The sequence below is a fragment of the Vipera berus genome (genome assembly GCF_964194415.1).
Source record: "Vipera berus genome assembly, chromosome: Z".
NCBI classification, from domain to species: Eukaryota; Metazoa; Chordata; class Lepidosauria; order Squamata; family Viperidae; genus Vipera; species Vipera berus.
The window spans coordinates 102,577,643-102,649,731 of NC_138205.1; the positions used below are offsets into that span (position 1 = coordinate 102,577,643).

Consider the following 72,089-nt stretch of genomic DNA (forward strand, 5'->3'; position numbering starts at 1 on the left):
CTTTAGTTAAACATAATAATGAAATAATTCATTTTGAGAATAAACTCACTCTTATTTTGGAACAATTCTGTTTGAGACCAACTGAGCATATATTCCAAAAAAATGAGATAGAATAAATGTTTTAGACTATGTCACTTCAGTGTTATGGGTGCTTTTAGCAGTTCCTTTTACCTAGTAAGTTAACATATTAAGAATATAATATTACAAGTGTATGTTAGCTTTCAATGGGCAGGAATCTTTTAATGCAAAAACTTTATGATTTTTATGCTGGATTTTAATATGGTAAGCCACCCAGAGTATCCTAAGTGTTAGATGGATAGCTATATAAATTAGTTTAATAAATCAATCAATCAGTTTTATAGCATGTGTGTTCTAAAATGCATTCCAATGTCATGTATCTTTGATAAAAATGATCAAATCCTTTGTTAAAGTAAAAAAATAATTTGTTTCATTCATCAATGTTTGGAGAGATTAAAACAGGAAAGATTTATTTTCCTGTAGTTTCTGCTTATAAGAAAACCCAAAATATAATGGGAAATACAGTCATATGCACTAGGAGCAAAGGCAAATCTTACTACCTTTTAAAGTTTTAATAGGCAACAAGAAGAGTTAGAAAGTAAATATTAAGTGCAAAATATCAATAGATATATTAAAGTAAGGAACTTTACTCATCATTGATTTCTTTTGGAACACTGGACATGCTTTATTTCAATTTTTTCACAATTTATTTAAACATCTCACATATACAAAATAGGTACAATTTTTGTTGTTGAGAAATGATGATTCGTTTTTGGCCCATTGCAGAGGAAGAAAATGAGATTTAAAAGCATGGACACCTGATGTTGAAGAAAAAGATGAAGATGGGGTATGGGAAGAAATGATCCACATGCTTAATCTGGTGGTAAGATCGGGCGTTCTTAATTTATTCTCAGACAGATTGCAAATAAACAATACAACTTAATACAGAAAGGCAGGGATTGGTTGTTTTGTTTTGTTTTTCCCAAATGACTCTAGCACCATTAAACTTCAAGTATTGTAATATACTCTGTAATATTGAATAAGCACCTTTCTACTATGAATGGGTCCAAAAGCACCTCAGAACATATGTATAAGGATGTGGATCACACTTGGCTTAAAAATGTATGAGGTAGTTCAAACCTTCGGAAGTTGTGGTTTTAAACTTCCTCTGTGGAAGATATTCAAAGGCCACAAATGGTGCAAACTTTCAGGAATTTTTTTATTTGGTTTTTTTAATATTTTTGGGTTTTTTTTACACAAAGGCTGACATTTTCCACAACAAGGTGACAAAATCTTGAAAAACTTCTGATTCCTTTTGGGGCTGTATTAAATTGCATTGCACAATGTTCCCAAAAAAATCCTTTTCCTTCTTTTTCGCCAAAAGTTTAAGCAAGTAGATGAACAGAAGAATGGAAGGAGTCAGCTTTCAGTATAAAAAAAGAAATGGCAAAGAGAGAAAAATTTTTGTTTTGTTTTTAAGTTAGTTTTAGTTCATTCATTTGAAACAGGCTGGGCCAACGTCCAAACGGAATTCTTGGTCAGCGCCACCAATGTCCAAAGGTGCAATGTCAAGGAAGGGCAAACGGGAAGGCTTGTTTGTTCTGTATTCAATCACTGTTTTGCCCCATTCATTGGTCTTTCTCTGCAAGATAATGATAGTGAATCATTAAAAACATTATTAAGGCATCCACTGATCTGTTGTTATCAGAAATCGTTAAAGTCTTCTAAGATATAATCCCTGGCACTGAATTGTGGCTCCATACACCCACTCTTCTAGAGATCTCAACCTCTAGCCCAATCATGTCCCTTCTCAGTGTTCCCCTCATAGTCCCATTTCTGGGCTTTTGTCATTCCTCTCATGACCTTTCCATTGCCAGTGGTTTGAGGACCACACCAGCCATTCTTGAATGTCCTGGAGCTTGTGTTCTCAAAGGCAGGGGCAGAGCCAAAGTGGTCTTCAGTAATTAAAAACTGAATTTAAGGCCTACTTTTCTACCAAGCCCCTTCAAAAAATTAAAGATATTTACAAGCAGGAAGTAATGTAGAACTTACAGAGCAGCCATCTTCAATAACAGTGAAAGTAAAACGGCTGTTGCCTTCAGCTCGGAATTCAACATCGTTGGATCCCTGCAGCACCACAGCCTTTTTAAGGTTGCCTGTTTCCTCATCCATGTAAGCAATGCTGTTCTTGCAGTGGTAAGTAATGTTCTGGGAAGCATGGTTAGCCAGCAGCCTCAGGAAAGCAAGTTGGGTAGCCATGTCCTTGGTAGACACACCTTCCTCATTATATTCAAACTGAAAAAATGAAATGAGGGAAATAAACTATCACATACTCTGTCCTTAAATGGCAGGCATGATCATGTGAAAGTAAAAATAATCGAGAGAAGGGTGGAAGAAATAATTTTCATTATAGAACCAAAAATAATCACAACTGATGGATAGTCTAGGAAGTACTGAACTGAATTCCAATTAACCCAACTTTTATCCTATCCAGAAATAGGTTATTTGTTATAACCTGACTAATCATTCCAAAGAGATACATTTATGAATAATATGAATGGCACATGAAGAGAAACTATCTCCTTCCAGAACTTAGTGATCTTTCCTGCAGCTATTTTTTATTGATGTAAAAGCAATATACCTCATCAAAAAACATGTAACTGAGTTTAACGGATCTAATCAGGACATACAGTTGTGGTAACTAACTTGTTTAGACAGTTTTAAACAAGATTTGAGGCACAGATGAGTTTTCCCTAATCTGGAGCTTTGCACCTGTAGATTATGACTCAAAATTCCCCAACAACACGTTTGCACAGGGAAGGCATGAGTCTGCTTAAGGTAATCATAATAATTTCTTTTATTGATTTATTTTGTGTGTTGTATGTATGTGTGTGTTTGTGTGTTTGGTTATGAAAGTTTTGTTGCTCAGTATGGCAGCAACCTTCACAAGAAAGCAATATCTACAGAAACATGCTATTTGTAAACTGAAGGTTTTTTAAGGAGAAAAAATGGAGCTGCAGGGACAGCAAGCAACAGTAGATGAGTTACATAAATGTATTATATGTAGCATAACCTAATATAAAGAATATATAGGTTAAAATAATATTTCCTCCCATATATGTATATATATGTTTCCATGTATATCAAAAGATATACAGAATGAACTTACCTGGGTACCACCATTAATGGTTTCTCCAAACCAAACAAGTTTCTTCTCATCAGGTTTCTTGCCACTGTACCAGTTCTTGGCTGGGAAGTTTCCAGGATTAGCAAGGATACAACTCTCACCAGTGGAGAAATCGCAATATGCACGAATAGCATCCATTGTGCAGCCTTGATTAGGATCAATCCAGTAGAAACCTGTTATAAAAAAAGAAAAAGATTTAGGTACGTATCAGAGATCCATATACATTTCAACTGTTGGAATAGCATGGATACAGATAAAGTATGTTGATCTTTTTTTCAGATATAATAATCCAAAAGGTTTATAGGGTGCCACCTGATACTATGGAGATCCAGGCTAACTATGTAATCTAGACTACGGAGAAAGAACTGCTTTATAAATTTTAGTAAAAAAATCATTACTTTAAAAATAGCAAATATGAAAACAATGCATTTAAAAACACCCTTATTGTGAGTGAACTAAATAAATGTGATTACCAATAAAATCCCTGGAAGCCAAACACAAGTTGATATTAGAAAGCACCACTTTCAGGAGAGACATTTGAATATTTTTATTTATTTTATTTTAATTCCATTTATATCCCGCCCTTCTCCGAAGACTCAGGGCGGCTTACAAGCTTAGCAGTAGCCTTCATTCTATGTATATGCCTGCTTATTAGGGCTTTCACACACACCACAGCGGCATTATTACAAAGTCAGCTTAATTGCCCCCAACAATCTGGGTCCTCATTTTACCTACCTCGGAAGGATGGAAGGCTGAGTCAACCTTGAGCCTGGTGGGACTCGAACCTGCACTAATTGCAGGCAGCTGGTGTTACTTAAGGAGGCATTAGCCCACTGCTCCACCAATCAATATACAGATGGAAAAACTCAGTTGTTCAAATGTCTGCTTTTTATGCACATTTAAGTGAAAGAGTTTATGGTTGCTTCCTTCTTTTATGAAATGGAAAATTGTCATGCATATGTGTTATTCATATCAGGGATGAGCTACACTATGTTAAATGGTACAAACAGATTTCCACTGAAAATATTGTACATAAAAGTTTATTGCTCTGAATCAATGTCCAGTTGCATTATTGATTCCATACTATGCTAAGCTATGATAATGTCTGAATAACATATGTGTCATTACATCATGATTTAAATGGTTTGATAACTAAGACTATCAAGATGTCTTTTGTGAGTATGCAAGTTATACTATTTGTGTGATGACTGTAAAAATTAAGAATGCAACCAGTTACTTTTGTGTTGAGTATTTGGTGCTAACATACCATTGTTCCATTCAGGGTGGCTGAGTTTTAAGTCACGGCAAGTACGAGCTGGATTCTTCTTGGAGCCTTCTGGGGTCAGGAGAGTCTCAATCTGGTTGTTCAGGGTTTTCAGAGTGGCATCAACTTCATAATCCTTGGGTCTAAGAGATGGCTGATCTGCACGATAGTATTCCATATCGTAGCCTACTTCATAGCCACCACCATTGGGACCAGGTGGGCCAGGAAGACCAGGTGATCCAGGTGGACCCTAAAATATACATTTGGAAGAAATAAAATAAGCTTGTTTAAACTCAGTTGACCATGGTCATGCAGAAGGTCCTATCCCAAGATTATCTGAATGGCTTAACTATTACTAGGGCTATAAGCTTTGGATAGAAAGCTATATAAATTGAATAAGTTATAATTATAACAATACATCTGTTCATGCCTGTGTTCATATATGTTCATGTTAACTAAACTGGAGAACAGCACTCTGAATGCATAACAAACATATATATTCTTAATGAAATGTTTATTAATCAGAGAGCAAATTCTTTATTTGGCAACTTGTAGAAACAGGAAGAATGTCTTCAGTGAATGCTGCATTATGTGACTTCATTTAAAATGCTGATTTAAATACCTGGAATGGCAGCTATTTAATAGTGATATTAACATTTGTTCACATATTTCAATATTAAGCATATTTAGAAATCAAACTTTATGCCTATGGCATAAAGCAATCTTCCCCTTCTTGGTATCTTCCAGATACAATGAGGCCACAGTTCTTAAAATTCTCTCTTAAACTTCTGGGAGCTGAAGTATACTAAGAACCTAGTCACCTATATATTAAAGAATCCAGCACAGCCAAAGGAACCTAGTCACAGTGACAGGAGATTGTAAATTTATATACGTTTATCTGAGAGTCAGGTTTATTGAGTGAAGTGGGGTTTTCTTTTGAATAACCATGCAGGGTGTTTTGCTGTTCATTTTTTTTTAAAAAAAATAGTTTTTGTGACCCTAACAATCCTTCAGAGTTAAACTTACAGAGGGTCCTTGGCTACCATGAGATCCTCGCACACCAGCAGGACCAACAGGTCCAGGAAGACCGTTGCGACCATCTTTTCCAGCCGGGCCAGAAGGACCGGAAGGACCCTAAAACAGGATCAAAGAATAAACACAGCACTCAGTATGCTTCTGATGCAATTAAATAATAAAAATACGGAATAATATACCCGGTGATCTAATGAGACATTTCAATATCCCGCACAAAGAACTTTCATATGAACTTACCCTTGGTCCGGCGGGCCCAGTAACACCAGGAGAACCTTGTTCTCCATGATGACCCTGTTAATATGAGACAAGAAGCTAAATTATTGAAATTATAATTTCCCGCTATCTTCTTGCAGAATTTTATTTCTTGCATAACTGATGGGTTCCAAAATTGGGGGGGAAATTGCAATGGAGGAATCATTTTGACCAAGAACTGTTTTGATTGGGAGAATTTGGCACTCAGCTATGAAAACCACTGAACATAAACAGCTTCTCCCTTCCTTATCATGAAATGATGGCAGAAGCAGGATTTCTAATAGGGCTGTTTACTTCTCAGTGGGCTTGATTGAATTGATTGCACTTATGACTCTATGCATCACTAAAATCCTAGGCAATCAAAGAATCTTGGATGAACTTGTTGGTCTATATGGATCAAATAATCTGGAGCTCAAGAGCATAACTTTCAGTCACTATACCGAGTCATGAGTCACCTTGACATTCCTGTATATCCTGATATGCAATATTCTTGTATGTTATTATAAATATGTGAACACAAACCAGTGTTTCAGAACCATACTGAAATACAAGCTTGAATAGGAAAGTTTGTATTGGCTTAGGAAGTGAACTCAAGCGCTCAAACAAAGCAGAAAAAGAAGAAATAACAAAACCACTAAGCATTTCAGTAGACATTAAAATGGTGACCATTTGCCTGAAGGATCCAGGATGGGAAAATGAGAATGAGAATGCCTGCTTTTTCCATCAGCAGAGCACCTACATCTGTTCTAAAGAGTGGATTTGTTTCTGTTTAGACCATAGTTCAGATAACTGTACTTACAGCAATACCAGGCAGTCCCTGAAGTCCATTATGTCCTTTGAAACCTGGTAAACCTCTGGGACCCTTGTCACCAGCAACACCTTTCTCACCACGTATACCTTGTGAGCCCTAATAAATCAAGTGATAAATAGAGAAAAATTACAAATGGACATTTTCTACTCCAGAAAGCTTGGAAGAAGTTTCAGAGACATCACCTTTATCCAAGAATAATCCCATTAACCAAAAACTAAAATGCAGGTAGATTCTTTCAATTTGCAAATTTCCACAGACATCAGTTTGCACTAGTTTTTATTTCCCTCTTTTCTTATTTGATTTATAACTTGTTCCAAACTGCTATTAATAATTCCATTACTCTTCCTCAATTTGCCATGATCTGCATGTACCGGACTACATTTCCCATTATCAAATGAAGGATGGAAATTGGGACCAAATCTACTCTGAAGACAGGAGCTTGGGAAAAGCCAATCTACACTAACAGAAAGAAATCAAATTCTTGGCTCAGGAATTATGTTCCCATACCTTTATTTTTCATAGGTCCTGTACTAGTCTTGAGTTGCAGCCCTGGTTATCTGTATTTGAACTTGCATTAAAAAAAATTAAACTTGATCTTTGCTTCTCTATTTATCTTAGCATCTTCCAAAGTTTCATGAGGCCAGTATGATAAAGGAATATTATGTTAAGTCTCCAAGGACATTCTTATGCCTTTATAATCCTAACTCTTTTACCTATAGGGAGTGACCACTATCCTTCCCTCTCCTGGATTTTCTCTACACCTTAATCCAGCTGAGGCAACCACATCTCTTTTTTTGGAGAAGACATGATGCATAATCTCTAAGCTACCTGAGGACACTATCATATTGCAAAAATACCTATATAATACCAGCCCATATGACTTCTTGTATAGAAATGAGATCCTCATGTTGTCTTTCGACCTGGACAGTGAAATGCCTTGGATTATCCTTGCCTGAATATCCTCATTTCCTATTCACTCAGTCATTTCTTGATGAGTTAGGCATCCCTCTAAATTATTTCGAAAACCTATGCCTACATTCCTAGTGCAAAAAAGAGTGTCTTCTTAAAAACACTTGACATACATTCAGGTTTTATTTAAAGCCAGCAACTATCCAATAATTAAAGCTATACTCACAGGAGGACCTCTTGAACCAGCAGGACCGCTCGGGCCAGTAACTCCAGCAGGACCCTGAAATGATAACACAGTGGAGATGTTACTTATTGGCCTTAGCAAATAATATATAATTATCTTAAAAGTGAATATAATGATTTTGTATATTTCAGTTAAGTAAGAGAACAGATGATATAGATATCTTTCACTGGATGTATGAGAAAATATGACTATAGGTTCAAAGCTGGATGAAATCAAAGTGCTGTCATCACATCTTTAGCAATTTATTTCTTTCCCTATAAATTGGTGGAACTATAAATTGATTTCCCTATGAATTGATGGGGCTTCAAGATTCAAAAAAGTATTACTCCTAGTAACAAATTCATCTGGAGAAAGTTCTGTCAGGGTTTGTAGCTAAGCAAGCAAAAGGGACCACTATGTTCAGGGGAACTATAATCTAAAGTGCAAATAAACTTTAGGGTAAAGGTCTTCAACCTTGGCAGCTTTAAGACTTTGGACTTCAACTCCCAGAATTCCTCAGCCAGTCCAGCTGGCTGGGGAATTTTGGAGTTGAAGTCCACAATTCCTAAAATTGCCAGACTGGAGACCCCTGCTTTAGAACTATTCCTTATTTACTCTAGGTATAAGCTGAGCAGGGGAATTGCTTCAACAGGTGTTTGAGATTTTGTTACATTATCTTACTACTAATGAAATATCTTTTGGAGAATCCAATTGGTTCTTGTTCCTTGAGTTTGCTAGACCTTCTGGCTTGACAAAATTTTAAAAGGTGTGCCAGCTTCTTTAAGAGTTTAGCACAGCCTTGATAGGCTATATCTGACACAATCAGGGCTTTTTTTCCTCATAGAACACTCAGAACGGAGTTCCAGCACCTTTTTTGGATGGAACCTTGTAGGGTAGGCAAGGCGGGTTGTATGACATGTGTGAGTTCCGGCACCTTTTTCTTTTACAAAAAAAGCACTGGACACAATTATAAGCATTTTAATGTTTTCACAGTGGTTTAAGTTACATACACGTTCACCACGATTTCCGGATTTGCCAACGGGGCCAACAGGGCCATGAGGACCAGGAGCACCAAGAGCACCAGCAGGACCAGTGTTGCCAGGAGCACCACGTTCACCCTAACATGCACAAACAAAAAAGTGGTTTGATTTAGATGTACAAGCTAAAGTTGGCTTGCAAGAAGCACATTTTGCTTACAGAAGACAGCCACAATTACCTTGTAACCAGGAGCACCATCACGGCCAGGAAGACCATCGTTACCTGGATTTCCCTAGGAAGAAAAATGTTTTCTTAGTGACAGATAGTATTTTAAAAATTATGTTACCAACTATAGTCCTTACTATGTTTGATCTATAGCATAAACTGAAATCTTAAATGGACTGATATTTTCTACTTCCAGTAAAACAGTTTTCCCTTTTTGTTCCAAATTCCTCACTTGAATGTTGGCCATATTGAAATAGTACAAGAATCTTCTGAATCCTGTAACTTGTTTTTTAGTATCTATGTTTGAGCAGTATGGTATTTTAGAAAAAGAAATCTAAAGCAAACAAAGGATCTATACTTAACAGCACTTAACCTAATGGTAATTTTGTGTGGGTAGCTACATATTAGTCAACCAACCAGATGTCCTCTACACTTATTTTGGTCTATCCTGGAAGTTGCATAATCCTCAGCCATTATACTAAGGGATTATGGAATTGGTTCCAACCAGTATGGAGGGTAGCAGTTTAGAAAAACTTTATATAAAGAAGGTATGTGCTGTAATCCTTCACGTGTCTTCTTAATAGTCATTTCTTTTAAGGATTGCAGAAGTTTTAAGAAAGATCATAGTTAAGCTAGTTATAACTTTAAAATCTTAATGAGTTGAAAAATATGCATTTAGCTTTTTTTTGCTGCAATGATTTAAAATACATTGTTTTGTTAAAGCAATCCTATGTCTGTTAGTATTTTTTAAAAACACAATCTAAAATGCTTTAGAACTTCAACCTCATTTGTTTATCCCAATTTATATAACTGAACTGAAAATAAATCTTTTAAAAACTGTGGGAGAAAGAGCTGTATCATATAGTAACTGGCTGCTACATCAAATACTGCTCCATATTTATATATTTTGCTTTAATATTTTTCCTGACAGTTTGTTTGTTTGTTTGTTTATTTATTTATTTATTTATTTATTTATTTATTTATTTATTTATTTATTTATTTATTTATTTATTTATTTATTTATAATGAGACTTATATGCCGCCCTATTTCCCAAAGGACTCAGGGCGGCTAACAACAATAAAATACATATGAATACAAATATTAAAAAAGAATTAAATTATGTCAAAGTCCCACTTATTGACCAAAACAAATTTCTTACATCACGTCCAGCTTCACCAGGAGCACCATTTATACCAGGAGAACCGATGGGACCAGATGGGCCACGGGCACCTGAGGGACCAGAATTGCCAACAGGTCCATGTTCACCCTAAGAAAACAGCAATAATGGGAATATATTTTATTTTTTTAGTTATTATACATGAACTTTCAAAATGTTGTGAACATTTTATATTTGTTAGTTATTGAATTGATTGGTATTAAACATTTAGTTAATCCTTGTGAGATATTTCACTGTATTCAATATATTACAATAGTACAAAAGTAACACAAAGTACAAAAACTACAAGTGCTGTTCTTTATTGATCCTCACTAGAGTAGCACAACCAACAACTTGCATCATCATCAAAGCATAAGGGCCTTCAGGCAAAACAGAACTTTTTAATTTCCTGAGCATTTCCCAAACCGTTTTCCCCCTTCAAAATCAACAAGAAGCTACTCCTAGAATCTTATCCTTGCACTGAAATCTAATATCACAAGACATGTGCCCATAATACATATCAGTCCTCCCAGTAGACAGGAAACATAACAAGGTGAACTAATTCTACTTGGGGAGCAGATACCAGAAGGCAAATATAGACTCTGGGAACCAGGGACAATTTGAAATCCTCCAAAATGGTAACTGTTGAGAAAAAAGCTATATTTATGAAGCAATATTTGTTCTTTCAACCTCACCACTGTCTTTATAATTCTGCTCCATTACCTCACAGTTATAGCCCTCATCCAATCAACTATTTAACTGCTTCATTTATATCATTAAATTAATGATATGCTGTATCCATTCAAATACATTGCTTTTATTTACACCCAAATACCTTGCTGCTTTTCCCAATCACTTGTATATGCTAATTTGCACAAATCTATAACAACTCCTTCTCTTGCCTAGGTCCGTCTTTGCCACTAGTGAGGCCTATAAACCAATCTATGCTTCAGTACGATGGCTAGGGTTAAACATCAGCTGTCAATAGGACAAGCAGTTAATTTTTTGCAATTGCTATTTAATCCAATCAAATACGTCTTCTATTGGCAAATTTGGGAAAGGTGGTACTCACAAGTGCTCCAGACAAGCCTGGAAGACCACGTTCTCCTCTAGAGCCAGGAAGACCAAGGATACCAGGTGCTCCAAGGAGACCTTGAGGACCTGAGGAGCCAGGAGCACCCTGAAGAAAAAGGGGAACATAACATTTTTTTAGAACGTATAACAGATTAGCACATTAGTCCATTTTAGCATCCAGCCATCTTCAAACAAGGAAACATTCTGTATTGCCTTAAAAACCATTTTCTATGTGAAGTTATGAAAGTATGTTCATGAAGAAATAGGAAGGATTAATTTATTAATACAGACATTCAAAATAGTTCTTTTACAAGTCAATACTGTGACTAGTTTTATGAAAAATAAAACAATTTGGCTGACTGACCACCTTCAGCAGGATAAATTATGATCACCTGCCCTTATTTTGTATTATGGATAGTGGGTCAAGCTAGGTCATGACTATCTTATATTAGAAGGAAAATTATGCATTGAGACAGAATTTCCTTAAAAATCCTTTTTTCCTTTTAAATGTATCTTGCAAGCTCCTTGGCTATGCACCCTCACTGGGAGAAATATTATGAAACAATATGGTCTGCATTCTCTGAATCATTTCCCCCCCCCCTGTAATTCCAGTGAAAGACTGTGGCATTGCAAGAAGCACTGCTTGCTGGGGACTGCAGCCCATCTGTGCCTGATGCAGTTGGCTACCATTATGAACTAAGGAAAAATTCTTATGGCATGCTTATATTCTCACTCTTGAGATTATTGGCCTTATTTACAGTGTGTAGAAAAGGAATTGCTACCATTATTAAAATGAAGGTTGTAATTTTGAACTCTGGAAACAGGTTGTCTGCAGAAACATGGAAAACTCTAGCAGCACTCCTAATGATAATGGTCAGCTAGCTTTCTAATCCATGCTCCATTGTAAGAACATATTCAAATAAATGATGGTATTACAAAATATCATGGCTTACTGGCTCCCTCCTTTGAGGGAGATGGTGGTCTAGAAACATGAAACAAACAAATGAAAAACATTACATACAAAGTGAAATATTTTTGCAGGTAAAACAGCAGAAATTGGAGCCACAGAACCCTTTGCATTATTTTTCTAATAACATAACATCTACTTTCTTGGTTCTGAGAGCTTAACATAAAAGCTAGATTGTATGTCTGAAAGCTTTTACACAGACCTTCTTGCAGCAACTGAGTGATAATCTGAATAGTTCCTAAGGCTAATGTTCTGGCTAGTAAAGCCAGCTGAATGACTTTGGGCCAATCACTCTCTCTCAGTCTAGGCCAGGGATAGGCAACCTTGGCTCTTTTATGACTCGTGGACTTCAACTCTCAGAATTCCTGAGCCAGCTGGCTCAGGAATTCTGGGAGTTGAAGTCCACGAGTCATAAAAGAGCCAAGGTTGCCTATCCCTGGTCTAGGCCACCTCATAGGATTGTTGTTGTGGGGAAAAAATAGGAGGAGGAAGTGTATTGGGTAAGTTTGCTGCCTTGAGTTATTTGTAAAAATAATAAAGGTGGCTTACAAATAAATAGATATCGCTGTACTGTATAAGAAAGAGATGGGGGTGGGGGAGTCCTGTCTTAGGCATGAAAACTGACTGGGTAACTTTGAGTAGTCACTCAATCCAAGCCCAACTAACCTCACATGGTTGTTGTGGTGGAGAAAATAGAAGGAGAAAGGAGAATTTGGTATGCTTGCTTCTTTAAGTTATTTTTTAAAATAATAAAAGCAGGATTTCAAAAAATATAAAAATAAAATAGATAAAAAATAGATATAGCCATCTAAACTAGGACAGTCTGTGAATACAATTCCCAGTACAGTGTCTGAATCCTACAGAATAACTTCTAGTTCCCCACATCTGATAAATCCCAATAGGATGAAATTGGTCAGAATGGCGCCTCTTAGTGGTCAAATTGATTACATGGGATACCAAGTCAGAAGACTCTGAAGTGTTTATATTTGCTCATAGAGGAAAAAAGTTCCATTATCCAAACGTGTCTATTTGTTTAGAATGACCAGTTGTATGTTCTCATGAAACACAAGAAGATCAGTGAAGAACGAATTATCAGGAAAGAGGAAAAAAGCTTAAAGGAGAATGATATAAATCTAACAAGTATTGAAAAGTGTTATGGACAACTTACAGCAGCACCAGCTTCTCCTGTTGGGCCTTTCTCTCCAGTGAAACCAGGGGGTCCAGTAATGCCAGTTTCACCAGTACGACCCATTGGGCCAGTATCACCACGTGGGCCTCTAATTCCCTCTTTGCCGGCAGGACCAGGGGGGCCAGGTGGACCAGTGATACCCTAGGAATAAAATAATAATGTAATTGCATAGCTACATCAGTCAGAAGATAGTAAATTATTAATCCAAATAAAGAGTAAACAGAGACACTAATGGAATTTCATCAAGCATGTAGTACTACTTTAAGAAACTACACAGAATCAAATAAGTATGTAAAGAAAACTTGGCATCACTGTAAAATAGCATTTGCTCTCCTTCAGGGGTAGAATTTTAGTCATCTAGATTGATTGTTATGTGGCTTGTTATATATTATAGATATATCCTATCCATGTGTCTGTCTAAACTGCAATTTCAACCGTTCCTCATTATGAGCCACTCCAGCTGGAATTAATGGAAAATGTGAAATAAGACAAAGTATTATATGTAGGATTGTCAAGTCTCAAGCAAATCTACATAAATGCCAGGTGTTCATGATTACTTAATGGAAACTCCCTTGTGTTACAACACTACGTCACAGCTATGTTTCACAGGGCTTAGTATTTGATCCTGGACAATACTACATGCAGGCTATATGAACACTTTGCTCATTATGGTTGTTAGACTGCAATGAATAGGGCTGTGATTTGAGATATTTCTGATTTTGAAAAAATAGGGCAAAATATATTTTACATCAGGCATAGACAACCTACATTCCTAGGGTTATAAGCAATTCACATCCTCCTTTTTTTTTACCCTTAATAGTTCTACCAATCATGATGGGTGAAAATTGATAGCAGGTTTCCTGTCATTTTAAGACTGAAACTACAGACAGTAAAACAGCAAAGAAGTCCTCATTGTCTTCCAGATTTAGATCTTTTTTGCATTCTGCTTTTGTGGTTTTTTCACAAACAATACTGGTTCTTTAATTTCAATATAATTCTGGCTCTGCCTGTTGAGATATGAAAGAGCCCCAACAATTTTAGGTACAATAACTGGTAAGTAATGGATTGAAGACAATGGATAATCTTCTCATATTATAATGGCTTGATAAAAATTCTAAGGAACGTCAGTTAAATAAAGTAACCAACTGGATAGTGTTGGCTGTGGAATTCTGGAAGTTTAAGTTCATACAATTTAAGGTTTTTAAGGCTGAGAAACACTGATCTGGGCAGGGCAAGCAGAAGTTTAGGTAAAGGTTCCCCCGCACATGCATGCTAGTTGTTTCCGACTCTAGGGGCCGATGCTCATCTCCGTTTCAAAGCCGAAGAGCCAGCGCTTGTCTGAGGACGTCTCCGTGGTCATGTGGCTGGCATGACTAGACGCCAAAGGCGCACAGGACGCTGTTACCTTCCCACCGTAGCGGTCCCTATTTTTCTACTTGCATTTTTTTTATGTGCTTTCGAACTGCTAGGTTGGCAGAAGCTGGGACGAGTAACAGGTGCTCACTCTGTTACGCGGCATTCAGGATTTGACCCGCCAAACTGCCGACCTTCTGATCGACAAGCTCAGCGTCCTAACCCACTGAGCCACCGCGTCAGTTTACTTTGCATGAATTACAAAGGGATTTCTTCAGGAATTACTTACAGCAGGGCCAGGAGGTCCGGATCTGCCAGCGTTACCAGGAAAACCGTTGGGACCCTATTTTTTTTTTAAAAAACAAGAGAAAAATTAGGATTCAGAGTCATCAATAGCTATATTTCTTATGGGTGAAATGGATAAAATAAGAAACATTTCCAGACTTACAGGTGGACCACTATCACCCCGGGCTCCAGAAGGACCTGCTTGACCAACAGGACCCTGTATGTAGGAAGAAAGCACATCTAATATAAGACTCATGAGGTACTCCAGATGACCCTGTTTTCCTTTAGAATCAATTGTAGCTATGTGACTGACTTATTTGCTCCTATTTCACAATGGTCTTCAGACTTAAGAAAATAGAAAATTTTTGTTGAGCAGGACAATAGAACAATGACTTTTCTTAGGGCTATTACAGGTAGGAAACAAAATGTTTCCGATTCTTTTGCTGCCATCTAGGAGTTATAGGCTGTCTACCTAGCTGTCTTATAACAATGTCACAGTAACAGATAGTTTGTGGAGGTGGTTTCTTTCCCCAAAACAGATGCTGTGTGTTAAAGGTCTCACGTGCTCCACCCCTTTTAGGATATAACATGACAGGACAGTTCACAAAATTTATAACTTTGGAATAGTGTTTACATGACCAGTTAGCAAAATTCATTAGTATGTAAGATAATTTGTAATTATTTATGAGTAATTACAGCTTATAGTATGAATCATCATAACTTCTTGAACTTGAACCACTACATCACACCTGATTTAAAAAACTTATTTATTCCAGCAGTGAAAAATGTTGTTAACTGCTGTGAGTCATTATATTCTATGAGACAGACAGAGAGAGAGACAGACAGACAGACAGAGACTTAGAAAATGTGCTATGGCATCTTAGCAGTGGGTTTAAGAATATGAATATGAAATATCAAGGTTACATCATATAGTCAAAAAGTAAAGAATTTAATGTAATATTTTGTTTACTTACAGCAGGACCAGCATTACCGACGGCACCAATGGCGCCCTGAGGGCCTACGTCACCTTTTGGACCTCTCGTTCCTCTTTCTCCTTTAGCACCTGCCTGACCAGCTGCACCCTGATAAAAAATAAAATAAAATTCAAAGTTAAGACATTTAATTAAACAATTGTAGTATCTAACTGCTCTAAAACTGGAGAAAGCAAACTGTATTTCTTTATACTTACAGCAGGACCAGCAAATCCAGGAGGACCAGCAGGCCCGGCTTCACCACGTTCACCCTAGAATAAGAGGGGAAAAAATGAAGTAAGGACATCTTTAGCTGCTCTTCTACTTCAAAGATTCCCCCAAAAATGTTAATGTCATTTTTAAAAAATATAATTATTTTACTACTTACAGGGGATCCACGAGGTCCAGTAGGGCCAGCAGGGCCAGCAGAACCACCTTCGCCCTAATAGAAACAAAAAATCAGGGTAATGAAAGATCGGCAAGAAAACAACCAAGCTCAGAGAGCATCAAGGATCCCTCACTTCAACCCTGAGCTACAAATATTCTCCTTCATTGAGATCAGCTGTTGCTAGGCTGTAGAACAATGTTTGTCAACCTTGACCAATTTAAGACAGGTGGGCTTCAACTCTCAGAATCCCGGGAGAATGCTGAAAGAGTGCTGCCTGGGGCACTGTTGGAGTTGATGCCCATAGACCTTTAAACTTGTTAGGTTGGGCAGTATTGCTTTAAAGAAAGGATTGTTTCAGTATGCTGGTGCTGCAAACTTAGAAATATATGAGGGGTCCCTTGTGCTAGCACTGATAACGTTACTAGTTTGGTAAAGAAATGTCTGCAAGAAAACAGCCAAGCTCAAAGAGCACCAAGGACCCCTCACTTCAATCCTGAGCTACATATATTCTCCTTTATTAGTTAGAAATACAACTTCCAAGACATCAGGTTAAATGTTCTTTCACCTATGCAATTTCTATTTATCTTTTCTTTTTATTTGGATATGTAACTTTTTTGTAAACCAACCTGAAATAAATATTAAAATCTATTAAACAAAATTAATTAAAACTCCAGAAAATTTCAATGGAGCTTAGTCATGATTAATTTTTTTCCCTTATTTTATCATGGCGTGAACGTACAACCACTTTATTTTTGTTCCAGCTTTTAATATGTTAAGCAGTGAACAGAAACCTACCATTTCTGAACAATAACTAAGGATGACTTCTTTAGCTATATAAATGTCAATGTTCCAGATCTATATTCTGCCTATTTTCTAGGAATATGCCTAGGAAATATCCAAAAATATCTAGACTAGATAGGTGGCACATAAATTTAATAATAAATAAAATAAATAAAAAATGACTTACTCTTTCACCAGAAGCACCAGCAGGTCCTGGGGCACCAACAGCACCAGGAGCTCCCTGAGAATAAAATAGAATAATTTATCTTGATGAGTTTAGTGTACAAGTAGTCCTTGAATTAACTCAGACCAGGTTTACAAGCAAGATGGTTGTTAAATGAGTGATGCCCAATTTTATGATCCTTTTTGCCACAATTGTTAAGTGAATTGCTGCAGTTGCTAAGTGAATCACACAGTTGTTAAATGAATCTGTCATCCCCCCACTGATTTTGCTTGTCAGCTGGGAAGGTCACAAATGTGATCCCAGGACACTGCTACAATTGTATATACATGCTGGTTGTCAAGCACCTGAATTCTGATCAAGTGACTGTAGAGACGCTGCAAAGGTCATAAGTGTGAGGACTGATCATAAGTCATTTTTTAGTGTTGTTTTAACTTTGAAGGGTCACAAACTGATAGTATTAAGCCCTCAATAACATAGGGTAGTTTAATATAAAATACTACACAGTTTTTTTAAAAAATATTTTAATTTTTTCATTTCTCCTACACCCTCCCCCCCAAATGTTCCTAACTTCCCAGGCAATTTCAAATAAGTTTAATTTCACAGTTTCCATAAATAAATACAGTCATTCTGTATTAAAGTGTAATTTGATCTAAATTCTAAACAATTTTTATGTATTTTGCTGCTGATTTTGAGCTAAGATCACTTAAGGTAAGGCCAATTTCACGAGTCTACATTTTTCTTTAAGTGCTAGCTTTCATGTTGTAGTTGCTAAAAGAATTGCACAGTTCCTTGGAAATAAATTAAAGACACATGCTTACCCGTCCACCATCTCTTCCTGTTGCTCCAGCATCTCCTCTGAAGCCAGATGGACCCTGAAATAAAGCACAAATTGTGATTATGCCTAGGTAGGTGTGGGATGCTTTATATGATAATGATTTCCAAAGAAATCGTACATAATCACAATGATGAATGTAGATAGTGATTGAAATATTTATTGCTTATTTTGTCTTCCAAGTGTGATGATTTCTACTTTAAAATTTTGTTTTGGTTAGCCATTTTAGCCAATTCATTGATTTACTGATGAAACAATCTCTCTGATTTGGGGTGAAAGAAATGTAATTTCAAAATAACTGTGAACCTTCTAAAGACATTTCAGTATTTAAATTTTCTAAAAGAAATGGCTAGTTTTTCTTTTTTTAAAAAGTTCGTTTTAAATTCCTCAATTATTAAGAAGTTAAGGATTTCAACCTATCCAATGCTGCATTCTCTGACAAGCATATAGAAACAAAGAGTTGGAAACACTAGTTTAAATCAATATTTCTCAAACTCATCAACTTTAATAGGTTTGGATTTCAGTTTCCAAAATGATCCAGCCAAGTTGCTGGGACTTTAAGTTCACACACATCTTAAAAGTTGCTAAAGTTTAGAAACATTGTTTTAAGCCATATGGTCTATCCCATTTAATATAAAATTTAAATTAAAACATTTCTGATAAATGGTTATCCAGCCTTAATTTGAATACATGAACGAAAGGATGGGCTTAGTTGTTGAACTGTTATTATTGTTAGGTATTGTTTTCAAGAGGTCATTAGGAACTTGCCTTCCCTTAACTTCAATCCATTATTTTGCATCTTGACTGACTTTCTTCTGTGTGACATCCTTCCAAATATTTGAGGATTGGTACAATATTTCCTCTACCTTATTTGCCTTCTCTTAATTCTAACTATGCTCAAACCCTCTACCTAGGTCTTAGAAAGTATTCTTCTGTTTTTCCTCTGTCTTTTCTCAGCATTTGAAACCTTTCTTAATTTAATTAATCAATTAACCTTTCTTAATATAACATATTGACTGTATGGTTTCACACATGTACCAGAACTATAAAAAACAAATCAGGTAAATTCTAAGCACATTGCTCACACTGGTAGAGCATTGTAGAAGTTGAAGACTACTTCAGAAATTGAGCAAAAATGTCTTTGATCACAGATCCCATATTCTGGATACATCCCCAATTCAGCTTCCCCCACACCTTCCCATTCTCCTGGCATCACAAAGTACTCCACACCAAGATTATTAGTGCATCTTGATCAAGTCCCCCCCACACACACACACTTAGCACACTAGACCAGGGGTCTTCAAACTTGGCCCTTTTATGACTTGTGGACTTCAACTCCCAGAATTCCTCAGCCAGGCACGCTGGCTGAGGAATTCTGGGAGTTGAAGTCCACAAGTCATAAAAGGGCCAAGTTTGAAGACCCCTGCACTAGACTTTGAGAAAGGATTCATTTCTGGCAAAGTGATTCGAATGCAGTATTGCAGGCTAATTCCGCTAACTGCTAACTGCCAGCAGTTTGGCAGTTCGATTCTCATTGGCTCAAGGTTGACTCAGCCTTCCATCCTTCCAAGGTTGGTAAAACGAGGACTCAGATAGTTGGGAGCAATTTATTGACTCTGTAAACTGCTTAGAGAGCTGTAAAACATTGTGAAGCTGTATATAAGTCTATTTCTGCTATTTCTGCTAAGTGCTATTTCTGGTCATGCTGGGGCTGTTCTGATGGCAAGCTGTGTGCACTACTGTTGAGCTGTAGCCCTTTCTCTGAGAAAAAACTGATGGTAAATTATGCATTATTCTTAATTGTGGGATAGCTTTCTTTTACCTTTTCACCTTTGCCACCTGGGCTACCAGCAGCACCTCTCTCACCATGGACTCCACTAGGACCAGATGGGCCTGCAGAACCAAGTGCACCAACGGCTCCAGGTTCACCCTAGTGAAACAAGAAAGGAAAAGATTTAAGGTCTCAAAAGAAAACCAGGCAAGGTTTCTCCTGCTACTTTAATTTGTTACTTTTACAAGAAAATCAATATTAAGACATTTAAGGCATTTAAAGAGAGAGCCAGTGTGATATAGCAGTTAAGATGCTAGATTAGGAGCCAGAAGCCAGCTGAAGACTCTAGTCCAGTCAACGTCTCACCCTAGACTGGAAAAAAATTTTTTAAAAAATCATCTGTTTTACAAACTTGCACTGGACCAGCATTGTAGATTATTGTCCCTAACCTGTAATGGGTTTATTGGGTATCATCATCATCATCATCATCATCATCATCATCATCATCAATAGGTTAGAGGGCATTTTTATCTTGCATTCTTCAAGCGATTAGAATTTGATAAATATATGTTAACTATGTATTTATGCTAAACATATATCACTGGAGGTCTGATAGACAATTTGGAATCATTTCATAGTTTTACATTTGAGAGGGGTTTAATATAGAACAGATGAGAAAAATAGACTACAGAAATTTGTGATATTATTTCTTTTTACAGTAGGGGCAGGCTGGCTCTTGCTTTCCCTGCCTAAATTCAGTAAAACAGAAATGTTTAGAGCAAAATGTAGTAGACTATTACTGAAAATGTCCTCTTCCTGTAAAGCTAGTGATAGCTTTACTCTTCTCCTAAGTACCCCTAGAGGAGGTTGACATTCAAAGAAGACCCTTTTTTGTATAGATCAGCTGATGCAGAAGATTTCCGAGTCCCTCTTATCAAAGAACAGTTCATCACTGTTACATAACAAGATATTATTTAAGCAAAAATTAAATGTGAACTTTTGAAAGCATGTTCCCAAAGTTTTTAACATAGAAGGAACTCTTGATGTTACACATGTAATATTTTAAAGTTGTGTTTTTAATTGAAAGTACTAAAGCCCACACTAAAAAGACCTGAGCCATATGGTTTCATCGTCTTAATAATTGTTTGATGTCTCCCAGTTGTATATTCTTCACATTGCAAAATTTTACAGAAAGCATGCTAAAATATGTTTTTTTCTCAATGAAGATTTGGTGCTTTAGAAATAATGCAGATGTTGCTGCTTTCTGCATCCCACTGGATTCTCCCCACAAAACCTTCACACTGCCCTCTCCTGGATTTAAGAAAAACAGCAACCCTTCCTTCTCCCTTACCTTATTACCATCAGTACCTGCTGGACCTGATGGGCCACGGCTTCCCAGAGGGCCTGCAGGACCAACAGCACCGCTTTCACCTGGTGCACCACGTTCGCCCTGAAGGAAGCAGATTAGTATAAGTAAATGGCAATATGATAGCCTCAATCTCATTAATACAGAAACTGGAAATGTGTGGAAAGCTGTATATGTTATATATTTTTGTTCATACAGATGTCACAGCTACTTAAGTAGGTTGAGATTTAATTGTGTCCACCTCTGGTCTATGGAGCTTAATTTAGAGATGGCAGAGGGCACTTTGATAAGCCTTGAATATTTATTCCGATTAGATATATAACAATTTCCAGAAATTCTTCCAATTACTTTTTCAAAATCCCAGGTAGACTTTGATCCAGAAATAAAGTTCAGTTAGACCAATGGGATTCACTACTAGTTTTGCTCATAGATCAAAAAGTACCTAGATCTATGTCCTGGTCAGTTCACACCTTAATTTCTCCAATGTGACCTATCATTATACAGACTTTAATATCTTAATATCTATACAGGCTACCACTGGATGTATACATATATTATTAGTGGGGTCTGAGTTGGTCATAAAAAGTATTTAATGAAAGTACAACCAAATCTGGGAAATGCTGGGGCCTATTTATTTAGAGTGTTAATTTGTTCTGGGTCCTACTAAACGTACATTACACACTAAACTTATAAATCACATTAAATAATACAACAGTAGAAATATTATCTCAATATTTATATTTCTATGTAAGAATCTTTAGAAAATGATTACTTTTCTATATAAGAACTCATCTTAAAATATTGATTTCTACAACATAAGAAAATTATATATTCATACTTTCAAATTATAGTACAATACTACCTAATGGTATATTCTACTATATTTCAAATACAACATGGAAAAAAATACTAAAATACAAAAAAGTATATACTTACTCTTGCGCCAGCAGGACCAGGGAGACCAAAGTCACCATGAGCACCCTGGGCACAAAAGAAAGATTTATTATGGCATTCTTTAAAAGGATTTTCTTATCACTGCCTCAGAATTCATTTGAAAATAAAGATATTTTCATCCAGGAAGATAAAAGGCAATAGATAGAGATAGACCAGGTCACTAAAAGGAGTAAAACTAGATTATGCCTTTCTGCCAGAGTATTTGTTGTAATTCAATACAATTCAGAATAACTTGTGAATAGTGGGTGGGGGAGAGATACTTGTTATCCATATGGCATAGAAAACCCTTGAATTTCCTTTATTGTAATTCTTGAATTTATCCTTGCCTATGATTGCTGAAATCTGACAGCACAGCCTGTTTGCCATGTTATTTGGGAATTCTGGGAATTTTAATTCTCCTAGAGCTGGAAGCTAGGGAAGATGTGATAGGTTGAGGGATATCAAGTGAACTGGTACGCAAGATTCAAAATTGCTTTAAAGTTTTGAATGATGTAGGTCAGACTGACTTTCCAGGGTTGCTGTGAGATTCACTCAAGAATACTGCAGGGCCTAAGCCCATCTTGGCTTATCTCAAAAAGTTAAATAGCGCTGGTTATGATTATTACTTGGATTTTCTGGCAGGAAATCCCCACATTAGGAAATGGGTTTGCAATGACAAACCATTGTATTGTTGCATGAAAATTACATGGACAAATCAGCGAAGTCACCAGGTTCAAGCTGGTTTCCAGGAATACAAGAAACCAGGAGACTTCAGTCTTAATTGTGAGATTAAAAGGAAGGGAAAATCTGGAGATAAGGGAAGACTTGTGTCCAATGCATATGACACTTGTTGAAGGCTGTCTAAAATAACAAAATAAACTTAGCCAGTGGAATTGTTTTAACAGACCCGATTTTAAAATCACAGTATTTTGTTTTCTGTTTCACAGGACAAAAAGAAGCAGTTACTTTGCTTCTCCAATTTGCCAGAAGATGGGTAGGCAAGTATATGAAATCCTCTTCATATGAGAAAGGGGAATTTCAAATAAAGCTGAGGAAATATTTACCTGATAGGCTATTTTCACTAATTTTAGTGTTTTTTTATTATAGTAGGGAAACGGAAGACTCACGACTAGGTCTTAGACACTTTATGAAGTATGTCTTTCCAAGGGACTTAATCACTCCCTCAATCTCAATTTCTTTGTATAATTTCCTAATGGCTCCAGGATCTGAGGATGATGGAAGATCCTTGGAAGGATCCAGATTTGGAAAGACCAAATTACTGAACACAATCTGCAGTTTATCCAATGCATGTTAAAAAAATTGTGTTAAATCACAGTAGAATTTTCTTGATTAAACCATGAGGGATAATCTGAATTACTTTACTACTTACTCTTTCACCTGGTTTGCCAGCTTCACCAACTGGACCAGAGGGACCAGGAAGGCCCTACAGAAAAATAAACAGATGAATTAAAAACAATCCCCTGTAATTTGTTTATGTGCTGTAGATAAGGGAAACCACAGGTCATCTATAAAAAATATCTTCATCTGTCCCTGTCCTCTATTCAATCTTATTCATTCTTGAGTTTTGAATAGGAAACCAAAAGTTCCCTTGTAAAACCAGCCTTCTACATGAAAGTAATCACTCTATATGATATCTCTGTTTCTCTGCAACTGATTCCCTCCACCCCTGCCAAGTCCTTCTATGACTTGGCCCCATCCACTAAGGCTGGATATGGTGAACACAGCAATATAATACTTCAGATCTGACTTGAAAGAGATGCTTCAAAATGCCTAGTGATGTGACAACAGCACCTGTCTGTGACTCTCCAAGCATATTTAATTTCTTTAATGAGCTGCCAAACTGGGTTGAGTTCACATTCCTGTATATTGCAAAACACCTCTTCTGAAATGAATTGGAGACACTGCAGAATCCTACACAGCAAACGTATGTGTATCTATTGTCAATCAAGAACAGTATCTTCAATTCTTATAACCTGATTATCTTTGAGCCACTGAAGCATAATGATTTGAACTCTATGCATGCCTATTTTTAGTAAATGCACTTTGCAAGGTATGATCTAACTAGCAATGTAGGTTCAGCAAAGCATTTGAATGTACTTGGCAGGATAAAATGCTTGTCTATGTTTCACTCATCAAGATTTATTGAGATATTTAATATCATTTAAACAGCCTTTATTCCATTCTAGCATTACAGATTAAGAAAATGCAATATTGATAAAAGCTAACTTTACTTACTTGGAAGCCAGGAGCACCAGCTGGACCAGTTTCACCTTTTGGACCTGCACTGCCCTAAAATAAATAATTAAATTGAAATGATGAGTAATAAGTCATTAGCAAAGAAGCATCAAGGGTTAACTAGGATTAATCTTGAACTTACGGTGAGACCAGGTGGACCCTGAGCTCCATTGTTTCCATCAGAACCAGGAGGACCCTAGAACCACAAAACTTCAGTTGTTTATAGTGTAGAAAATCATATTCTAAAATATACATTGTGTTCGTTTGCTTTATTTAATTATTTCCATGATTTTCGGTGAAATTACCAAGAGCTGATTTCATCATAAAGGAAACTTTACTTTTAATGAATATGGAACTCTCACTAGTAGATCTGATACAGAAACCTTCAGTATTGTATTACAACAGGTTAGTCTCTTATATGTTGGTTTAAAATACAATCTGTTAGTGTAGATTGCTCCCCTAAAGATGTTATCTTGAAGGCAGAACATAACATAAGGCAGGGTAAATTTTTAACTTCATACAAAACCTAAAACTGATCATTTAGATGCCAGAATGATGTCTTAGAGCAGGGGTCTTCAAACTTGGCCCTTTTATGACTTGTGGACCTCAATTCCCAGAATTCCTCAGCCAGGCCCTGCTGGCTGAGGAATTCTGGGAGTTGAAGTCCACAAATCATAAAAGGGCCAAGTTTGAAGACCCCTGTCTTAGAGAGTACAATATTTGTTTTCATTTTATGTAACAATCATTCAAAATGTTAACTTCTGACTATTGCCAGAGAACTTATAAATACAGCTGTCTTTTTCTGTTTTATAAATTATTCAGTTATTGCAGATTCTTAAACCTATGTAAATCACATTTTCTTTACTAAAGATATAAAGTAGGGTATAAATTAGTCTCACTTACCTGTGAACCAGCCAGACCCACACTGCCCCTGTCACCAGGTTTGCCAGGTTCACCCTGTTAAAATGAAACACATTTAAATAAGTTACTGCATTAAAACTAATAACAGCTATCCACCACAACACTTTCAGTGGCTCCAGTTTCCTACATTTTTGTACAGTGTCTATAGTTGGCACAGTTGGGCATTTCTTGAGATGTCTGCTCTAGCAGAAGATGTAGCATGATGAATATCTTGAATCTGCTGCTTCTCTTGCTTAAGGCTGCTATCTATTGACTCATCCATTCTCAGACTAAGAACGAATGAGTAAATTAGGAGTTCTGATAAAAGACCAAGCAGCAACACAGGCTGAAGCTTGCATAGACCTTCAGTGGCAAGTAAATAATTGTCAAAGCGATAAGCTCCCCACACCTGCTTGAATAAAACATCCTAAGCTACACTTACAGGCATATTGACTGAGGAACTTCCTCCCAGTTAAAAAATACATAAAATGAAAATGTATATGTACAAAATCACGTAAATGCAGAATTGAAAGAGAAATGACAAATTATCACTCCTCTAACCAGCTATTATATTTATCAAAGGCAGAAGTTGCCTCAAGTAATCCGAAGGTAACAGTTCCATAGCTCTCCTAAGCAATTTATTCCACTATAGTTTTAACATATTTGCCATTTACTTCCAGTTCAATGGCATTGAGTATGTTTATTCACACCCAAGCAAGATTTAGGTAACATGTTTGCTATAACCATGAAAAAAATGAATACAAATAAATGTTATATCTACACAATTCCTTATCCAAGCACTGGGGGGGAAAAATAAAGCATCCCACACACATAAACCCCGAAATGAAAATAAAGAGAAAGAAAATATAATTGAAACCCACCAGAAGTTAAAACAATAGGTGGTTTACAATTAAAACAAGCATTAAGCTGAAAATACATTCCTCATAGTGAGGCTCAGCCCTTTCCTTGGTAAAGAATTAAAATGACAAAGGAAAATAGAGGATTTCATAAATGGGACTACCAACTAAATCCAGAGCACTCTTGATCAGCAAAGTGGTGTCAAGTAAGACAAATATTTTAACACTAGAGTAGTATACTTCTGGTATGTACAGGCTGAGGTGTAATTCAGTGGGGTGCCATAAAATTGAGGCTATGAACATGTCTCATTTGTCAATTTCATAATATTCTATTGTATAGTACTTACATTTGGACCTTTTGGTCCTGGGAATCCGATATTTCCAGGTTCACCTCGTGGACCAGCTGGGCCAGTTGGGCCAGGGCGACCATCAGGTCCAGAAGAACCCTGCAGGAAAAAAAGTTCATATCTTGCATTGTAGTATATAGTATCACTGCTTGAATATTGTGTGTCCATTGAGAGCAAGACACTTGAAATTGGCCATGAAGACATTTCAGAGTTTATTATCTTTCTACATGGTTGTCTCTATAGCACTGTTCAATAGTTCAGTACCAAAAGAAAAATATCCAAATCACCCCTTCTTCATAATTTTATGGAAATGGTTCTACATAACTAAAAAAAATTAATAAACATTAAATGAGTAGCTTTGGCTACACAGCTATTGCTAAGGTTCAATATACATAAAAATGCAATTCTAGTTCATGGCTTAATTATTAATTCCTGAACATTCCACATTTTTTAAAAAAATATCTCAGAAAAATAGGATTCAAATATTAAAGCTTACTATGAAAACATCAATATTAAATATAAATGCTACCCCCAGAAAATGCATTTAAAATATCTATGTATCTACTGTTCAATCTTTGCAGAACAAAGGGAAGGAAGATACTTACAGAAGGACCTTCTTTTCCAGCCGGACCTGGGCTTCCAGACTGTCCTGGGAGACCCTAAATAAGCAGAGATACAGTATTTAGCTGTAATGTGTCTTTTGAGTTACTTAAAACTGGTATGGGAAACTTAATTTCACTCTACGTGCATATTTAAATATGGGTATAAATGTAATATAATGCAGTGTTCTATTTATCAAAAAAAAAATGTTATCTAGAGATGCCCTGCTTCAGTTAGATTTATTTGCCCAAATTGCAGAAATATATTTAAAAGTAACACCGCCCCCCATTATTCAGTTCAGTATGACTTTCTGCTGGGGAAGAGAGCATAGGAGTACAACATAATGTATATGAGCTTGAAACTTCAGCTTCATATGTCTAAAACAAGAAGAGGAATAACCTGCCTTAGGGTGTAAGTATGGGAGGCAGATAAGGTCATGAATGTACAAAATATTTATTATTATAATTTATATTATTATAATTTATATTATTATAAATGATTATTATATCTGATAAACATTTTCTTAAAAATATGGTTTTTAAAACTGGCCATTGGGAAAACAAAGAAGTTCAGAATGCAGTTGCTATCTGAAACTACTCATTGATTTCATAACATCATCCTCTTTACTTACTCTTGCACCCATCAGACCAGGCTCACCAGGACGACCTGCGTCACCGCTGGGACCTTTAGCACCAGCAGGACCAGTAGCACCACGACTGCCAACCTGGCCCTAGGAAGGAAGAAGCTTGCATTAGCGGGACAATGCCAGAAACCCACTGGCTGGCTTTATGGGATAGGATAGAGGGGGTGTTATTTGATTAAAATATAAAACTGATTGTAAAAAATTTGAAAACTTACTAAACCACCAGGTCTGCCATCAGATCCTGGGAGACCACGAGATCCAGGTACACCCTATGAAAGAAACCACAACTTTTGATCAGAACTTGAAAAGGACTTCAGTAAACAACACATAAGGCATTAGCATTTACATTGGAACATATAAAGGAGGTCTCTTTGTTCAGTGGAAAGGGAGACATTATGAAAGATCCAAAATGTTGGTTTTCCTGCATTTTATCATTGAACTTGAATTCGGCAAATGGGACTGAAGCTGAAAAGTGAGTCCATCTAAGATTCAGCTTTCAGTATCTTTATGGATTATAGCATAGTAAAATTTAAAGAATCATGATATGACTTCAGCATGAGCATACGTAGGTTGTACTAGGCATGCACGTATATCTCTTACTTATTTTCATTCATTATTTGTGTATGTGCATTGCTTCTTTTCTCAGAATTAGTTCAGGAGACTAACAATTGTACGTTGCAAGAGAAGCAGATCATATAACAATTCATTACTAAAGTTGTGAAGGTTTGGAGATTGTGCATAATAAATACAGAATAAACGTACTACGGCATTCATAAGAATTTAACATACAGCACATTATCCCCATTTCTCTTATTTTATTGTGTCTTTTCCCCCTTGATATCTGGGACCTTTCAATCAGAAACCTGGTCCTAAACCTATCAAACTCTGCAATTACCATGAGCTTGCAACACATTTTACAAATAAAGGAAGAAACCCTCTTTGGTCTGTTGGGTACCTTGAGGTCAGAACCAGCAGTGCAAAGTGAAGGTTTTTCCTCATTGCATTGTTACAATCATAATAAGATGTTAGAGAGGTCACACACTGATCTCCATTATCAGATGGGGAACTGAAATCAGATCTTTTTCTAGGAATGTCTTACACCTTAACCACTATATAATTCTGGTAGGTTTTTCCGATCACCTGTCTGGTTTTCTAACTTCCAGGAGACTGAATATGCTTTTCAGGAAGGACTTGCACTATTGAATTCTTCCTACTGATTTTCCAAATATTTTCAAATCATTATTTTTACAGCATGCAAGAGACTTACTCTTAAACCTGCAGATCCTGGTAGACCAGAGGAGCCAGCTTCACCATTGGGACCTTTTTTGCCTTCTTCACCAGATGGACCAGCAGGACCAGCTGGGCCAGCAACACCCTGTGGGTGGTAAAGAGAGCAGAAAAGCCATTAGCTTCTTAACCCAGATCACTTGGATGAAAAGACATTTTGAAAATTAAAGATCTTTCATATTGTTATAATACTCACAGGCTCACCCTTGCTACCAGTCTCTCCCTTGGATCCAGGTGGACCTGGTTCACCCTAGAACCAAACGGAACAAAATATCAGAGAAGTGTACTTTGGTTTCTCTCTAGGTACATATTTTTTTCAAGAACCATAATGGAAAAAGCTATGTTTAAAAATCATGCACTCACCCATACCAATCAAGTTGATTCTAGTTTGGATTACTGTTTGAATTTTAAGGGAGTGGGCCAAAACAGGCATTTTAAACAAAATATTCTCTGCTTTTACCTATTTTAGCAAAATTATATTTCATTATACTTTATGGTAATTTCAGTCCTGGCTTAGAAAATGTACCCGTTCAGATATGAGAAGAAAGAAATGAGTTGGGGGAAAAATAAGAAATATTGTTTATGTAGCATGTATGTATGAAGTGATGAATTTAAAATATGACTTCTGCCAGGAGTGAACAACATGATTTTGGGATTCCTTTAAATTCTCAGAATTTAATGATAATTATATCAGCTTACAGTACGGACTCAAAACGTTAAACTGTGTAGAAATCTTGGTGGAAAATAGGATCCTTATACATTATACATTTAAGACAGGACTAACTAGATTTTTGTATCTAGTTTTTATGTATTGCCCTGTTCACCGCCCTGAGTCCCTAGGGAGAAGGGCGGTATACAAAATAAATAAATAAATAAATAAATAAATAAATAAATAAATAAATAAATAAATAAGCCATGATAACTTAATAGAGGAGACTGTTTTCACTATATACCACAATTGTGCATAATCAAGTGGTCAGCTGTGAACTTGATTATATTAGCTAATTGAACATGGAGAAACAACCACAAAGCCTTCTTCATAAAATAGTTGGGAAGAATAGTGCTGGACTTCATGAATTCTAGATTTAATAAATTATATATTTTAAAACTTTTTAAAGAGATGCAGCCATATTAAATCTAGATGCAGAATGTTAATAATATTAAAAATCTGTCAAGTGTGTATCATTTAAATAGCTTTTATCCGGAAGATGAGTGTAGGTTTAGAGAACAGATGCAAGTCTAATAGTCAGTTAAAATATTCACTACTAAAACTGGGCACTTCAGGCTTTGAAAAAGTAGCAGATAGAAAATGATTTAAGTGCATTTAAGGCAACTTACAGCAAGTCCTCTGGCACCAGCTGCACCAGCAGCACCAGTTGGACCAGGTATACCACGAGGACCAGGCAGACCAGGAGCACCAGCCACACCAGGAAGACCCTGTCCAAGGAAGGAAGAAAAAAAAAAGAAACATTACAATGCTAGGATCATCTCTGCAACCCCAAGAGTGATCTTCTCCATATGAACACAGAAATATTTGTTTCAACACAAGCATACGTACAGCAGAACCTTTAGCACCAGAAAGGCCATTGGCACCAGGGTTACCCTAAAAAAAAAGCAAAGCATATGAAATTAATTGTTTTTACAAAAGTATATGATGGTAGGTTCGTGTTTGTGGGATGCAATTTATTGAAACTAAAGCTACTCCCAGAATTCATATTGGCTAGGAATTCTGCAGTAATATTCTTGAAGTTTCAAGTTGGAAATAGGGCTTTTTTTCTCATAGAGCGCTCAGAACGGAGTTCTGGCACCTTTTTTGGATGGAACCTTGTAGGGTAGGCAAGGCAGGTTGTATGACATGTGTGAGTTCCGGCACCTTTTTCTTTTACAAAAAAAGCACTGGAAATAGTTGATCTAAAATAGTGTTTCTCAACCTCAGCAACTTTAAGATGCGTGGACATCCCAGAATATCCCCAGCCAGATTTATAATATCAATGGCAGAGTCACTTACAGCAGGGCCAACAGGTCCAGCAGCGCCAGGGAGTCCGATATCACCACGAGGACCAGCAGGTCCACTTGGGCCAACATTTCCAGGAGAACCGATTTCACCCTGTCAGAAAGAGATCAGACACTGATACGGTTTTGGCAGTGTTAGATGGATGTAGCTTGCTTTAGTGCAAATTAGTGATAACTTAGTGTAAATTATCTGGACTGCTCTACTCGCGACCTTATAGTCCAATTCAAGATACTCAATTTAATGCAAAAGCCTAATGGTGCTTAAATCCAGACCATCTACTCCTTTACAGTCTGTTCCATGCTCAGTGTTCTCAATGGGGCACTTTTTGCACTGTTTTATATCATGATTTGTCCAACATCAGCAACACTTATTTTTCCCTGATGGGGAAAATACAAAACATTTGCTAGAATTGAGACATTCTTGCTATAGTTTAGAAGATAGCTTACAAGGTATTTATTTCCCAGATATTTTAATGTGACGATGTACACATTTTCTTTTCTTTTATGCATTTTTTCTTTTTACAAAATTCTTGAAATTTAGTAAAATTGTTAAAGGGGTAGGTAAATTTTAGTGCTTTAAATCTATTAATGAGTAGAGTGTATCAATGGCAATATCACATACCTATCAATGAAATGAAAAAATATTACTATAGCCATTTTACTATTTAGTTTAGTAAAAATGACATGCATATGAAATCCCTGTCTCAAGTGTGGTATTTGAGAAATTAAAAACTAATAAATATTTAAAACATATCTATATCCTTATATTTATATTTGCATCATAGGATCTATTGCATTTCAAAATACTTATTGTATTTAAAATACACAGGTAAATAATTATATAACAACAATGTAATGATGACTGGCAGAAAAACAAACAGAATTTTATGCAGCTCTTATTTTATGAAATAGGGAGAAAAGATGGAACTATGAAAAAAATTACCTCATTATATATAACCCTTTCCTGCAATTTTAATTTTAAAGGATACATTACTAGAGTAATGGTGGGTGGCTCTATAACAAAGCAGTTACCAGATTTGGAGAGTTGATTAACCTTTAGATGTTTGAAATGGATACCATGTGGTTATGATGACTGACAAGGTTGCTTTATATACAGAAGCAACCAAGTAGTCTATCACATAATCTCCAAAGAAACCTTTTACTTTAAAGACTCTTTCAAGATGGAGATACATTCATCAAAACTCTTTTTTTCAAAAATGTGAGACTAACAGTGGAGAATTGTTAGTAGCTGGAAATTCTCTCCTTCTAAACTATATAACTTTAGATGTCTTTGTTTGAAAGTAGTTTGTTCTTGATGTGCCAACTTTGTATCAGAGGATGTAGTTATGAAGGACTTTCTAGGTATTTTCTCATTCTGATGCATGTTCCTACCTTGGCTCCAGGAGCACCGGGGAATCCAGAAGGACCAGCAGCACCAATAGGGCCCTGCAAGATAAACGACAAAGCAAAGGATTAGTCATCTACAGTTAGAAGAACTTATCTAAAGTAGATAAAACGGAAATTAAGCCTGGTACATTTAATGGAGTGACAAAGATATACTTTATGCCACTCCACCAAATGGAGTGGCACAAATATTTTTACTGAAATAATAATTCACTAGCATGAACATAGGAAGGAAAAATGTGAGTGTGAAAAATTGTAAGAGAAGAAGTGTGTTCTGAAATCATTTCAAAATCTTTTTGAAGCAGGTACGGCAATGATGTGGTGGCACTGCCAGTCAGGAAAAGCTGAGATTGTCAGCTCCTTGAAGGTTTTGGAAGCGTTTGTGGCTTAAAAACTAGTGCTTTATTCCTACTGAAATATCATGGATTGCGATATCATGGAATACCAGGAAACCACATTCTGCCTCAAGATTCACTTCAATATATTGTGAACTTCCAACAGAACCTGGTTTTAGCTAAGGTTTGTCTCTAGGGTCTGTATAGCAACTTAGATGGGTTTGGTTACAAATGAAAGAGTAAATATAAGCTAAAATCAATGTTGAGAAAGTCATGCAAAGCTAGTAATACGTAAGGAGTTTGCTTAAAAATGTAATGTGTGTTTAAAATTTAAGATATTCTTTGTAAACATAAAAGTATGATTGGAATCCAATTATTTCTCAACTTATCCAGGAAGAAAATATGCAATTTTAACTGAACAGTCTATAGAATTTCCCTAAGAATGAGACTTGATAATATTTCATTTCCAAAATGCCAAGAAGTAACACCTGTCTTAAACTATGTTAGCATTAATTCAAAATACAAAATGTCACTTTACTTTCATTGTTTAATGCTACAATAAATATTATAGAAATGAAAATACTTGATACACATTTGGAAATAACTGAAAATTGCTTTGAAAACTCCCTGCTATGCACTAATTAAAGGGGGGAAAAGAGGTGAAACAGATTACAGAGGTAGACCCAGTGAAGTTCATTCAAAGTAAGAACATGTTGGATAGAAGATAGCTGGACTTACGGCAGAACCAACAGGGCCAATGCTTCCATCACTGCCACGAGCACCCTAAAGAAAATAAATGTCAATTTTAAATTCCTGGTATAAAATAAAATAATCACACACGAACAAATTTAAGACCTTGTTGCACAGGAAGAAAAAAAAACTTACAACTGAGCCAGGAGCACCAACTCTTCCTCTTTCACCAGGAAGACCACGAGCACCCTGAAAGCAAATTACATGCAAATTATTTAATAAGACATAGTATATGCATAAGAATAGTATCATTAATTTTCTTGGGTACCATTACTGGGGGCAATAAAATTGAGATTAATAAATGTTGCTTTAAAATATGTTATAACCTGTATACTGCACAAGCAAGAAAGAGAGTTGTGAAAATATCTACAGACCCCTCACATCCTGGGCATAAACTGCTTAAACTTCTTCCCTCTTAATGATGCTCTAGGGCAGGGATAGGCAACCTTGGCTCTTTTATGACTCGTGGAGTCCACGAGTCATAAAAGAGCCAAGGTTGCCTACCCCTGCTCTAGGGCATTGCATGCCAAAACAACAGAAGGACGGTTTTTTCCCCTCATGCCATCACTCAGCTAAACAGCTAATTCCTACAACCTATCAAACTGCCTAGTAACTCTGTATTACTATTATTCCTCCCATCTTTCCTATTACTATGTCCTTATCTTCTTACGACTACAACCTTTTTGCTTGTATCTTATGATTTATATTTATATGAATAACTGATTTATTTAGTATCCTAGTATGATTTATGTCGTTTGCTAATTTAGTGCACTATGACGGTCATTAAGGGTTGTATCTTATGAGGATGAATGAATTTTTATGTTGATTATGATCATAATTTATCACCTGTTGCTTGTATGTACAATAAGAGCTTATGCACCAAAGACAAATTTATTGTGTGTCCAACCACACTTGGCCAATAAAGAATTCTATTCATAAATTTAATCCTATGTAAGTTATATAAGAGAAAATACTCACAGCTTGTCCTGGGGTACCATTTTCACCAGGGGCACCAGGTTCACCCTGTAAAGAGCAAATACATCTTGTGAACATTTGTATTAGATTACTATGGATATATTTGAAAAAGTGCTAGAAAATTTAGGCTGATGCTTCTAAAATCTAAATGCAAAATGGAATCATCACCATCATTATCAATCACTATCTCAGTTCCTTGGGAATGACTCGATAGGTGGATAATAATGCCAAATCTACTCTTAATCACCTGGTTGACTGTGCAACCAATCATACACTTAGTAATACTAATATCAAACAAAGCTTATATTTAAATACTTAATTATACATTTTCAAACCCTATAAAAAGGACACAATAAATACTGGCTGTTACCCAGGTAAACTAGTCAACCCAGAATTTTCCAGCAATGGGAGAGCTAAGCTCCAATTCAGTCACATTCACATAAATAGGATATATGATTTGAATAATTTGAATGGCTAAAAGTTCAATATCACAGCTGTATTGAATAATTTAGCTCTCGACACAGTTTAGTTAATATATAGAGATGCTATCCAGTCTTTCTATCTGATGGCTATTGAACCGATAAGGCCCATTTTAGAAGCTAGAACTTCCCTGCAATTAGGATTCTTCTATTCATTTCAACAGAGAAACAAGATATGTAACATAAGATCTACACATAGTCATCACTACATGTTCATAAGAATATAACAAAATATATTTAATTTGTTAGAAAGGTTTGATTTTGATCTGCTGTATTTTAAGCTTTCAGTCAAAACAATATTTGTTTTAACTCGAAAAAAGTCTCTTGAATGGATTTACAAAGGCTCACTATGATATAATTTATGGAAAAACCAGGATATACTCTAAAAGTATAGTCTAGACATGCATAGTATAATTAAATACTATGGCCAATAATTAATTCTGGGATCAATATATTCCAGGTTGTATTTCTACCCTCACACTATTTTGTGGACAAACTGGAGAAAGTAATGAATAAATTAATGAATATGATTACTTGTCATAAAGGAAATCTGAAATATTTTGTTATCTGCCTCACTCCTTGCAAGATTTTTGCTATCTAATCTCAAGATCAAGTGGTAACCATGAGCCTTGTTCTTGCTTTTATTGCTTCTTAGCATCTAATTCTCAGTGTGCATTGATCTATTCAGATAATTTATTTGGTTTTATTCTAAAGAAAGTAAGTACATGATTGTAACACCATGCACCTCTTTTTTTGTTCTCTCTCACTATAAATACTTATATATGACATTTGTAGAACTGTAGAATTTTTGACAGTCTTTATTCTTTTGAAACAGGATTTTGTGCTAAAATCTTTATCAGCAAGGACTTTTTCTGTGTCTCTCGGTGCATTTACCTCGATCTTGCAGGTCTCCAGTACATATTTTCAGAAACTATTTATAATTACTTTACCTTGTTACCAGCAGCACCAGGTTCTCCTTTGCGACCATCCAAACCATTGTGTCCCTGTTATGGAGAAACATTTACTTTTATGTAGTATAAATAAAAAATCTAGAACAATATTTTTAAATGATAGGCATTCAAAGAGAGAAGCCTCACACATTATTTAGATGAAGCTCCCTTCAACTTTATAATTTCACAGTCCTGCTATTCCTTCCTTCCCCTCCTTCCTGGATGCATGAATGAAATGTTATAGAAAGAATCAGCATTATAATTTCCTCTCCCTCTCAAGATGGCTGATTAGAATGCATTGCTGATGTCTCACTGAATTCTTTGCTGATATCATTAGGAAACTAGTGCTTTAAACATTATCCTGCTAGTGTTGCTAAGAGTAGACTACATAACCAATGGTTATGGACAGTTCCGATCTGTATGAATGCTATTGCTTTTGAGAGGTGCAGGGAACTGGATAAATAGTAATTCTCTTATTAATAACAAAGGGTGCATTTTACAGTTACAAGAAATATATTACTTGCTGTACATTTCATGATTCTCCAGTTCTGGTATCCTGAGGGCATGATGATAACACATTCTGTAAATGTGCTCTAAAATTTTGGGAGTTACTTGCATCTCTGGTCTTAGAGGAACAGTTGTACATAATATCTTCTAAGGTGTCACCCTTTTAATAGGTTCCCCTGAATCTCTATAAAACACTCACCCTTAGTCCTTTGAATCCAGGCAGACCAGAAGTTCCAGGAAAGCCACGAGCACCCTTGAGAAAAACAACAACAGGAAAATAGGCTTAATTTGTGTAAATAGAGCCTTGGTGGAGCAGTGGGCTAATGCCTCCTTAAGTAACACCAGCTGCCTGCAATTAGTGCAGGTTTGAGTCCCACCAGGCTCAAGGTTGACTCAGCCTTCCATCCTCCGAGGTAGGTAAAATGAGGACCCAGATTGTTGGGGGCAATTAAGCTGACTTTGTAATAATGCTGCCTGGGGGGGGGGGCGAAAGCCCTAATAAGCAGGCATATACATAGAATGAAGGCTATTGCTAAGTACATTGATTTGTGCTTTAGATTGTAAGCTGCCCTGAGTCTTCGGAGAAGGGCGGGATATAAATGGGATTAAAAAAACAAACTTTACATCTTATTTACACAACATGTAAAAATGATATAAGGGACTAATTAGGAAACTAATCTGTCTGAAATGTAGCATAAGACCTTCGGTATCCTGGAACAAGTTTACAAATTGAATACCTTATCAAATGAGGTTAAAAAATGACTTTGTGTTTTTACAGGGTTAACAGTGCAAACATAAGACTGTTTGTCAGAATGCTAATCCAGTCTCTCTGTTTTCTGTTTCTATAAATTGCATGAGAGAAGGTCAAACATTGTTGCTATGCTTACGTCTGAGATGTTGCATGGAGGCTGTTAGTTTAACAAGTCACCAGCTTTTAGAATTTAAATAACTATGCTTGTAATTTAGAAAAGAGTCTTTTCTTTTCCAGAAATATCTGTGAGGTCTCCAAATATACTGACTTACTCTACAGGCACTATTGCTAGATCCAATGTTTGTGCATTGATCAGCATCACTGCAGTAAGAACTGTAATTCAGGCAGATGGAAGCGGCAGATGGACAATGAATGGGCCAGGTTTCCTCTCCTGCCAATGTAACAAATCATTTATCTGTTTTATTGAGATAGTCACTGGCCCATCCAAGTGTGAGCATCATGCGTGCAAAACTGCCCAGATCCAAATGGAACTATTTTTCGATTTCACCCAATATTGTCTGAAGAAGGTGGGATTTTATTTCTTTACCTAGAGTTTGAAACTTTGATGTGGAAAAAAACAGGAAAGAAAGCAAGACTTACTAGATTCAAAGAATGTGTTCTTCCACTGAGCTGTTGCCTCTCTTCTTCATAAAGAGGCTTTTAGCTGTTAATTATGATTATAGACTTTGAATATTGAAGCATTCCTTCCTGATGGATTTTGGATCTTTTAACCCCCCAATAAGTATAGACATTCGCCACTCTGAATGGGAATTCTGGAAGTTAGTGTTGAGCATAACAGGAGGGCATCAGATTGGAGAAAACTGTTCTAGAATTTCTGTCATTATGTGCAATGATGAATTTGGTTATACTAAAATAATAAAAATCAGGAACAAATAATTTCACTCCCAAATACAATATTCACCTGAGGTCCAGGAACACCTCTCTCTCCAGGTCTTCCAGATTTTCCAGGATGGCCCTAAGAAGGAGAGAACAACTGACTTTTTAATATACAAATTAATTAAACCTGTATTTAAGAACATAAGAAGAACCTGGTTCATCTATTCCAGCAGTTTGTTCCTACATTAGTCAACTAAATGCAGAAGGAAGTCGCTAGATGGCTAGAAAGTTGATGGCTTTCAGTGCCACACATGATTTCCATGAATTAGTCTGAATAACTTTTGTTATTTGTTTCTAGGTTTTAAGAGGCATAAATATTATTTCTTCATTATTTTTTCACATACATGCAAAATCTCCATTATTTTTTCTGTCATAAGATTATTCTGCATATTTTTCATAATACTGTAATCAAGCACATTATAAAATTCAGCTAGTGAAAATCATGACGTGTTCATGAATACTTACATCTTCACCAGATTTTCCAGGAGGACCCATTGGACCACGAGAACCTTGGGGTCCCTAATGATAAAAGTTAATTTTGAAGCAAGATAATGAGAATTAAGAGATGTCAATCCTTTTATCCTGCATTTGAATGTTGACTTAACTAAATCAAAACCATAATTCTGAATCCTTTCTCCCTAAGATGGTTTCTAGATTTCATGAAATCATAGCTCCTCATTATATAATCCAATTTTCAATATTTTTCTTCATTTAAAATCAATGTTCAATTAACACAAGACAATACAATGCAATTATTCTGGCTTCCTTTTAAGCAAGATCTCATACTTCACAGAAAGTCTTACATAATTTAGATCTGAAAAAAATAAATTCATAAATTCCTGCAAAACAATGTGCAGTAGAGTTATGCAGGCTGTCAAAATGTGTGTGTTGTGGATGAAATGAAATAGTTATTTAATAATTGGAATTGCTCTTATAGTAAAACATTGTTTTACTTACGGCTTGTCCAGGTTCACCCGGTTCACCTGGAGGTCCTTGGAAGCCAGGAGAACCCTAGAATAGAAAGAAGGCACGTTATTCAATTTTTGTGAGAAAAAGCAAAGTACACATTCTTCTATAATAAAGGTGCCTGGAGAATAGTTTGAACCGACTCAACCAGTAAACGCAGGGCTCAATGACACAATGATAAATTTGGAAAACCTCTAATGGCCAAGCTGTGACCATGCAGAGTTATTGGAATCAGATTATTATTATTATTCATTAAATTTATATGCTGCCCATCTCATGATTCGAGGCAATTCTTAAGTGGCTGAGATTGTTCCCCCCTTTCCAGTAGAAGAAATATGTGACCAAGAAACACCGATAATAGAGGAGAATTCTACTAATCTGTTTTGGCAAAAGGAACATTCCAAATTATTCCTATAATTTAATTGAAATGCCAAGCATGTCATGAGGAGGACTGTGACTAGGTCTCACATTGTATTAAGTCATGATTTGTTTTAATCACATTTTGTGATTCATACTGTTGCTAAGCATAAAAATTAGTGGCTAAGTTTATACTGTGATAAATTATACTATGGCTGAGTAAATAGTATAAAGCCATCCACTGTATACTTTATCTTTCTTAGCAGATATATTAAAGCTTAAATGGGAAAATGGGCTAAATAGAAGAATCAAAGAAGGGAGGATATGTTTTTTTTTTACCATGGCAGAACATTTAGAAAAATTCAAAGTCATGTTATATTTGATCACCAATTGAGGATTATAATATGGAACTCGCCAATGTGGAACACTATGGTCATACTGCAGGTAACAGAGTCATTCATATCGGCAACTCATGCTTTTGGACAGTTATAGCTTATGAAACTCCTTTCCTATCAATGGGAATGATCAGCATATACTTACCGGGGCTCCATTGGCTCCAGGTGGGCCTCTAGGTCCCATTAATCCCTGAAAAACGGTATTTTAAAAGATCAAATTCATATCAAAATAAGAGACTGGATAATCTGTCATGAAATATACAGTAATATTTTGTCTAAATAAATAGTACTTTTGGCATTAAAAATAACAATGAAGGCGATGTCTGAGGATTATTGGATTTGAGATCCAACATAACTGAAGACTATGTTTATTGGAGTTTTTAAAAAAAGCTAACCTTGACTTATTGTTTCCGTGTAACAGACCATTAATACAGTATTGATGAAAATATCTTTAATCCCTACATTGGTCTATCTGGTCTGAATTTAAGCACTACACTATTTTTGATTGGATGAGAATTAATATTTGCATTTTAGCCTGGCTTTGTCTAAAAGAAAATAAATCCTCACGGTATTTTTTCATGATCCTCTGTTGTTGCTGCTGCTGTTGCAGCTAACCTTTCTGCTTTCGAAGAAAAAATATTTTTTAATGGGACGCATAGTTTTTGATTTCAGAAATTGTATACTTTGAGCTGGATTAGATAAGTGTGGATCCCAGTGGATCTCACTGTGCTAGAAGTGCAAATCAACAGCAAAAGTATTCTGATGTCAAATAGTTCTTGTCAAGCATGGTATGAGCTTGTCAAACATTAGAAAAAGCCTATAGAAAAATGAACTGTAACAGCACTCCCAGGGGGTGTCTTGTAATTTCACACATATAATTCAGTAGACTGACAAAAATATACTTTTATTGACAAAAAATCAATAAAATTCCTCATTTTTCTTTTCTGGCTGTTCTGCATCCTCTAAGACGTTTAGCTGTATGAACAAAAAAGACAGAACGGCCTAATTAGACTGTAAATTGGAAATCTTACTGCTTGGAGCACCTTCTGATTTTCATCATTGGGGTTTGACAAAATTAAGGGTACGCCATAATAGGAGAGGGCTTTTCAACCAGAGTAACAGATGCTGCAGATAGATCAAAATTTCTTCCTTCTCTAATGCCCCATGAACTTTCTGAATCTTTTCCGAAGAATTGGAATTAGAAAATAAGTTTCTACTGCATAAATAAAACCTGTTCTGCTTATATAATAACGGGTGCAGCCATTCCTTCCTCATTCTGCCCTTTTACTTTAGGACAGTAACCACTTTCATTTATCATATACAGTATATGAGGAAGGCTTTCTGAATAAAGTTTCTCTGATCCAGAAATCTCGGTTATACTTCCCAACAACTACAATGTGGCTTAAATCTGAACATTAGCTAAAAGAGTAACATTCTCAATCCAGCTTCCCTTTCTTTCTCCTTCTTTCTTGATTTTTCCAAAATGTCTCTGTGACATTGAAGTGGATTCTCCTAAACAACGTGATGCCAGGAAAGAAAGAAAAAAGCCACACAGAAATCTCACACTGAGATGAGATAACATAAGTTTTCCATGTTGTCCTTGCCATGACAATTTCAAGTGTTTCCAGTTCCCTAAAGATGCTAATTTTAGTGGTCACAGGTAACTCAAAGGGAGAGAGCATGGATATTTTTTTTTAAATTTTGTGAAATTCCCTAATTTTGCACGTCTGTAAAAGGGAAGCCTAAGTAAATTGATGCTAATATTCCCCTCTCCCTTTTCCCCCAGGGAGTCATACTGCTTGTTATGCTTCTTGTTTTATAAATGAAGCTGATATTACATTACATTTGTGACAATATTTATTTATTCGAGGGTTTTTATCCTGTGTTTATTACTTTTTAATAAATAACTCAAGGTGTTGAACACATCTAATACTCATTCCTCGTTCTATTTTCTCCACAACAACAACCCTGTGAGGAGTGGGTCTTAGAGAAAGTGGCTGGCCCAAAGTTCCCTGGCTGGCTTTCTAGCATCAGACAAAACGTATAGTGTCCTGGTGTCTAGCCTGGTGCTTAATTGCTAGACAAAATTGGCTTTAAATATACTGGAATAGGTAATAAAATATTCTACAGAGTTAAATATATCATCTCTATTTTCAATGAGATCCAAGACCAGAGGTCACAACTACTGATACATTTTATTATATATGGAATATACTGTATAGCTCAGTCCTGTCCAATAGATGGAACAAGAGTTGTGGGGTTCTTGGTGCTCTCTGAGCTTGGTTGTCCATTGATTATGTTACCTAGTTTGGCAATAAAACATCTGCATGAAAACAACTGAGTTCAGAGAACACCAAGGACCCTACAGTTCAATGCTGAGCTACAAATATTCTCTTCTGTTGGAAGAATATTTTAATGCAATATGCAATAGATTTCTTCTGATAATCTCATTCCAAAATATGTAGGCAAAGGTAGTGGGTGAGGTTTATAAACCAATAATGCAGATTTCCCTATCTTTTTCTTTTTAAATGAGTTGAGACTTTATGTGGGGGTTTTGAGTGTCCTGTTGCATATGAAGGCCACTTGATTGGGGAACTGTCTGTCTAAAAACTGTGTCTGTGTTTGCAATTCCACATGATCAATATAGGTATTATAGAATTACAGAACATGACTATGCAAAAGTGATATTACCAATGGATGTATGCCACATCATATATTTTGATGAAGTAACTTGGCTGGCTAATTTGAGAAGGTAAATTTGATGTCCCAGTTTATTAGGACATTTCTTTAATTTGATGAACCAATTCATTAGGGCATCTCTCTAAACACACATATATGGAAGGAAACCAAATATTTGTAAATAAACTGCCAAGTATGAAGAAAATTGGAGACAACTGGTATCCATAAGATCATAGCTCAAAAGCTTACTGCAAGCATCTGCAACCACATGGAGAGAAGTTATGGTATTTATCATAAGCCAATCACTATATATGTCTTCCTAGTCAAATAAGTACAGATAGCATTAAGTTTAGGGTGTGATTCTAAGCCAAGACAACAACTTATTCTGAACTGCATATTTTGAAGTAATGCTGGCTTCCTGGTTGTGGGTCCTTTGTTATAATACCTTTCCTAATCTGGAAGAAGCAAAATAAGTACATTGAAAATTCACTTAGGCTGATTCTAGATTGATATTCTTTGCAAACTGGAAACAAACTATCCAATTCTGTTGAATTCTGAAGTTGTTCCCGCCTTCTAATGCTTTTGGGATCTTCTGTCTAGGACAGGGGTAGGCAACCTTGGCTCTTTTATGACTCGTGGACTTCAACTCCCAGAATTCCTGAGCCAGCATGAGCATGGCTGGCTCAGGAATTCTGGGAGTTGAAGTCCACGAGTCATAAAAGAGCCAAGGTTGCCTACCCCTAGTCTAGGATGATGCTGTATCTTTCAAGCAAGTATTACTTTTCTGAGATTATTAAGGAGTGCTGTTTTCTCACAACTTCATGTGTTTGTATTATGTAAGAAGACAAATGCAGTATTAGAAATTGGTATCAAAACCGCTTCAATATTTTTAATGGTTATGAAGGAGTACAAAGAGCATCTATCTCTTGTAAAGTTCATTGAATCACAGCTATCAGAAGCATTACATGCATGGTTTCACAGTATTTCTTAGGTAGATTTCTGTAAATTCAGCTATTGAATACTGCAGTTATATACATTTCTAATAATTCTGTAATAATTATCTTTTGTAGAGGACAGTTTTTACTGGTGTACCACTGCTAAGCACAGTTTGGGTTCTAATGGTATTTGAAAAGTCAAAATGGCTCCATAGTTCACTAATTTATGTTGGGTTACATCAAATAGCTAAAATGCAATGCTGGGAAGCCTCATTGCTGATTTCACTTTGCCTTGTTGGAGGTGCCTGCGGGTACAATTTGGATGTGTATGAAATGAAACATTTGCTTACCATAGGTCCAGGGCCCATATCAGCTGATTTGGATATGTCATATTGAGCAGCAAAGTTCTGTAAATGAGTAATAACAGATATCAACACAACTAAGAGGACCTATTTTGGGAATACTGAATTGGCATACTTGTACCACAAGACTTTTATACTTATTTTAATATATATTAAATGTAATTACATGGGAAAAGGTATGACAACTCCATCCTATTAAATGGTATTAAGAGTCTGATTATTACTGTATCATAATAAATATTTAATTTTTACTTTCTGGGATTTTGAAACATCAACTTATCAAATGACTCTAAAATGGGTAAAGTGAATGAAGAACGAAGAATGAAAATGGAGAACAGTATATTAAATGTTTCTAAGTTACACAAAGCACATATTTTAGTTCATCTGAGATACATTTGAAAAGTTACCTTTAAATGTATACTTCATGCTTTAAGATGATAAGGTCTTTTGTGACTTTTTTGGTATTATATAAATATTTATCCTTAGACCCTAAATGCATAATCAGTAAAATAAAAAGTTGGAAGCCTTACTTCACCAAGACCAGGAGGCCCAGGGGGCCCTGGAGGACCTTGTGGACCATTTTCACCATCTATGCCTGGTGGGCCTGCTGGACCCTAGGGGGAAAAATATAATAATCAGTAACAAAGCAAAAATGAAACAACTAGGGGAGATTTCATAGACTTCTTGTTATATTCTCAGCACAAAAAGTCTTTCCCTTAGCTTCATAATTTTTCTAAGTTACAAATATCCAAACTTCATGTTACATTATATTTCAAGGAAACTGGAGGTTTAGGGATGCAATCCCAGACGTGACTGTTTAGCAGTAACTCATACTGAGATCAATGGTATTGCCTGCCAAAGAAATGAGTGTAACTGTTTGACTGAATCCCTAGAGGCTTTAATACATGGACAATTTTATGTGAATATTTGATATGACTTAAAACTACAGATGGGAGTCTCAAACTTCAGGATGGCTTATGGCAGGGCATAATAAAAAGAAATATTCCTATTATCGTTTGACATCAATCTTTTGTAAACATTTGCTTTACACTTTACACTTCCCACAATTCCCAGGCAACATGACAAAAGGCAAACATTCTAGGAATTTGAATTATGTAATTTGAGCTCATTTGATGGCTACTACTTTAGAAACTGGAATAATTATGAAGATAACTCCTGAACATCTTGTGATAAATATTCCAATAACTTTTAACTATCGCAGTGTAATTATATGAGTCAGCCCTATCTGTTCTTCTGATCCTGTAATGTATGTGCACTCATTCCTAAGTGTCACTTAAAAGGAAGATAATTTGCCTCTTAGACATTTAAGCATTTGGCTTGCTCCCACAAAATCACAGATATTTCAACTACAACGGCAGGAGTGATAGTATAGGTGGTCCCTGACTTATGACCACAACTGAGCCCAAAATTTCTATTGCTAATGAGATGGCTGTTAAGTGAATTTTGCCCCATTTTACAATCTTGATTCTCACAGTTGTTAAGAGAATCACTGCAATTATTAAGTTAGTAACACAGTTCTTAAGTGAATCTGGCTTTCCCATTGACTTTGTTTGTCAGAAGGTCACAAAAGGTGATCACATAACCCTGGGACACTGCAACTATCACGAGTCAGTTGCCAACCATCTGAATTTTGGTCATGTGACCATGGGATGCTACTAGTGGTCATCCTCAGACTTGTTAGTTTAACAAAAACCTATTAAAATATTGAATAAAATATTGAATTGTCTTTCATGATTTTAAGCTTGTCTGTTTGACACAATAAATGGAGATTATCTTAACATTGAAAATTTGGCTAATTAATAATTACAGCATTGTTTCACTAATAAATGTATATATTAATATGGAGCTTAAAAATATACTATAGAACTTAATAGACTTTTGCATACCTATGAACAATGCCCAACTTTTATTCCAAATGGATAGTCTTGATGTATACAAAAAGTCTTTTAAACTAACCATGACCTAAGACAGGTAGAACTTAACAAATATCATTGTATTGTCTGATAGACTGAAAATGACTTCCAACATAATACTATGGTGTTTTCAGATCCTTAATAATTTAGCTTTACAGAATCTGTACTGCATGAGATGGAGCTGAATTGAAAGACCTTCCATCAGACTGTTAGTAAAAAAACTCTGATGGAATGTTAAGCTAAGACATTTCCATAGCACATTATTTTCACTAAATCTATTCTGATTTAGTACATGCATGTTCTAACTTAAAAAAAGTTTGGTAACACCTACTCTTAAACTTGGAGGGAGTGCAATTGTTTGGTAGATTGTATAGCATTTTCTGAATACAAATATTATTAGCTTACACAAATTAAATGCCAAATAGCAGTGCCTATTTCATTGTTAGCTAATTAAAATTATGAAGTGACTCTAGACTAATAGCTAGAATTCTGTGCTAATTAGGAATTATGGGAGCTGCATTCTTAATACATATGAAAAGTACTGGATTGATGATGGTTGGTCTAAAAAGCCACACTGGGACATATTACCTTCTTATTTCATATCATAGTCATATTTAACATTGCATATAGCAAATAATACTCCTGTATGATATTGGATATATATATCAATATCATATGCACAACACACACACACACACACAGAGAGAGAGAGAGAGAGAGAGAGTTATAGGTTAAAATATATGTGATTTAATCTGTAACAAAGAGCTACTCTTTTAATTTGTTACTTTACAATATCTGTATCTCTATTATTAGCCAAGTTTATTAGGAATAAAACTATTTTACTGGCTGGAGGCTATGGGAGTAAAAACCATCATAAGGTATCGTGTGTGTGTGTGTGTGTGTGTGTGTGTGTATTTGTCATAAGAAGTATATCAAGGAAATGACCTACAATTTAGTTTGGGGAAGCAAAATTAGATTGTAGATTTATAGGTAAAGGTAAAAGTAAAGGATCCCCCGCACATGCGTGCTAGTCGTTTCCAATTCTAGGGGCCGGTGCTCATCAAAGCCGAAGAGCCAGCGCTTGTTCGAGGACATCTCCGTGGTCATGTGGCCGGCATGACTGGACGCCAAAGACGCACGGAACGCTGTAGATTTATAGTGTCTACAAATTACTATGGTATCTATATTTATGATTCCACAGCTACATTAAACCCATAGAAACTCAAGGAAAAAAGGCAACTGCTTTAAGCTGAAGTAGTTGCTAACAGTTAATAATATTAGCATAGTATTGTTGACAGTGACTGGCAGAAGCTGCTGTCAAAAGTTTTATATATGACTTTTTTCTGTCATAATTGGGATGCCACTAATGAACTCAGGATCATGTCAGTCTTCTGTATATAAGGACTAAGGAATTTTATGAGTGTACGCTAGAGAAAAGTGAGCCTTTTGTCACTGTAACATGTGAATTCTGTAGCAATAGTTTTAGAATTTTTTATATGGAAAATGTATCCGATTCTTTTGAATTTTTGTTCACTTGGACACCCATGAACCTCCATTAATTAATTAAATTATAACAAGCAAAAACTTTCCCAATACATAAAAAATAATCTGTAGGTGCAGTTTTGGTGAAGACTCTTTGAAAAATCCTGGATATTGATATAGGATTTGTGAATAATAAAGCTGTGTCACTGACTTAAAACTATAAAATTAAGATGTCCGCTGTCCCAATTTTGACATAAAATTGTACATTCCCCTCAGATCTTATGTGCTCCCCTAAATTATACCTGCTTTCCCAAATAAATTCATTCCATTCCACACAGAGCTATATTCAAGTGACTTATATAAGAAAGCATACAGTCATACAAATACATCCGAGTAACAAGGGTTAATGGGAAGGGCTTAGTTGCAGCACATAAAAGACAGGTGGCCAAGATGGGTGTTTTTAGATAGACCAAGACCCTTATTTTAGTGCCATTAAAAATCCTCAGTGAAGGGGACTGAAGCCTCATTTAGATAGCATCGATCCAATTCTGTGATTTCAAACTGCCAAGATATTTAAACTGCATGTGTGTATATCTCTGTACACATATATACATACATGATTAAGACTCAGTTTTGGAAAGCTGTGAATCAGACACCATATTAATACTGACATTCTAGGGGTTGGTTGCATTCCACTGGGCAGATGGTTATGCTTTTTCCTATTTGAATCAAAATGATTCAGATATTATACAGCCAAAGAAAAACAATCTTTTACCGTTTCTCCTCGTGGCCCTTTATCTCCTCTTGGAACCTGAAAAAAACCATAAAGAATCTTAATTGGAAATGAACCTTCAAATAATTATTTAATAAAGCTACTCTATTAATATAGATAGTCTCTATCAAGAGAAGACTTAATTCAAGAATCAGGTTAACAAACTAATAGATGACATAAACTTTTGTAAAAAAAATGTGTGGAGATGTATAATATATTTGAGCAAAACTCTATTTTTTTTACTAGGAGGTGCCAATCAGACATCTACTATTCATTTATTATATATTTAGTCAAAGCAGTTGAATATATTCATTAGAAATATTTTTAAATCATGAAATTAAATTGTTATTTGAAATGATTGATAATATCACTAGAAGAAAATTTAAGCATATATTTTAGAAGCCTTTTTCTTCTAATGGTATTAATAATCATTTCAAATACCAATTTAAGTAGAGTCCACTAATTGTTGGACTCTAAAACCCATTCTTCATGCTGAAGCATAGTTTTAATGAAGAGTGTTACTAACAATTATTTGACAGAAATCATACAAGACTAAATATGAATCTCGGTAGTATCCTAATGGAATAACAGAGTTGGAAGGGACCTTGGAGGTCAACTAGTCCAACCCCCTGCATGAGCAGGAGACCTATACCATTTCAGACAAGTGGCTGTCTAGTCTCTTCTTGAAAGCCTCCAGTGACGGGGCACCCACAACTTCTGAAAGCAAGCCATTTTTAACTATACCCATTCAGAATTTAAAATATTTACTTCCAAATTCTGGTTCTGTGTTTGGGTTGACTTTAAATTGCATTCAGTGTAATTTTGTACTTTAAAAAGGCTTATTTGTACCAATAAGCATCAGTTGTCCTTTAATCTAATCTAATCTATAATACTTATATAAGAAGTTTCTAAAATTGCTTACCCTCCATATGTCCGTTGCCTAGAAATAAATAAAAATGAATTTAAGGAAAGTATTAAATTAGCAATGTTGCATTCTAGATGCTAGCATTAATCTTTATTATATACAAAGAAGCCTAAACAATTTCAAATTTGGAAAGACAAAAAAATCAAGTTAGTGTCACAAAAGTTAGGTATTATTAAAAAGCATACCTGAATTTATTCATGCTTCACAATCCTAAATGAAAAGCTAGCAAGGAAGATTAGCAATTACTATGCATGCAATGTGACTCTTCTCTTAATCTTGCATTCACATATGAAGGTTTTTTTTAATTACAAGGACAGCCCACTAGGAAATTAGGGATGGGTATATTTGGTGCAATACCCATGAAACCTAGTAATTAGCTTACCCATGCACATTTTGAAAACAGTAGTTAGAAAATGGCCATGCCCCCCACCGAAAAAAGGCCACCTGGTATTTCTATGTAATACTCTCTTGTATTTTAAAATAATTATACTGACCTCATTTACATCTGGAAAAAAAATAACAAGAAGAAACAGATAATTAGGATTAACTTGCAAATAGTTTTGCATTTGAAGTGCTGCATTTTACACTGTGACATGCTTGACTGTAGGAAATACAAACGTCTTTTTTTCTTTAGAAAAAACTCATTTAGCATTGATTTTTGCAGCATATTGCTGACTAAGAATTTTGATTCAATTGATATGTTCAGTAAAATGTATTATAACATGAAAAATTATGTTTGAAATTCCATAGGTAGAAACTCGTAAACCTAGATGTGTCCTGAATTTTCTTATACTATGAAACCTGGACATATATAAACCCTATTACTAAAAAAAAAAATCTCTAGAGTGTTTGAGGTTCAAGATGCACCCAAATTTATGGAAAACCTTCTAAATATCTGCACCAATATTTTTTGATCACTCAGAATTTGATTACATAAACTTTTATTCCTGGGTGCTAGAATTATTTTGATAAAGAAAATTGGTTAGGTAATATTGTATGCAAAATAATTCAAACTTAAGATTTTTATCTTTATTTGTGTAACATTGAGCTAATTTTGTTAAACATGGAAAATTCCTTCTCTGCTCAATGTATTATTTCACATCCTTTCAGATATGAGAACAAATTGAAGATGATTGAAGTTTTGGGAATTGAGATTTAGCAAATAATTCACAAATTATTTTTTTTAAAATACTCTTTTTAAAATTGGGAAATAATTTCACACCACATTTTCCAGGCACATGAAGGCCAGGATTCCCAAAGCCAATTTTTTTTAACTTTTGTCCAAATTACCTTTCCAAATGTAGATTGTGATGTGGCATCAACAAGATGCCAGTTGTTTCAAAAACAAACTTTGCACAAGACTTCTAAGTAGATCCCATATTGTTGAAACTTCATTGTCATCTAATGTATTTGAAATGTCTACATTCTGGTTTTGTTCCTTTGTTTGGGAATTCTTTTTATAATTGAATAGCCAAATCTATCAGCTTAGCACTAAAATTGGAACCACAAGAAACTACTTTTGATATATACATTGTTAATAATTTATTTGTCACACATTTGTCTCTGGCTACTGGGTGATATAGCTAAACCTGAAAAAAATGAGACGTTTCTGTGACAGAGGTCCCATGGGGTCTTGCAATGCTATGTATCAAACCTGTATCAACACATATGTATTGATGCATCACGAACCCAACATGTTAGGTTATTCAAAGTAATTTGGCTACCTAGTTTCAAAAAATGCTCAGGAATCTTCCTTAATCAGAAATATGCTGAATTACATTCGATGGGCCTTTCTTAGCAGGTCATACACTGAAGTAAGCCCACTAAGTTCAGTAGTATGTAATTTCAAGAAAATGCTTGTAAAATTACATTCTAAGTATATTTAGGATAACAGCCTAATTCTATACTTCAAATAACTTCTTGAAAGAAAAACCCATCATTCTCCTCCTTCCTCAAATGTGTAATTGTTATTATTCTAAAATTTAATAGTGATGCTGGCACATTACTACGGTATTATGCTTAAAGTTGATGACTGATTTGAATCAGATCATTACTTCATAGCGGAGGTAACTAATTTAGCAAATTCTTATTATCTCAAGTATATATATAATTACTTCGGTGAAAGGATAAATTATAATTATGGTTTAGGTCTGGTGTCTGAATAAAGTTACATATTGTTTTTGAAAAGCTGATGCTCGGAAGCGAAACCTGAAGCGAAGGAGAACTAAATGGTAGAAAGAAATTCTAATTGGTTGGAAAAAGTCATTTTTTCTCCTTGCCACTAGAGGACGTCCTATAGACCTAATACCTAATACAGTAAAACTGAAGCAAACTGATAATGTTGCTTCAGTTTTACAGTATTAGGTTTTGGGTCTATAGGACGTCCTCTAGTGGCAAGGAGAAAAAATGACTTTGCAATTTTAAAAAAGAAAAAAAGTACTGCTGAATTCAATCCTGAATAATTATTCAACATTATAGAATCTCTTACTGCCAATTGATTTCACCAGATCTAATTGTCTTCTTGAAAACATGGCGGTCTGCTCTTCCAAAACAACCTAAAGCTGATCTTTACTCTTGGGTCTGCTTGCATACAAATTTCTTGGCAATAGTATGGAAGTAGTTTGTCATTTCTTCTCCAAGTTATTTTGTTCACTAATTTTCTAGTCTTGCTTATAGTGCAGGAATTCTCAGATAACTCTCAAGAGTCTGAAATTAAGGAAGGCCAACTATGTGCAGCGAGCTAGGATTTGCATTATTCAAAGTGGAAAGTATTTCCCCCCCCCCCAAAAAAAAAAAATTGGGGAATGGATGTGCTAGTGAACAATAGGAACATCACATTTATGCATGGATATAAAGGCATACCTAAACTGACTGCTCTGGCAAGTTTTGAATTATGCAGAATGTTTAGGTGTAATTCCAATGTTTGCCTACAGTTCTAGGAATGAGGTCCATAGAAGATGGAAGTTATACTTTGTTAAAATTTTGTTTAGACATGGCATCCACAAATTTAAATCCACGCTAGCTTAGTTGGGGACCTCAGCAAATTCATTTTAATTTTACTGTATGAAGATAAAGAAGATATTGACTTGATGAAATTAATCTAGAATTAATTGCTAGTATCAAATTTTGTCTTTCCATAATTTACTAAAAACAGACACTGCTTATTAAGATTATTTGCTAGAATATTATTTATAAAACCATTTAAAATCTTATGGTAAAATCAATCTGAGATTAATAACATGTAATAAATAGAGTATTCATCCACCATATAAATTTGGTTCCTGATGAAAACATCAGGAAACACTTTTATTTGGTGGTTCTTTATTAAAAGAATTTTTCAAGAAAAAATATGATGTTCCTTGTTTAGGAACATTACTTCCCACAAAATTTTCTTATTAAAAACTGTAAATCTTTACAAACTCAGGGATGCTTATAGTCTAACCTGCTCTGCCCCCTGTTGTCCCCTAGAGGGAGCTCTTAAAGCATCTTCAGCAACTTTCTTCAGTAAAGATTATGTACAACGCCCAGAAGGCGAACTGTTATCACCTCTTGTTTTCTAAATTCCTTACATGGCATGTCGAAGATGAACAATAACGTTAACATTTCTCTAAAGATACTTTAGGAGTTCTTATTTCTCCAAATTAATCTAAATGCAAGTCGTTTCTTTTTATTCCTACTTCGGATTTGGATTCTGATTTAAGTTCCAACTCTCTTTCCTAAACCAGAAGAGGAGCGAGGAGGGAGGAGGCAGTCTCCTTGGCGTTTGGCCAGGATCTCTTGATCTAAGCCAAGAAAAGCAGGAGGAAAAATTCAGTAAGTTTTAAATCAATCTAAACTGTTCGTTGCGTCCAACCGAAGCAAGAAGGCCCTTTGTCAATTCTAATCATTGCAAAGGGATAACTAAGATACTTACGCTACTTACCCTAGAGCAATCTGTCCGAATGGCGCTTTACCAGGGCAAATGGTGTTGTTGTTTTTTTTTAAACGGTGGGATATGGTCAAAACTATTCGAAGTAGTTTTCTCAGTCCCAAAGGTGCTTTTTCACGACGCAACTGGATTTCCTTGTTTTTCTATGAAGACGTTTCGCTTCTCATCCAAGAAGCTTCTGCAGCTCTGTCTGGGTGATGGCTCCATTCCCCACCATCTAGTCAGAGCTGAAGAAGCTTCTTGGATGGGAAGTGAAACGTCTTCACAGAAAAACGAGGAAGTCCAGTTGCCTCCTGAAAAAGCACCTCTGCGACATATTGAGTGACGTACTGTATTTCTGATTAAAAATATATAAGGTTGTACTCTAGTATCTGTTATAGCAAGTTTCTCAGTACTTCAATCCCAAGTCAGTCTTCCTTTCTTCGATTTCCCCGTTCCCCACCCTATTGCAAATAAGACCCAAAGGCACTTACATTGACTGGTTGCTAGGCATGAAGTTACTGCAAGCAGCAACAAAATCCGTGTATCCACAAAGCTGAGCATGTCTAATTGCTAGACATGCAGACTCCTTGTGTTTCTGAGTCCCTGGGTGTCGATGGTAAGCTTTTACCTAAGGGACGCAGGCATACAGTCGTGGGGCGCGTAACTCCAAACTTAGCAGAAACCTGCTGCCCTGGATGCTAAAATAATAAAGCCCTCGACGGCCCTATTTATATGGCAGGAGTTTCTTTGCTCCGGCAGAGTCGTGGAACGCGTCTCAGCCAATAGGAGATTAGCAAAACTGGCTAGTGGATGAGGGTGGGCTCGAGGAGCCGTGGTCGTCACGTGACTCCCCCCCCAAACCTATCCCTTACTTTGGGATCTGGAGATGGAGAGGGGAGGAGGAGGCGCGCGGGGACCGCGCACGCCTCTAAGATGGGCGTGGAAGGGGGAAGGGGGGGGTGGGCTGCTTGGAGGAAAGGGGGCGGACTGGAGGTGGGAATGTTAAATTGATTCCATTCTTTTTGAGGACGTGGACATTTTGAAGCTTTACAAAAGAGAATGCGGCTGTCTGAGTTCTCTCTCTCTCTCTCTCTCTCCATTCCTCCTCCTTCCCCTTCCCGCATTCATCCTCTGTGGCCCTTTTGGGGAATTGAAGGCTGCGAGGCAAGCTGTGGAGCCCGCCGCCGCGTTCAAAGGAGGAGCTGTCCAGGTTCTACCCTCAAGGTGAAGGCGGAGAAGAAACAGAGAAATTGTGCGCGCAAACTGAGGCACCAAGGCAGACGCTCGACGGTTTCGACACTGCAAAAAGCGCTCATTCCCCCTTGTTCCCCTTTTCTTCCCTCCTTACTATCCCCCTTCCGTTTCTTGTACGGCGCTTCCTCTGGGATCCCTCGCCAATCCAGTCCCTTCCTCCCGGTCGTTTGAAGGGAGGTATTTTGAGACAAGCCAGTTTACGATTTCTGTCTAAAAGAAGGCGGGGCGAGGGAGAGTTGGATATTTGGCACTTTCTGAACGCCCCCATGACTATGCTTTCCAGCTATAAAGTGGTGCTTGATGTTGTTCCTGCAATATATTGTGTCAACATTATTTTATCTAGTTAACCTTCTCTTGCCTCTTGCTGTGTTCGTACATGACCCACATAAACAATATATCATAATCATCACCATAATCATCACCATCGTCATCAGGCTTTCTTCCTCTAAACAGATTTTTTTCTCATTTTTTACATTTAACAACATACAACCTTTGGCAACCACAGCCCGAGTTGAGGACACCACTTTTCAAATAACAGTCTAGGGATTTATATGTAGGTATGCAAATATGCATACACACGTATGCACATGTATACAGGATACTTCATTTCTTCACATTCTCTGCTTTCTTTGGTTTTGTAGTTATTTTAGTGGAGCCCCTCTACTTCCTCCTGTCTCTTTTAAGAGTATTTTGATTGCTTTCTTGTCTCCACAACTGAATTCTACTCTTCTCATTTGACAGTATATATGGCCTTGAAACAGAGTTATAATTCCTTCACAAACTCTGTACTCAAGTTGGCTGATAATATTACAATTTCAAAAGTGGTGAAATGTGAGACCAAGAAATAAGGAAGATTTTCGCTTTCTTAGTCTGGATTCATTTCATAGCTATGCTATGCCTTGCTACACTTTTGCCCCTGACAAGGTTTGTGCCTGTTTCCCCTCCCCCCCCCAAAAAGGCAATTAACTTTCCGCTCACTTCTGAACTCATTTGATTCCAAGGGATCTTGCCTCCAAGAAAACATTTTAAACATTAAATGTAAATCAATTGTCTCACTTCTCCACAGCTTCCTAAGACTGTCTTGCTGTCATTACAATCTCTGATACCCCAGTTTTCCCTGCTGCCTTGTGTGGTGGCTGACGTGGTCTCTCCTCCTTGCCAAGTATGCTTCCACTTGATGGGGCGTGCCTTCCTATTGGAAATCAGCTGCATTGGCATGTGTCAAGATGGAAGCTTGGGTTGGCTGTTCTGCTTCCAGAACAGCATCTCCCTCTCTTGATTAAAATCTTTTGTAAGATCCTCTTATGCCACTTTTTCCCTTCAATCTCACTCCCACACACACCCAGAAATAGGAGATGGGAGAAAGAAGGGAGTTTGCAGACTGAAGTTCCTTTACTTTGTATTGGGAGGGAGGGAAGCAAACAAACAAGAGAAAGAAATGAAACCCTGCTTAGTGAACAGCAATAAATTATAATCTGAGATAATTATCAATAAAGAATAGAGTGCCTTGAGCATATGCAGAACTCTTCTTGTCATTACAGACAGGTGGAGATATTTAGTAATACTATAAACTGGGCCCTATCTAACAAATTGAAATTCAATGGTGAGAAAAGTAAGGTTCTACATTTAGGCAAGAAAAACAAAATGAACAAGTATAGAATAGGTGGTACCTGGCACAATAGTAGTAAATATGAAAGGGATCTTGGAGTCCCAGTGGACAATCACTTACATATGAGCTAACAGTTTGATGCAGCTGCCAAAAAAGCCAACACAGTCCTAAGCTGCATAAACAGAAGGATAGAATCAAGATCACATTAAGTTTAATGCCATTTTATTATGACTTGGTAAGACCACCCTTGAAATATTGCATCCAATTTTGGTATTTGCAATATAAAAAAGATGTTGAGACTCTAGAAAGAGTGCAGATAAGAGCCACAAAGATGTTTAAGGGACTAAAAGCTAAAACATATGAAGAACAGTTGTAGGAATTGGGTATGTCTAGTTTAATGAAGTGAAGGACTAGGGACGACATGATAGCAGGGGTTGCCACAAAGAAGAGGGAGTCAAGCTATTCTTCAAAGCACCAGAAGGCAGGACAAGGAGCAATGGATGGAAACTAGTCAAGAAAAGAACCAACTTAGAATTAAGGAGAAATTTTCAGGTAGTTAGAAGAATTAATCAATGGAACAACTTGCCTTCAGAAGTTGTGGGTGCTCCAATACTGGAGATTTTTAAGAAGAGATTGGACAACCATTTGTCTGAAATGGTATAAGATTTCCTGCCTGAGCAGGGAGTTGGACTAGAAGACCTCCAAAGTCCCTTCCAAGTCTGTTATTCTGGTATATCATATTTACAGGCAGTATGTCATGTTATCGTGTGTGGATACATACTTTCTCTATAAACCTGTTTTCTGGATGCGTTTAAGCATTGAAAATAATAATAAATATTTAAATTGTTTATAAAAATCCCCATTGTCTTTAATTCCATTATGAAGCTGTATACATAGAGCAATAAGAAAAAAATATTATTAAGACAGTTCCAGAATGCAGTAATTTATCAGTTTATAGGAAGGAACCCTCAGGGGCTTATGGGATTAAATTGCATTTAATTTGCTTCCTAAACAGTCAGTCATATGATGCTTTGTTATGGGCACTCAATAATCTGCTAATCCCTGCACTGCTGTTTAGGAGGAGTGTATTTCCAAAAACTTGAAATTGTGATTCCTTGAAAAAAAATCACCTTGCAAATATAACTTTTCAATTAACTAATTAATGCAATTGTATTTGGGAATAATGTCTTTATTTTTAAAAAAAACGTTTTGCTAATTTATTAGTTTTTGAATGAAAATCTTAAAAAGGACTATGAACAATGAGCACTGAGCATTGGTTATCTTCGGATGACAAACTACATTAGTTAGCGGACTCAGAGGAATGGCTGCAGTCTGTTTACAAGATGTTCGCTTGAAAGTTTAATGATGGAGTAGTGAATGTTGGTTTTGGGATCTCTGCTATAATTACTCTCTATATTTGCAAATAAAAGTAAACAAACCAACAAAAAATGCAAAATACCAGTAATACTTATACTGTGATACTTGGTCTTATTAAAGAAGAAGTAAAATTTAGATAAAAAATAATTGACAATTAATTTAAATCAGAGAAAGAGCCACCATAAAATAATGTTATGGATAATTTGAAAGATAAAAGCATAAATTAGATCTGTTGATGAATAGAACTAATAAAAACAAGTATATTTTATTCTGGAACTAACCAACTCAGTATCTCCAATAGGTGCAACATCTACAACCTCCCTTCATTAACATCTAACTCAATATAATTAATAAATAAATGTGCGGCATGCAGATTCTTATCTTTTACTGACCATTGTCCCTTATACCAATTATTCTTCACACTATGTGGATTTGAAACAACCATGTTTAAGAGGCCTATGAATAAGGAGTAGCAGAAAAAAAGAAACAGGAAGGAATGGAAGAAAGATTACTTTGGGTACAATGGCTTCATCACAGGTACATTTTGAAGTAACAAATAACTTTCATCCTGACAGTTTCAGATATGAAAGACTGGAAGGTATTAAATTGAGGGAGATGAGATTAATTCTGCTCATAAGCAATGATGAAGTGAATTCAGATTCCATTCATTGTAAGATACAAAACCAGGAAAGGTATTGAACTGACATTCTGATAGTTGGTAACCTGCCACGGTTTGACATTAGTTCTGTTATGGTATAGCTTTACTGCTCTTATTCAATTACTTTTCATTTCACTAGTGCCAGTTTCAGATTTTGTATTTACATTTAATAGCTATTAGTAAGTTTGGAAAGACAAACTCATTGCACTATTTAGGATCCCTTCTGCAAATGATGGTGGCATTAATGAGATAACATGTGCAAGGATGAATGCAACATGGCTGAAGTGGAAGGAGATCGCTGGAGTGCTCTGTGATTGGCTTATGCCAATTCACTAAAATTGAAAGTGTATAAAATGATGTCTGCCCACTAACGCTGTATGGCATTGAGTACTAGCCAACCACCAAAAGTGCCAAGGCTCTTTACATGCATGGAGATGGGCACGTTCCATTGCTCATTAAGTAATTCCCTTCTTGACCATATCAGCAATGATACAGTTTGACAACAGATGGGTGTTGCATTATTAACAGAGACAATGCAAGAAAAATGTCTATAGTGATGTGGCCATGTTCTACAGGCACCTCCCATGCTGTGGCTTGCACTGTCTACCACTTTATCATTGAAGATAAACACCTGGGTGAGAGTTGATGGTGGTGGGATACAATTAATGCAGACATGAAAACCATCCAGTTGGACCTGGTTGCTGCATTTGATGATGTGAAAAGATGTTCACCCTGTTCCTATGGGAAAACACTAAAGGATAATGATGAAGAAGCTAATATCAAGTTTATTGGTTTCTGTTTTTCTGTAATATGTAAACAATTATTAATTTCTCCACTTGTATTTTATCAAGCATTACAGTGACTCTTAATATAGCTTAGCTTAGGTTGATTAGAGATTAATCTGAAATTCAGATGACTACTTCTAAGCAGTAGATTGTTCTTTGTGGGGAAAGGAGATTTGCCTTTTGGGTGGTTTCATTTAAAAAGCAGAGCCAGATTTAATCAGTATTCTGGGTCATGTCATTTGAGCTAGGGAAGCTCAGAATAGGTCATGAAAATAATGGTTCCTTCCTTCTCATGTGTCATGAACCCACTCACACAATGCATGGCAAATATGAACGACAATCCTTCCCTCATATTTCAAGTCATTCACTTAGACACCAGGACAAGATTTGTAGTTATTATGGCAACAGTTGTTAAGTGAATTTTGCTTCATTTTACTACCTTTCTTGCCACAGTTGTTAAGTGAGTTAAGTTAGTAACATGGTTACTAAATGAATCTGGTTTCCTATTGTCAGAAGGTCACAAAAGGTGATTCCGTAAACCTGGGACACTGTCATTGTCATAAATATAAGTTGCCAAGCATCTGAGTTTTGATCACATGACCATCAGGATGGTAAAAAGGATTTGACCCTTTTCAGTGCTGTTGTGACCTCGAACAGTCACTAAATGAACTCTTGTAAATAACCTGTGTCTTGTTATTAACACCTGTAAAAAGTTAGGGCTACACAGAGCAAATGAATATAATTTGTAATTGTCAGAGAGTGTGTGGTATCATGGGAAGTTAAAAGGAGCATGAAATGAAAGGGATTTGATTTCTAAATGCCTGCCTTGCAGGTCTGATCATACGGTGCTTCAGATACTTGACACGATTATAGGATGTTGCAAATTGATACTGTGGTGTAGAATTCTGGGCTGCAACTCCAGAATTTCTGTTGCTGTTTATAATGGTTTGGAATTCCAGACAGAGTCCCATCCTATCTGGTTAAAACCAAGATGATGGGTGGCCTGGAAATGAGAATCTTCTCTACCCAGACAGCCACCCCCAATGTAGCAGGTTCTTGTTGAGCAGGCCAAGTTTTTAGGCTCTTCTGGAATGCAGGAGTGTGGGGCAGACCTCACCTGCAGCAGGTGAATATTCCAGAGGGCAGGGACCACAACAGTAAAGGCCCTTCTCCTGGACTCACTAGCCCAGGGGTGTCAAACTCAATTTAATTGAGGGCCGCATCAGCATTGCGGTTGCCCTCAGGGGGCTGGTTGGGTATGGCCTGGGTGGGCGTGGCCTACTGGGTAGGCATGGCTAGTGCGTGTATGGCCTACTGGGTGGGCGTGGCCAGCTCTACATCGTTCGCATCAAGGGTGCCTATGGGGGCCTGGGCAGGAGTGGAACAGATCTGAGGGTCTCTGGCAGAAGGAGGGTCTCTGGGCCAGGGCCAAGGCAGCGGGGGCCGTTCCCTCCCTGTTTCCAGGATGGCTTCGTGGGCTGCATGAAACCACTTTGCAGGCCGGATCCGGCCCCCGGGCCTTGTGTTTGACATGTCTGCACTAGCCTAAATATTTTGGCCAATGGGATTAGAAGTAGGGTCTTTTCTGCTATAATGTGTAGGGTGGGCTAGTCCCATCAGGATGAGGTAGTTCCTCAGGTACCCTGAGCCCCAAAAATGGCATCTTAAAATTGTCAAGGTTGAGAGACACTATTTTACATTATAACTGAGTTGTGCATATTGTACTATGGGCAAAGACTGAGGAAGAAATAATTCATTTGAATATGTAAATGCTCCCTTTTAAAAAAACAAACAAACGAAAACAAACTACTTTAGCTACAGCGTTCCCTATAGGAACAGAACTGGATACTTTCTAGGCTTATATAGAAAAAGTAAGAATTCAAGTGTAACTAGACTTGTTTAAAAGTGCGTAGATTTCGATTTCCTAAGGAAGAGCTGCCTGAAGGAGAAATAAGTGAAGAACTCCAGCATGGAGTGAGTGTCTCAGCTTGCTAGGGACTCCATTTTTTTCTTTGTGCTGGACAGGGGGAGAAACGCTTTGTACAGCTGGTTTCAGAGCCCCGAGCTCTGAAATCATGGATTTTGTCATATTCCAGATATATTTTTTAAAGATTGTGCTGTCCCAGCTGAACTTTTATTGGTTGCACTTCCTGACTCTCACATTTCCCTGATCCCTCTCAGTTGCTGGCAATAAAAGTCAGATTGCTTCCACTAATATAAGTTGAAATATACTGTACAAATTGTGCAGGTTAAGTCCTAAATGTTTCAAATCACTGGATTTGCTACCAGATAAACATGCAAATAAGACTACAGAATACACAGCATTTACAAGTTCAAATCCTTATATAAATCTAATGCAGCTCTATTTCTGGTTCAATAAATGAACTCACAATAGGTGCAAAAACAAACATCAGTTTCTAAAGAGTAATGTCTATCATATGTTTGGTTCATGAAAGTTTAATGATCATGCAATGAAATTATATATAACCTGATGTACCATTGAATTTGCCCTGCCAAATATTTATCACTCTGCTTCTGTATCTACTGTGTATGATGGAACCTCTACTCAACATTCTGGACGATACCAGTTGGGGCAGGCTATTGTGGAGATGAGCGTGATCCAAAAATGAGCATATAGGTTTATGGGAGCCTAACTTCAGTTTAAATTTTTGGCCTGAAATTAGTCCCAAGTCGCTAACACTTTTTAAATCTCAATAATGAACCTTGGAAAGAACATACATCTTCCTCTGCAGGTTAGATGGCTGCAGGTGGTCCTCATTGATAAACAATGTAGTCCTGTGACATTGCTACTTTTATCACCTGAGTGTCAGATAAAGTAAACAAGTTCCATTCACCTTGTTCTTCCACAATCTGTCCATTGGTGGGGGAAAGTGGCAAGAAGGTGACAAGCAACAGGGAGAAAGCAGAACTATTTAACTCGTTTTTTGCATCTGTCTTTACACAAAGGGAAAAAACAGTCCAACCTACCAAAACCAGTGCCATAAAAAACAGAATAGAAACGCAAGTTAAGATAGGCAAAAAAATGGTAAGTGAGCATCTGTCCAGCCTAGACGAATTCAAATCACCAGGACCAGATGGATTACACCCCAAGGTTCTCAAGGAACTGGCAGACATGATCTCAGAACCATTGAACTATATTTTTCAAAGATCCTGGAGCACTGGGGAACTACCAGAGGAGAAGAGAGCTGATGTAGTTCCCATCTTCAAAAAAGGGAAAAAAACAGATCCAGGAAACTACAGACCTATCAGCCTGACCTCAATACCTGGGAAGATTCTGGAAAAGATAATCAAACAACAAATCAGTGAACACCTTGATGAGAACAAAGTTATCACTAAAAGCCAACATGGGTTTGTCAAAAACAGATCGTGCCAGACAAACCTTATTGCATTCTTTGACCAAGTGACAAAACTAGTGGACCAGAGGAATGCTTTAGATTTAATTTACTTGGATTTCAGTAAGGCATTTGATAAAGTAGATCACAACCTACTACTTGATAAGATAGAAAAATGTGGGTTAGATAGCATCACCACCAGATGGATTCGTAGCTGGCTGACAGGCGAGCCACCACTGACCCAGAACTACCCCTCCCACCAAGGACCTTCACCCCAGGTCAAACCGTCTGGGCCAGGAGCTATTCCAGCAGCCACAAATGGGTCCAAGGGGTCATAATACATCAAACCGGACGCATCTCTTACCTAGTAGACACCACCTCCGAAGGACACCTACATCGACACATCGACCAACTCCGCCCCAGGAAACCAGAAAACACACCCCCACCACCAGACCAACATACCCACCCCACGACTGACGACCCAACCCCACCCTACGAGGACATAATACCGACACTACCGCAGGAGGAAGGGGAGCCGGAAAATGGAACGCCCCCACGACGCTCCAACTGCACCAGAAAAGCACCTGTATGTAAATAAGTTATTACTAATGTTAACGTATTAACAGTTATGAGGTAAAGTCATCTGACAGGAGAACACGTGGGAATTTTGACAGCTGTCAAAATTCCCCAGCAAAGCGCAAGCGCAATCCAGCTGACAGCTCGCGGCTGTCAAAACAACGCAGAGCCGCCCAGCCACGAGGAAGAGAACTGTCAAAGAATACGCGAAGCCAATTGGAACAGGAATCGCGGCGGGAAGAGACCGGCCGCTGATTGGACCAGCCAGCCGGCTGCCGGCTATAAAAGCCGAACCTTTCTGTACCCTGTTGTCTCATTCTGAATAAACCCTTGTTGATGAGCCAGCTGTCACTGAGTGGTCCTTAAGCCACTTCACTGGCGACGAAGGTGGGATCCGCTCCACCGAGCTGAAGTCACGGCCAGGGAAGAGAGTTCCCGGCTGACAGAGCAAGTCACTGGAAGTTCTAACTTTCCTAACGGAGCGGACCACCAGACCCTGACAGCATGGCAAATTTCGGACGCGTCAGGGAGTTCGACACCCGCCATCTGGAGCGATGGGAGTCGCATCTGGGGCAGGTCGAGGGCTTCCTCTTAGTCAATAAAATCACTGACGATAGAGCAAAGGCCGCCGCGCTCCTCTACATAAGCGGTCCCCCGGTCTACGATACTGCCGTGGGGCTGTTCAGCCCCATGCCAATCGCCGAGGTGCCTTACGCCGAGCTCATCGACCGGCTCAACAAGCACTACATGCTAGCCCACTCCAAACTTTACTGGCGGGTACAATTCGCCCAAAGAAAGCAGCGGCCGGATGAAGCTGCGAACGACTTCATCGCAGGAGTCCGGCACGCCGCCCGTAGCTGTAGCTTCCCGGACTTGGAAGACCGAATCTGGGACCAAGTGGTCAGAGGGCTGAGAGACGAACGTTTCCAAAAAAAGATCATATCTAAGCCAGATATGAGTCTAGCTGAGGTCTCCAGAGAGATCATGGCTTATGAGGACAACCACCGGAAAAAATCAGCCCAGACCACGCCAGAAAACCATGGAACTGTGTACCAGGATGAGGCGACCCTCAGCGATGACAATGAGTCCGTAGACCTAACCGATGGAGACGCACTACAATGCCGGATGGAGAGGCGGCAAACCCGAAGGAACGACACCACCTATCGACAAAAACCAAGAAGCCTCCTGCCACCACGAAGAGACCAACGTGCCAACTATGGTAGCTGCGGGGACAACCATGCCCGGGCCAGCTGCCGATTCTGCAATGCGAAGTGTCACAATTGCAGAAAGACCGGCCACATCAAACCCGTTTGCAGAAGCCGCCCCAACGACAACTTGCATGAAGTGGAGGCCAACCCCCCAGGTACGAGCCCCCTCCGAGCCAATAAGGAAAAGATTCTGGGTAGTTTAGTGAAGGCGGTGGAAGGGGTGCATTGCCTAACCCCAAAAGTAAAAATTAAGACTAGGATTCAGGGAGTCACCTGCGATATGGAGGTCGACTCCGGGTCGGCAGTATCCCTAATTTCCTTAAAAACATACCAGGAAATCTGCCGGCGCTGCAAAAGGACAATTCCCTTAGAAAACCCCCACATTCAGTTAACGGACTATCAAAAAAACCCCATACAGCTTAAGGGGAAAGCCCAAGTTTGGGTCGAGTACAAAAAATTTAAGGGGCCCCTAGAAGTCCTAATAACCCAAGGAGACCGCACCAATTTAATAGGGCTGAACTGGTTCAGCCCTCTGGGCATCGCCATCACCGGTGTAAACTCTGTACAGGCTGCAAGCCTCGAAGCCGTCTGCAACAAATATGCAGACGTCTTTGACAGCTCGCTGGGGAAATATACAGGCCCCCCCATCTCCTTAAACCTTAACCTGACCATCCAACCTGTCAGGATTAGGGCCAGGAGGGTTCCATTCGCCCTCAAGAAGAAAATTGAGGACGAGCTGGAACGCCTCGTGAAGCTGGGGGTGCTAGAACCTACAGAAGGGGGAAGCTGGGAAACCCCTATTGTAACCCCCGTTAAACCTAACGGGGAAATAAGACTATGCGCTGACTATAAGGCCACCCTAAACCTAGCGCTAAGTCCCCACACTTACCCAGTTCCAGTGGTGAGAGACGTCCTCGCCTCCATCCGCTCCGGCGCCATCTTCGCAAAACTGGATCTCACGCAGGTGTACTTGCAATTGCCTGTAACCAATGAAACCGCGGACGCGCAGACGATCGTCACGCACCGCGGGGCTTTCAAAGTAAAAAGATTACAGTTTGGCATTTTGGCAGCCCCAGGAATATTCCAAAGCATAATGGAGAAGACCTTAAAGGGAATTCCCGGGGTCTGCCCCTATTTCGACGATGTACTCATCGCCGGAGAAACAGAAGCCAATCTAGCTGACAGGTTGTCAGCTGTCTTGGACCGGCTCAGAACAGCCGGTCTTAAGCTAAAAAAGGAAAAGTGCTCCATAGCAGTCACTTCTACGGAATTCTTAGGGTACAGGATAGACGCCCAGGGCATCCATCCTACCAACGAAAAACTAAAAGCCATCCAAACAGCCCCCAGCTCCAAGAACAAACAAGAACTCCAGGCGTTCTTGGGGTTATTAAACTTTTATCATGCCTTCCTACCCCACAAGGCTACAATTGCGGAGCCTCTCCACAGACTATTAGATAAGGGCACACCGTGGTCCTAGACTAGGACACATGAGAGCAGCTTCCAATCGCTCAAAAACATTATTTGCAACAGCTCGACAGTCACCCTATTCAAAGAAGAGGTTCCTCTATGCATCGCTTGCGATGCTTCTCCTTATGGCATAGGAGCCGTCTTAAGCCACCTAGACAAGGATGGCACACAAAGACCAATCGCTTTTTATTCCCGCACCCTAACTAAAGCAGAAAGAAACTATGCGCAGATTGACAGGGAGGCTCTAGCTATCGTCGCAGGTGTGAAAAAATTTCACGATTACTTATATGGGAGACCCTTCACGATCTTCACCGATCATAGACCCCTCTTGGGCATATTTACATGGGACAAGGTGACCCCCCAAATTTTATCCCCTAGAATCCTGCGCTGGTCAACCTTTTTATCAGCATACTCTTACAAGCTGATACACAAACCAGGTAAAGAACTAGGACACGCCGATTGCCTCAGCAGGCTTCCCATACAAACGGAGGACTCAGACCCACCCCCCGCAGGGAACATATTAGCAATTTCAGAGTTACCTGAGTGTCCACTTTCAGCAAAGATCATAGCTGTCAACACCGCTAAGGACAAAATCCTTAGCAGAGTCCTGCGCTGGGTTACGGCGGGATGGCCAGCCAAATGCCCGGAACCTGATTTCCGCCCCTTTTTTACCAAACAACTAGAATTAACTTCCCATTTAGGATGCATTCTATGGGGAAACAGGGTGGTAATACCCAACAAGAACATACGTCAAACACTTGAAACACTACACAATGGACACCCAGGGGTGGTAAAAATGAAGTCCCTAGCTAGGAGCTATGTATGGTGGCCAGGCATTGATAAGGACATAGAAAACCATGTCGGGGGTGCTACCCTTTCCAATCAACAAGAGGTGAGCCTCCCCACGCTCCAGTCCATAAATGGGAAACCACAAGAAACCCATGGTCTCGCATCCATTTAGATTTTGCAGGTCCCATTCGGGGACAGAGTTTCTTAGTAATCGTAGATAGCTACTCAAAATGGCTCGAGGTAATCCCCCTCAAGAAAACCACAACAAACTCCACCATACAGGCACTTAGAAGGGTTTTTGCGACACACGGCCTCCCAGACGTCATAGTTTCTGATAACGGACCACAATTCACTTCTCGTGAATTTCAGATGTTCGCTATGAGGAACTCTATTAGACTGGTCACATCAGCGCCATTCCACCCATCGACGAACGGAATGGCAGAAATTATGGTACGTTCCACCAAGGAAGCATTAAAAAAGTTTATAAAACGGGACTGGCATCAACGACTCAGCCAATTCCTCATGGCCCAACATACCACACCATGCACCACCACCGGCAAATTACCAGCAGAACTCATGTGGGGCAGGAGGCTAATAACAAGATTGGACAGGCTGCACCCCGACAGAGCCACCACCGACCCAGAACTACCCCCCCCACCAAGGACCTTCACCCCAGGTCAAACTGTCTGGGCCAGGAGCTATTCCAGCAGCCACAAATGGGTCCAAGGGGTCATAATACATCAAACCGGACCCATCTCTTACCTAGTAGACACCATCTCCGAAGGACACCTACGTCGACACATCGACCAACTCCGCCCCAGGAAACCGGAAAACACCCCCCCACCACCAGACCAACATACCCACTCCACGACCGACGACCCAACCCCACCCTACGAAGACATAATACCGACACTACCACAGGAGGAAGGGGAGCTGGAAAATGGAACGCCCCCACGACCCCTCCAACCGCACCAGAAAAGCACCTGCTTATCTCCAGGACTACGAATGGGCAGGCAGCAACAATCAACAACCAGGGGGTGGAGGCAATCCTGGGGAAGGGTAAGGGGTGTATTATATGTAAATATGTTATTACTAATGTTAACGTATTAACAGTTATGAGGTAAAGTCGTCTGACAGGAGAACACGCGGGAATTTTGACAGCTGTCAAAATTCCCCAGCAAAGCGCAAGCGCAATCCAGCTGACAGCTCGCGGCTGTCAAAACAACGCAGAGCTGCCCAGCCACGAGGAAGAGAACTGTCAAAGAATACGTGAAGCCGATTGGAACAGGAATCGCGGCGGGAAGAGACCGGCCGCTGATTGGACCAGCCAGCCGGCTGCCGGCTATAAAAGCCGAACCTTTCTGTACCCTGTTGTCTCATTCTGAATAAACCCTTGTTGGTGAGCCAGCTGTCACTCAGTGGTCCTTAAGCCACTTCAGGTTTGTCAAAAACAGATCATGCCAGACAAACCTTATTGCATTCTTTGACCAAGTGACAAAATCAGTGGACCAGAGGAATGCTGTAGATTTAATTTACTTGGATTTCAGTAAGGCATTTGATAAAGTAGATCACAACCTACTACTTGATAAGATAGAAAAATGTGGGTTAGATAGCATCACCACCAGATGGATTCATAGCTGGCTGACAGGCCATACTCAGCGTGTGGTCCTCAATGGAACTGCATCTACATGGAAGGAAGTGTGTAGTGGGGTGACCCAGGGCTCTGTTCTGGGCCCAGTACTCTTCAACATCTTCATCAACGATTTGGATGAGGGGATAGTTGGGGAACTCATCAAATTTGCAAATGACACCAAGCTGGCAGGAATAGCCAATACTCCAGAAGATAGGCTTAAGATACAGGAGGATCTGGACAGACTCGAACACTGGGCGCTATCTAACAAAATGAAATTCAATTGTGAAAAAAGTAAGGTTCTGCATTTAGGCAGGAAAAATCAAATGCACAGGTATAGTATAGGTGGTACCTTGCTCGACAGTAGTAACTGTGAGAGGGATCTTGGAGTCCTAGTGGACAATCACTTAAATATGAGCCAGCAGTGTGTTTCAGCTGCCAAAAAAAGCCAACACAGTGTTAGGCTGCATTAACAGAGGAATAGAATCAAGATCATGTGAAGTACTAATACTACTTTACAATGCCTTGGTAAGGCCACACCTGGAATACTGCATCCAGTTTTGGTCACCACGATGTAAAAAAGATGTTGAGACTCTAGAAAGAGTGCAGAGAAGAGCAACAAAGATGATTGGGGGACTGGAGGCTAAAACATATAGGGAACGGTTGCTGGAATTGGGTATGTGTAGTTTAATGAAGAGAAGGGTGAGGGGTGACATGATAGCAGTGTTCCAATATCTCAGGGGCTGCCACAAAGAAGAGGGAACCAAGCTATTCTCCAAGGCACCTGAAAACAGGACAAGAAGAAATGGATGGAAACTAATCAAGGAGAGAAGCAACCTAGAACTAAGGAGAAACTTCCTGACAGTTAGAACAACTAACCAGTGGAACAGCCTGCCTCCAGAAGTGGTGAATGCTCCAACACTGGAAGTTTTTAAGAAGAGACTGGACAGCCATTTGTCTGAAATGGTATAGGGTTTCCTGCCTTAGCAGGGGGTTGGACTAGATGACCTCCAAGGACCCTTCCAACTTATTCTTATTCTTATTCTCATTAATAATAATAATAATAATAATAATAATAATAATAATAATAATAATAATAATAATAATAATAATAATAATAATAATAATAATAATAATCTTTAATATTTGAGATCTAGCAGGTGATCATAAAGGATAGGACTTTGATTCTGGAAATCTCAATTTTCTATGTTTGTTTTATGAACTTAATTCAGGGAAATGCTTAATTCAGACACCATTCTGTTAAACTAGCCCAGTGTCTCTCTACCTCAGCACCTTTAAGATTTGTGGGCTTCAGGTCCCAGAATTCCCAGCTAGCACAGCTGTTCTAGCTGATCTTAGTTCATAAATGACTATCTCTTTTTCTAACTTTTGATTTGTGTAAATTTGGGTATTTAATTCATTTTTTTAATACTTGAATATATCACTGTTTTTTGTTAAGTGAACCCTGACTTCCTTCATTTACTTTCGCTTGTCAGAAACCAGCGGGGAAAGTGGCAAACTGTGATCACTTGATACACTACCATTATTACAAGTGCCCAAGTTTTGATTACATGACTGGTCATAAGTGCAGGGACTGGCTGTAAATCACTTTTTCCAACGCTGTTTGAACTTCAAACAGTTACTAAATGAATGATTGTAAGTTGAGGAATACCCATAAAATATTACAACCTAATTAACTTTTGAAAAATATCAAGTGTAATGTATGTGTGTGTTTGTGTGTGTGTGTGTGTGTGTGTGTGTATGGTAATAATATTAAAGCATTACAATAAATATACAGTACATATACTCAGAGAAGTAGCAATAGAAATAAGCACAGTGATGTTGGTTCCTAGTTCAGCAACATCCTAAGCCCAATGGATTGTTTCATTAAGCAACTTATCTTGCGGCGATGAGGACGGCGAAGGCTAATTACTTCGCTGCCCTCATCGCGTCCGCAGATAACCGCCCGGCCGCCCTGTTTAGGGTGACTCGCTCCCTTCTTAATCAGGAGGTGAGGGAGGATCCCTTACAGGGATGGGCCGAGGAGTTTAGTCATCATCTGACGGACAAAATCGCTCAGATCCGGGCTGGCTTGGACTCTGACTGGGCGGAGTCTGATGTGGAGGAATTGGACGGTCTTGAGCATGTTATCTGGACTGAGTTCGATCCTGTTTCCCCTGATGATGTGGACAGGATCATGTGGAGGCTGAGCTCCACCACCTGTTTGTTGGACCTGTGCCTCTCCTGGCTGGTTTATGTGGCCCGGGAGGAGACACGAGGCTGGTTCCAGGCAGTAATAACTGCTTCTTTGAAGGAGGGTGTCTTCCCCGCTGCCTTGAAGGAGGCGGTGGTGAGACCCCTCCTCAAAAAGCCTGCCCTGGACCCGGCTGTTTTAAATAACTATCATCCGGTCTCCAACCTTCGCTTTTTGGCGAAGGTTGTTGAGAGTGTGGTGGCGCATCAGCTTCCTCTATTCCTGGAGGAAACTGATTATCTGGACCTGTACCAATCGGGTTTCAGGCCCGGACACAGCACAGAGACGGCATTGGTCGCGGTGGTGAATGATCTCTGGTGGGCTCGGGACAGGGGTTGTTCCTCTGTCCTAGTCCTATTAGATCTCTCAGCGGCTTTTGATATCATTGACCATGGTATCCTACTGCGGCGTCTCAGGGGGTTGGGAGTGGGAGGCACCGTTTTACGGTGGTTCTCCTCCTATCTCCTGGGCCGCTCGCAGTCGGTGTTGATGGGAGGGCAGAGATCCGCCCCGAGGCTTCTCGTTTGTGGAGTTCCTCAGGGGTCGGTTCTCTTGCCCCTCCTGTTCAACATCTATATGAAGCCGCTGGGTGAGATCATTCGTGGTTTCGGGGTGGGGTATCATCAGTACGCTGATGATACCCAACTTTTTTTCTCCACCCCGAACCAACCCAGTGATGCCCTCGCCGTGATGTCCCGTTGCCTGGTGGCGGTCCAGGTCTGGATGGGGAGAAACAGGCTTCGTCTCAATCCTGCCAAGACTGAGTGGCTGTGCATATCGGCATTTCGGGTTAACCAGACTATTCCATCTTTAACGATGGGGGGTGAGGTGTTACCCCCTGTTGATAAGGCTCGCAACTTGGGCATCTTCCTGGATTCACAGCTCAATTTTGAAGACCACATAGGAGCCGTGATCAGGGGGGCTTTTGCCCAGGTTCGCCTGGTGCGCCAGTTGCAACCCTACCTGGACCGAGATGCCCAGTAACTCATGAGCTCATGACCTCCCATTTAGACTACTGCAATGCTCTCTACATGGTGCTGCCCTTGAGGACCACTCGGAGGCTTCAGCTGGTGCAGAATGCGGCCGCGAGAGTTGTGATGGGGGTTTCCTGATACTCCCATGTAATACCTCTACTCCGCAAGCTGCATTGGCTTCCAGTTGCCCTTCGGGTGAGATTCAAGGTGCTGGTGATGACCTATAAAGCCCTAAATGGCTTGGGTGGGTGCACCTGCCCTCTGTAATCAGCTGCCCGCGGAGCTTAGGACTGCCCCCAACCTTCATTCATTTCACCGGGACCTGAAGACCTGGCTCTTTGAGCTTTCCGGCCCAGGCTGAGAATTTTAATTGGGGTTTTTATTTTATTTTTCAGGGATTTGATTTAATCTTTTTAAATTGTTTTTTAACTTTTGTATCGATTTTTCTTTAAATACCCTGTAAACTGCCCTGAGTCCTTCGGGAAAGGGCGGTATATAAATCCAATAAAATAATAAAATAAATAAAAACTAAAACACAATTTACTTTGTTCAGTTTTGGCTTCTCATACTGAATAGTTTGTAATTCACAGTTTAAGATCTGAATCCAGTTAACTGTATTTTATTCAATAAATTGTTTTAAAGCAAATCATGGTCTGCCTGATATTTGAATATTTTGCATGATTTAAGGATTTGTACTGAATCTGAATGGTCTCCTGCTATGGTCCATTTTGGAACTGAGAAAATATATTTCTAACTCTGGCCTCATTTATTTTAAACTTCTGCAAAGCTGGTATTTTACTTTACTATTGTTGAGGCTCAGTAGATTTCATGTAAAGTTAGTTTCCTCATTGATGGAAACACTTGTCTCATCTCACTTTCGAGACCAGGGGTCTGCAACCTTGACAACTTTGAGACTTGTGACTTCAGCTCTCAGAATTTCTCAGCCAGCATGCTGGCTGAGGAATTCTGGGAGCTGAAGTCCACAAGTCTTAAAGTTGTCAAGGTTGCAGACCCCAGTTCTAGACCCAAACTAGCCATTTCCCCCCAAAACACAGATTTAGCATCCTGGTCCTGAAGATTTTTCTATCCTGTGACCAATTTATAAAACAAGGACAGGACACTGGTTGGATAAAATTTATGCACTGTCCTGTTCCTCATTTGGAGGGAAAGCAGGAAAGAGGTTAAGACTAAATTGGGTCATGGTGTTCTCTTTGAGTTCACTGGGTTTTGGACTTGGCAAAAATTTGAGGAATTGAGGAACAGAAATGCTAATTGAGAATATCATTTTAAAAATAAAAATGTTAAACCTGACATTTCTAAAGCTACAAACATTCA

General features: G+C 38.0%; 1 protein-coding gene across 1 annotated transcript; it reads right to left on the bottom strand.

Moving 5' to 3' along the window:
• Positions 1–674: 674 nt before the first annotated feature.
• COL1A2 (collagen type I alpha 2 chain) lies at positions 675–53,497 on the bottom strand. The gene is made up of 52 exons (XM_081346262.1): positions 53,312–53,497; positions 49,405–49,415; positions 48,908–48,925; positions 47,989–48,024; positions 44,328–44,411; positions 43,786–43,842; positions 39,967–40,011; positions 39,061–39,114; positions 38,569–38,622; positions 38,129–38,182; positions 36,655–36,708; positions 35,949–36,002; positions 34,523–34,567; positions 33,680–33,733; positions 33,533–33,577; positions 32,448–32,501; positions 31,051–31,149; positions 30,601–30,645; positions 30,381–30,479; positions 29,239–29,292; positions 29,023–29,130; positions 27,971–28,024; positions 27,744–27,842; positions 27,118–27,171; positions 26,513–26,611; positions 25,312–25,365; positions 24,551–24,604; positions 24,409–24,462; positions 23,543–23,596; positions 22,156–22,200; positions 21,205–21,303; positions 19,905–20,012; positions 18,069–18,122; positions 17,254–17,307; positions 16,287–16,340; positions 16,117–16,170; positions 15,902–16,009; positions 15,091–15,144; positions 14,932–14,985; positions 13,269–13,430; positions 11,132–11,239; positions 10,063–10,170; positions 8,916–8,969; positions 8,710–8,817; positions 7,703–7,756; positions 6,556–6,663; positions 5,742–5,795; positions 5,496–5,603; positions 4,473–4,719; positions 3,188–3,378; positions 2,071–2,313; positions 675–1,660 (listed from the first exon to the last, which is right to left on the bottom strand). The coding sequence occupies exons 1-52, from the start codon at positions 53,379–53,381 to the stop codon at positions 1,514–1,516; spliced, it is 4,092 nt and encodes a 1,363-aa protein (XP_081202388.1). The 5' UTR covers positions 53,382–53,497; the 3' UTR covers positions 675–1,513.
• Positions 53,498–72,089: the final 18,592 nt, after the last annotated feature.

What these genes read in the sequence shown, in the direction of transcription:
- COL1A2 (XM_081346262.1), bottom strand. Translation starts at nt 53,381, where the DNA reads ATGCTCAGCTTTGTGGATACACGGATTTTGTTGCTGCTTGCAGTAACT. An exon ending in TTGGTGCTCCTGGCTCAGTT is followed by an intron (nt 33,578 to 33,679) that starts GTAAGTTTTTTT and finishes TATTTTCTTTAG; the next exon opens with GGTGCTCGTGGCAGTGATGG. An exon ending in CTGGTCCTGCTGGCGCAAGA is followed by an intron (nt 21,304 to 22,155) that starts GTAAGTATATAC and finishes TGCTTCCTTCAG; the next exon opens with GGCGAACGTGGTGCACCAGG.